Below are 62,562 nucleotides of genomic sequence, written 5' to 3'. Positions count from 1 at the left end.
TATGTGATCCGACACTTAAAGTGAACCTGACCTGGTCTAAAAATCTCTTGGGTGGTAATGGTACTAAAGGGTAGGAAACCTTAAGTGCCCACAAGTACCTGGGTTAGTCTTTAAATCAATCTCTGCAGCTCTTTGGAGCCCATCAGATCCTAGGCACAAGCTGTATACGATAGTTTAACTTTTGTTGAGCACATATTAAAGTGGGTCTAAAGTCATAAGGTTTTTTTTCTTTTACCCTAAAAAGGAGAAGCTCACTTTTCAAAAAAAAAAAAAAAAAAATACATAAATGCACATTTTTTTGCAGGTAAAGCATGCATTTTTACCCATCAGCAGAACGTGGGCATAATGCCATGGTCCTGCAGGCAGTTACACTCTGACAGGAAGCTCAATGAACTACCTAGAGCGATCAAAAAGCGCCCTGATAGTTCATTGAGAACTACAAGCCGACAGCTGCAAAGGCTGTCGGGACTTGTAGTTTTCCCATTGACAGAACACTGAAGAAATGACCATTGGCTCCTGCTGCTTTCAGTCAAATCCAGTGAGGAGGGAGTGGGGGGGCAGGGCTGAGCCATGCTGTGTTTTTAGTGGATGCACACAACCTGGTTTGGGAGCAAGCCTGCACATGTGCCACCATAGGAAGCGAAACACCCAGAAGAGGAGGTGCCTGGAGCACTGGTGGGAGACCCAGGAAAGGAGGTTCGGGACAGCTTTGTTCAATACCATTGTACAGAGCAGGTAAGTATAACATTTTTTTTTTTTTTTATAAAACAACACCTTAACTTTACAACCACTTTAAGCCTCTCCCCCTTGTGATGTATTTAACCCAAATTTCCCTACATTTTGACATTTGAATGATGGTGCCTAGAATTAAATCTCATCTTCAGGAGAAAAAGAATTGGGCCCACAGGAGCATAGTGAAAAAATAAAGATGAACACAGGTACCTGCAGACAAGAGTTTCCTTTGCAACGTTAGAAATGTTTTAAGCCTCAACATGTTCACTTTAAGTGAAGCTGTGAGGATATATATGTGGGAGCGGACATTGCTGACTTTGTTTTTAAAGTTTTTATGTTCTAGGTGCACCTGGCTACACTACCTAATGAGTCACTTGGTGATAAACATTAACACATTTGAGACTTCACAGGTTGCATGCATATTCTAGGTCAGTGGCTCACTAGGTAGCCTAGCTACAGAAATATGTAAACTATAGTAGATACTTCTACCATCTTAGTGGTTCCAAATGAAGACCATCCAGATGCAAAAAAAGTTTCCAGATGCATTAAAAACACCCTAAAAATGACTTCTCAAAACAAAAATGTCTAATAGACAACTCCCAAGGTTTTAGGGAGTGACAAGGAGAACAAGCAAAACACGGATTTCCTTCTTCAGCCAACCCCCCCCCCCCCTTAAAACATTTTAAAAACGAAATAATGACTAGACCTGTCTTGACTAACTATCCTCACCAAAAATGTTTGTTTGACCCTTTAATAAAGAAGGTGACACGAAAGATGTTTTACTATGGCTAAATGAGCAATCTGTTTGGGGCCATGCTCCAATGCTACTCAGAGAACAGCACCAAAATTCCATTACATAAGTAACAGTATATATACAACATATAAAATAACTAGCAACTTTTGGATATTTTAATAACACAGGGCACGTGATGCTTGCCAAATTCTATTTGCATGGCAATTTCCCGTATAAACTGAAATATATGGGCAACGCACCAATGAAAGCGTAGCAGTCTAGTTTGTCTACAGATACAAGCTAAATATATATTTTTATTCTGGTATGGAGCCTTTATTCTAAACCTTCTTTCCCTGCAATAAGTTAAATCTCTCTTTAAGGTACATTGCACTTACAAAACATGGAGAGGGAAATAATTTCTTCTCACTAACACAGAAACACACAGGTCACTTCATTGCACTCAGCAGCAGAATAGTTATTCTATTTTAGGGAGAGTAAGACACTTGGGAAGATATTCTATAGAAATAAAGAAAAGGGAAACATGAATGACCAATCAGCTTTCAGCTGCTATTTTCCTCCAGGCAGGTTTGCCGAGGTCAATGCCACATTGTAGTTTCCTTTTGCCAACTTTTACAGAATAACCGTGTTGGAATATTCCATAAAAGTAGAGAGAACAGAACGTAGGCTGGTATATTAGCCATGGTTTCTATATTACTCCTCCTTTTAAAGCACACTGAACATAGGAAAAAAGTATTACTACAAAGGGGAAATTAACTAGAACATGCCACTTTCAGTTCACTCTGTCTTTATAGATTACCTAAGTACAGTTGTGAAACTTAAAAATAAAGCAAGCATTCATTTTGTCTGTCGTATTGCCAGAATTCTCCACTTCCACACTACTCAGCTCCATACTAAGCGGCCACGGTATTTTAGCCTTTACTTCAGGGATTTAGGGCACAATCATGTCAAATTCCAGTTATGGTGCAGAGGAATGAGAGATCCTGTGGATCCACAGGGCTTGCTGGTGCAGAACTGTAATACAGGTCTCTTGACTGCTGATATTTGGATTCAGCTGGTAGCAGCACACATGCCTGATGCATGCTGGAAAACACCCGCAAGCTTACTGACATTTGAAAACTTTCAGTCCTCATTCTGAATATTTTGGTGTCCTTGAAAAGTAATTGGCTCAGCTTCTGGGAATGTATGTGGCCCATCTTTATTAACACTCGGCATTGCACTATACTGGTAAGGTTAGGGTGGAATTGTCATCTGTATCCCTGTTAGATTATGTGGACAAGAAAATAAGTAGTGAAAGCTTTAGAAGGACTAAGGTGAATGAGTGGAGGAATCTTCAGGACTGCAGGAAAAGTGTAGAAGTTCACAGGGGTATAATTCTGCCCCAGTTTCATTTCCACATTGGTGAGCTGAGGGTCTGGTTGGGTCCCTGGTTAGTTGTAGGCTGTCCGTATCCTGCCATGCCTCCTACACCAAAAAATGTCATTCCTGCCATCTGCTGAGACACCTTAAACATGAAGAACAGATTTACATTAGGCGCATACGCAAATACTTTCATTAAACATTTACATAAAAAGCAATCTACTTTTTCAGATGATTTACAAATACTACTAATTTAAAAAAAAAAAAAAAGAAAGCTTTTCATCTTGTATACAGTACAGTAAACCCCCCTCCATTGCGGGGGTTACGTTCCGGACCCAGCCGCAAAAAGTGAAAATCCGCGAAATAGAAAAACCCTATTAAAATGCATTGTAGGCAAGTTTTTTTTTTACTGTCACTGTACGTGTAAAAGCATTTTAAAGGTCTTTAAACACACTTTTATAACAATAGAAACTCATTTAAACACATACTGAGAGACATAGCAAGAGCTATGGAAAACACAAATATATTTCATTTTTAATGATTTATATAGTAAAATAACATTACAAAAAAAAAACGCAATATACCGGGACAGCAAAAACTGAACCGCGATGGAGCGGGGGTTTACTGTATTATGATGCAATGCTAATTTTGGAGCACCTATCACAAGATATTCCTAACAGTTTGCATAATTTTCAGTTTATTCATGTGTAATATAAATTATATATAAATATATATATAATATATATATATATATATATATATATATATATATATATATATATATATATATATATATATAGAGGGGGTTATTCACTAAAACTGGAGAGTGCAAGATCTGGTGCAGCTCTGCATAGAAGCCAAACCATTTCTAGGTTTTATGGTTAAAGCTTAATCGAACAAGCTGAATGGCTACCATGCACAGCTGCACCCCGATTCTGAGTGCACCAGCTTTATGTAGTAAATTAACCCCAGTGAGCCGTATAAAGGGCACCTGCAATACTACACAATTCAAATAGATATAATAGAATGCAGTTTTACCTACCAAAAAAGTATCCTCATTATAAATGCTCATAATTTTACAATACACAAAACTCTGCTTTACTATGTGTTACAAGAATCATGGTCAGTTGCCTTCAAAACTTTAAGGATACTAGCCAGCTAACTGGAAAATATACACATAAGAATTCGAGTTCCCTGGGACAGTGGTGTAGTGGTTAGCACTTTCACCTAGCAGCAAGAGGGTCGCTGGTTCGAATCCCAACCACGACACTACCTGCCTGGAGTTTGCATGTTCTCCCTGTGCCTGCGTGGGTTTCCTCCGGGTACTCCGGTTTCCTCCCACACTCCAAAGACATGCTGGTTGGTTAATTGGATCCTGTATAAAAAAATTGGCCCTACTTTGTATGCATGTGAGTTAGGGACCTTAGATTGTAAGCTCCTTGAGGGCAGGGACTGATGTGAATGTACAATGTATATGAAAAGCACTGCGTAAATTGACAGCGCTATATAAGTACCTGAAATAAATAAATAATCAATGACAATACATCTAAGCTGTATAGGAAGCGGCATTCAGACACTTTCCTGGATAGTTTAATGCCCTGGTTACTGAGCGATAGGGTTCTCCTGGAATTATAGTACAAATTCTAAGTAAATGCACTGGCTTACCAAAATACCATGTATACATGCATAGTTTGTTTTCTTATACAAGTTGAGAAAACGCCGCTGCACATATCTTTGTACATATTTAAATGCATTTATTTATTTTATTTTTTTATACATAGGGTACAACTATACCCTTTACTTGGTCCCACCGGAAAGATTTAACCTGACTCGGACCAACTCTAGGACACAGAAAGCAGCAAAAGTGTCCCGAGATATAATCCTTTCACATTTGTCCTCAACAAAATAAAAAGTTTTGGATTGTGTTCAACGCAATTTTATACCCAGTAAGACCAATCTCATTTCTCATTTGCCAAAGTTTACCTGAGCGACATTCCACTGGAGTTGCTGTCCTGGTTGCATACCATACATTGGCTGTGCCACAGCACTGATGCCAGTCACACAACCTGCATGCTGTGCCATCATTCCATTCGGAACCCCCATGACAGCTGCCTGCATTCCACCCACATATCCAGCTGGAACAGCCATGGGAGCAACCATGCCTGGGAGAGCCGGCTGAGTCATGATACCCAGTGGTGAGGCCATCATACCACCCATAACTCCTCCTGGAGAGGGAACAGCTGGAAATCCTGTGTAAGCACTTGGGTATGCCATTTGTGCTGGTGCCATGAAGAGGCCTCCTGATGAAACAATAGTAGAGAAGGTAAGTAAAACTCATGACCGTAAATTACTAGATAATGGGTCTGACAATTTGAAAATACAGATGTGTGTAGATAACATTAACAAGTCACTTTATACAATTAAAGGGTTATTTGTCATATATTCTTTTTATTGGTTCATACCTTGAGCTGGAATCTGAGAAGTTTGAGGGCCATACAAGGACAGGATAGAATCCTTGGAAAGCTGCTTCTTGGTACCTTCTGCTGGCTTTCCACTGGTCTCTGGGAAGAGGTTGAGATTCTCAGGAACAGACCCTGAACTTCCAGGTAAAGGCATGGAGCCGACAGCCTACATGGAGGAGACCAAGCCAAGGTCAGCACCTTAGTCAAAGCAATTCTATGCAAAACAATCATACCAAACACGTAGAACTATGGCTGCTGATCTAGATCATCTGCAGGTGGGTGAGGCTAATTTATAGAAGGGTCGTAAAAATGTATTCACAGGTATCCATCACATGTAAGTTCTTAAATGCCACTAGCTGGGAACTAAACCTACCTTGGTTCCAGTGATGAATTTTGGTTCACCTTTGGAAATATGTTAGATGTTCCACCTGATTTTAGGGTGGAACAGCTAACATGTTCCCAGTTCTGCAGCCACTAAAAGTGGAAAATTATACTTTAGTCAGGCGAGAGTGGGGGACATTCAATGGTATCAATACCATCATCCTCCAGGAACTGGCTTCATCCCCTCGCCACATGAGGCTGGGCATTGTCGTGCACCAGGAGGAACTCAGGACCCACTGTACCAGTGTAGGGTCTGACAATGGGTCCAAGGATTTCATCCCAATACCGAATAGCAGTCAGTGTACCATTGTTCAATGGCAAATGCCAATTGAGCTCCACGGTGCCGGGCAGTGGGCACAGGGCCCACTAGAGGACATCGGGCCCTGAGGCCACCCTTCTGAAGTCTGTTTCTGATTGTTTGGTCAGAGACCTTCAAACCAGTGGCCTGCTGCAGGTCATTTTGTAGGGCTCTAGCAGTGCTCATCCTGTTCCTCCTTGCACAAAGGAGCAGATACTTGTTCTCCTGATGGGTTAATGACCTTCTATGGCCCTGTCCAGTTCTCCTAGAGTTACTGTCTTTCTCCTGGAATCTCCTCCATGCTCTTGAGACTGTGCTGGGAGACGTGCTGTAAAGCACAATAGCAATATAACAGTTGGTATATGGCATAAATTGCTATTGTGCTTTACAGTATAGTGGGAGTTCTGATATCTGCATTGAAATGTCTATTCAAGGTGGATGTGTGTTTGAACTTCCATTTATTATACTCCTTGATTCGAATACCTGTCATCAGTGGAATATACTGTTTTTTCACTTACCTATAATTAGTCTTAGAATCTCCTTTTGGATGGACTTTGTATTTACACCAGCAAATGTTCTACCAGGTGTGTCCTCTTACTATGCTGATTAATTGGATCAGCTCATGCTGCCTTATCAGAAATATAGCACTCTGAAGAGCGATCCACACCTGCAACATTTAATCTGACTCTTTGAAATGTGATATACTTATTACTGTGGTTCTTAACTCACGTTTCAAGTTGACTTCAAGTCATGCAATTTATGCCAACTACTATATTGATATTGTGCTTTACAGCATAGTGGGAGCTTTGATATTTACTTAGTTCATAGCTGTGAGTGACATTTCCCTGGCATTTATTCACCTGCACTGTCATCGGGATGCTATTTTAATTGTTATGTGTTTATGTCATGTCTTGTGATTGTGTTTGCAGATATGTGTGACTATGTGTTATGAATCTTACATTTTTTAATAAAGTATCTTTTTTTACCTTCCACACCGCGTTGGTATCGCCTTATCTTATGAATGGTTACTCCCATTCCATTTGGTTTTTGATGGTTCTACCCCTATAGTTTCCCCACACCCCCTCTGGGGTGAGTCGGTGAAGGATTACCCCCAACAACCAGTCTTGTGACTGGGACCCTTTAACTTGCGTTGGCTGGGGAACTGGTGCCCTGTTCTGGTGGCCGGGGCTGCGACAAGCATGAACGACGCTGAGGACTTCCCCTGCCTGCCCACCTCCTAAGAGGGAAGAGGTTGAAGGTGTTTTGCGGACTTGATCTGGCGCTCTTTCCTAAACAGTGAGTGGACAGGGGAGTATGGGGCAGCTGGTTGCAACAGCCTCCGTTCCAGTTGCACCCCCACAAAAATTGTTTTCCTTAAAATTAATTTTTCTTGTCCATTCTCTTCAGTTTTACATTCTCTCCTTGTCATGACACTGCCATACAGCTACAAAGCCGAAGGCCCCTTTAACACGGGCTGTCCGATCAGGTCCGCCTTTCAGTTTTTAAGGCAGACCCGATTGGTCCTCCTCTATGGAGCGCCGAATATCAGCGGACACATGTCAACTGACACCCACCGCCATCAGATCCAAACCTGTCTGTCAAAAACAGACGAATAGTGATCCTATTTTCCATCCGTCCAGTGGATTGGATAGAAACAGACAGGAGGTCCGTTTCCACCCGACTGCCTTCCGCTGCATTGCCTTCAGCTGGCTTCTGACTGACAAGCATGCTAGAAAACCAGCAGCTGGCCGGCTTCTGATCAGCGTTCTCAGCCAATGGTTGTGAGCGCTGACCGGATTGAACCCTATCAGAACACAATAGCTCAGCACGGGAGATCGCTGTACTAACATCGGCTTGTTAGTACAGCAGCTCTGACCTGAGCTGTATTTTTTTTCAGGTTGAACTAGTGTGTACTAGGCTTTACATGCATATGGTAAATAGGTGACAGACCGGCTGTGATGCTGCCTTTCAACCTTGGACTACTAGAGATGGTCCACATGCCTTCTGCTGCTTTGCGTAAAATTGTACAAGAAATGTGTGTAATATATGGCCAGCCTAACAGAAGTGGCCATGCAGATAACAGATTCTAACAGAAGTGATTAAGTGACTGACGTAATGCATGCAAAAAGCTTTAGTGAATTGTGCCCAATGTTCTTTAACAAAAGAACCTACATTAATAATTATGTTACCAAAATTAGTGTGCTGTAAATTGCCCCCAGCATTGCTCCTCTTTCTTCTTGCTGGAGGCTGCCATTTTGTTAAAGCCCAGAGCAGTCACTTTCTTATAGGAAACTCTCCCCCTCCCCTTGATCTCAAAAACTGTGTCACTTTCTGTAATTGAATTAGGTGTTCATTTTCAGCCCTCATTGTATGTTTTGACTAAGCTTGAGAGGAAGACTAACTGAAGTTTTACAGTCTCCAAGTTTACAGGCTGCCCAAAGTAGAAAGGAGGGTATATCAGGGAGATAGACACAGGGAGAGAAGACACTTAATTCTTTTTTTTTTACACTATTTTGTGTTTTTCTTGGCAGCAGAGTTTCTCCTGTAACCTTTCCTAATTTTCTTTTCTTCCTCCTTATGCTGTGTTCCCTCAGCACAGTCTGTCATTCTCGTTTAGGACATGAAACATAAGGAAAGCATATTCTTCTATAGTGTGTACTTGTCTCAATCAAGAGCTCTGAGTGTCACTTTTGTCTGTTGCTGCGGCTTCTGTTGCTTCTGATGCTGCAAGCTGCATGAGCCACTTTTTACAAGTTTTCCTGACACCAAGAGAAAAAATGGCGACAGGGGAGGAACCTCCGGCTGACTGAAACTTATGTAGGATGTTTAATTTCTTTGTATCACCTGAAGCCTATCACTTCACTGGGTATATTTAAGGGTTTACAACCACTTTAAATGCATACTTAAATACATAAGCTAATGACTTGCCTTTACCCTAGTTCACCACTTTGAGAGAGGAAAAACAAATCTATCGAATGCTCTGGAATGTAACCTAAAGGTATAAGATGAAAAGCACAATGGGACAGTTTCAATTCTAACTGCTAACATATTGTACTTTTTTCAACCGCTTCAACTCCAAGTAGTGTCAGAATGCAATATTAAAGTGAGGCATTAGCTAGATGTTTGCATAAAAAGGCAAGAGCAAACTTGTAAGTTGCTTACCTGGCTGGATTTAGAGCCTGATGTAGGCCCAAAAAGATCCAATTCTTTCTCCAAAGTGGTGCTGGACTTCCCATTGGTAACAGTTGCAGCCACTGGAGCATCTACAAGCAAATGCATTAAAATGGCAACTCTGCAGATCAATTACCATTACATCCAGGAAAATTAGACAAAGGATTTTCAAGAGCCACACTTTTCAGAAATCACCTTTACCAAACAAAAGCGCATTAGCAAATATCGTAAGCTTAACAAAATTGTGCAAATTTTTTGCCCTCTCACAACTGCACTGTAACGCAACATTCACTGGGACAGGTGATGAGGAAATTGCATATTACATATCTCCCTATTTAAAGTTGTTTAATTATCTCCCAATATTTAAGAATGCCTCCAAGCCTTGCCTAAGGGGCTATGCAAGACAAAGTCTAGTTGCTTTAGCCAACTAAAGTGATAGGAATGGGATTGTAAACTAACTATATGGATAAGCCAGCCCACTAATCTCCTTTCAGGAATGTGTTATCTTTCTTAGAAGGTCATACTGTTGCTTGCAGAGGGGGATAGGTTGGCCATTTTCTCTATATAACACACAGCTTGTAATCTGCGTCTCAAATCAGAGCTTGCAATCATGCATGCCTCTGTGGTCACCTGTGCCACACCATCACTAGAGGGACCCATGGTGGAAACAGCATCTTTAGTGAAGTATTATGGTTAGATTTTTGAATACCTGAGTGTCATTACTTTTAATAAATGTTATACTTAAACTTATTTGTGCGATCTCTCTTTGCACATACTGAGTACAACCCAAAAAAAACATAAACAGACAGCAGGATGATCAGCTTTTAGGCAACTGGTGGAGGACTCCACTTGCCATCTCCTGCAAAACACCACATTACAGGAAATGCAGGTCAAAGGCCCAAAGACAGACCGCGATCCTGTGAAATTCAGGTGTGATTGGGCTCTTAAATGGAAATGTAATGGTTTGGGTTTATTTGGACTTTAATATTTACAAACTAACAAGTTATGATTGTATATTTCACAAACAAATAATCTATACAGGATGCTTTCATGATTTTTACAAAGTAATTACAGCAGTAGCAGCAATGCAGCACAGGCACTAGGTTAAGAAAGCAGTTGTAAACACTGACCGAAGCAGTGTTTGCAACTGCAGGTCTGGGTTGCATTTAAAATCTATGTTTGGGTATAAAAGGCAGGAGCGGGATGGGAGAACCCATACAAGGCATTTAATACAGAAGTACACAGGCAGTTTTTAAAGTGCACCTATGTCCAGACTACAGACAAACTTTTTACATATTCTTAAGAAGCAGTACCAGGAGCTTTAAATTTAAAAACAAGCTATTCCTGGCCTCTAGTTGCATGTACTATGAAGTATTTCATCCTCAAAGACCAAAACAGGACTTTACAGTCAGTTTGTTGCATGGTGCTTACATTAGAAGACTAGCAGACTGGCAAGATTTTGCTGAAATAAAAAGTATCAATAAAAGAACAGTGCCTCTGTTGTAAACTTTGAAGATTAATTTCTCCACAATGCCCAAAGCTACAGAGGTGAATTGCACAGCTTGTTCGGAATATATTTAAAGTATTTGCACAAAGGCGAAATAACTCCATATTTGTAATCATGTACTTTTTTTTATGGATCTGAACATTGTTCATAGTTGTTTATGAGACAATGCACATGGCTGCATAGAAATGTTTCCATTTGAGTGCAGCAATTTTACACAAACGCATACCAGCATATACATGTCATTGAAACACTGGCAGCTCTAACAGTATGAAAAATAATTTTCTGCATATTACGCATGTTTATGTGCCTGTACATGTGTATATGCGACATCTTCATAGGAACATAACTCACATTTTTTTTTTTACTTAGGAGCTTTCTGGCCGCATCATTACATCTGTGTGTAAGTGAGCTAGTACTTTAATGTGTATAATCTAGGTACACCGTCACCTTAAGAGCCAGGTCACATCTGTGCGGTAAGTTGCATTTTAAGCTCGGTTTCCACTGCTGCGGCTACAGAGTCGCGCTAGAAGTCTCAACACTCTGTAGTGTTCACGGCTTTCAGTGAGACTTGTCCCTCATTATAGACGGAAGTCGCACTGAAGTCGGCCCAAAAGTAGTGCACAAAAATGGATTTTTGTAAGATCTTACCGTAAAATCCTTTTCTCTTAAGCTCATTGACAGACGTAGTCTTCTTGATTCTCAAGAGCTGGGTTATGTTGTCTCCGCAGGAGTAGGACTAGGCAGAAAGACAAAACGTTCTGGCTCCACCTTAGGGGCAGTCCCTGAGGGTATATCCTCCCTCTCTCTGCTACAGGGAATCAGTTCTGTTCTAAAGCAGTAACAGAGAATTTAACCCAACCCAACTCAATGATAGAGGGGAGGGTACTACGTCTGTCAATGAGCTTAAGAGAAAAGGATTTTACGGTAAGATCTTACAAAAATCCATTTTTCTCTATCGCTCATTGACAGACGTAGTCTTCTTGATTCTCAAGAGCTGGGACATCCAGAAGCAGTGCCACAAATGAGGGGTGGGATTGACAAAATCAAATCCAAACTAGAAGGCCCAACCGGTGCCAAACTAGAAGTTTTAAAGGCTCATTATAAACAAAGAATGAGACTCAAATAAAAATTCCAACGGAAAAAACCCTCGAGGTAGACCACTGGTCTCCTCAAATGGCGGCCTGCAAAACCTTGCGGCCAAACGAGGCATCAGACGATGCCATTACATCAACTTTATAATGTTTTGTAAAGATATGCACCGACGACCAGGTAGCCGCCTTGCACACCTGGACCACTGACGCCTGATGGCGAAAGGCCCATGACGCACTAAGTGCCCGAGTGGAGTGCGCCTTAACAGGGAACGGGGGCTCCCGACCCTTAATAGAATAAGCCTGTACTACCGTCTGTCTGATCCATCTGGAAATGGTCGCGGCAGATGCAGGCAACCCCTTTTTGGGTCCATCTGAGATCACAAAAAGTGAATCCGTCTTGCGAAACGAGTCTGTTGTTTTCAAGTATACCCTGATCGCCCGGACCACATCCAAGGAGTGTAAAGCAAACTCCCGAGGATGACTGGGCTTAGGACACAGGGAAGGTAACACAATTTCTTCATTCAGATGAAATTCTGAAACCACTTTTGGTAGGAAGGATGGATTCGGACGAAGAACCACCTTATCTCTATGAACCACCAGATATGGTGAACGACAAGATAATGTGGCCAGTTCTGACACCCTGCGTGCAGAAGTAATAGCCACCAAGAAGGCCACCTTCTGGGACAACGTAGGTAGAGGAATCTCCCTAATATCTTCAAAGGGAGGTTTCTGAAGAACCGACAACACTAAATTAAGATCCCAGGGGGGTAACGGCGCGTGCACTGGCGGAGCCAGATGTCGCACCCCCTGGATGAAATTCCGCACCAAGGAATGAGTAGCCAAAGGCTTCTGAAAGAAGATAGCTAATGCTGAGACCTGACCCTTGATAGTACTCAAGGCCAGTTTCTGCTCAACCCCTTGTTGCAGAAAAGCTAATATTCGACTAATCGAATAAGACCGAGGACGGAACCCCAAAGGTTCACACCATGCAATGTAGGACTTCCATGTGCGATGATAAATCTTTCTGGAAGTCGCTTTCCTAGCTTCAACTAGAGTAGGAATAACTGAAGCTGACAATCCCTTGTCCTTCAGCACCTGGGTCTCAATAGCCAGGCCGTTAAAGCCAGCGATCGTAAAGCAGGATGGAAGATCGGTCCCTGAGACAGTAGGTCCTCCCTGAGAGGAAGTCTCCACGGGACGTCCGCCACCAGTCTGACCACGTCGGCGTACCAAGCTCGACGAGGCCAGTCCGGAGCTACCAGAATTACTGGAATTCCTTCCTCCTCTATCCTGCGAAGAAGTCTTGGCAGTAACGCGAGAGGAGGGAAGGCATACATTAGCTGGTATTGCCCCCACGGGGCGATCAGTGCGTCTGCGGTTTCTGCTAGAGGATCGCGGGAGCGAGCCACGAATCTCTGAACTTTCCTGTTGAATCGTGATGCCAACAGATCCACATCCGGGGTGCCCCACCGTAGGCACAACTGGTGGAAAACGTCTGGATGGAGGGACCATTCCCCCTGATCCAGAGTCTGACGGCTGAGATAATCTGCCTGCCAATTCTCCACCCCCGGAATGAACACCGCAGAGATTGCTGGAACAAATCGTTCCGCCCAGCGAAGAATGCAAGCCACTTCTTTGGCCGCTCGGACACTCTTGGTGCCCCCCTGGTGATTGACATAAGCCACGGCCGTGGCATTGTCCGACTGGATCCGAACCGGGCTGCCCTGGAGCTGCTCGGTCCAGTGAATCAGACAAAGTCTGATCGCTCTCAGTTCCAATACATTTATCGGTAACCTGGATTCTTCCGGGGACCAAAGTCCCTGGACAGATAACTGACCGAGAATTCCTCCCCATCCGGATAGACTGGCATCCGTGGTCACTGTCGTCCAATATATTGGCAGAAATGACTTTCCCTGGCTGAGCATCGAAGACCGAAGCCACCAGACCAGAGACTCTCTGGTCTGTTTGCTCAATCGGATCTGATTGTCCAGGGATTCCGGATTCCGATTCCATCTGAGAAGAATCTCTTGCTGAAGAATTCGGGTATGGGACTGGGCAAATGGGACTGCTTCGAACGAAGCCACCCTCAACCCCAGAACCCTCATGCAAGTCCGAAGGGAAGACCAGCTGTTGGACAGTAACAACTGGACTGCTGATTGAATCTTTCGGAGTTTCCCTATCGGAAGAAAAACTCTTGTCCTGACTGTGTCTAGAATTAGACCCAGATATTCGAGCCTCTGGGTGGGAACCAGAAATGACTTTTGCTGGTTCACCAGCCACCCGAATTCCTGTAAAGAAATCATAGTAATTTCTATGTTTTGTAGTAAGGTCTGAGGAGACTCTGCATGAAGCAGAAGATTGTCTAGGTAACCAAGGATCGATATGCCTCTTTGGCGCAAAAGTGCCAACATTGGGGCCAACACCTTCGTGAAGACCCGCGGAGCCGTGGCGAGACCGAAAGGTAACGCCACAAACTGATAGTGGTTCTCTTCTACGGAAAAGCGTAGAAACCGCTGATGTCCTGCGAAAATGGGAATGTGAAGATAGGCGTCCTTGATGTCTATGGACGCTAGGACATCCCCTGGATGCAGGAAGGCTGCTACTGTGCGAATGGACTCCATTCTGAATCTTCTTATGTTGACAAAAGAATTGAGTGCCCTTAAGTCCAGAATTGGACGCACTTTGCCCTCTTTCCTGGGTATTGTAAATAGGTTTGAATAAAACCCTTGAAACCGTTCTGTCCAAGGAACGTGGACTACCACTCCTTGTTGTAGTAAATCTGTGACTGCTCTTCGCAGATCTTCTAAACGATCCGGGGATAGTCGGATATTGGAAGGGAAGAATCGCGCCGGTGGGAGAGATCTAAACTCGATCTTGTACCCTGACCTTATGACTTCGCAAACCCATTTGTCCGAGATTCTGGAAAGCCATGGATCCGGGAACCGGCGAAGACGTCCCCCCACCCCAGTTATGGGTGGGGGCGCACCTTCAGGCTTTGGACGGTTTATCTTCAGGTATGGAGGGGGCGGGCTTTTGCTTGCCCGACCAACGACCCCTGACGCCTCCTGCAGGAGCTTTGGAGGACTTAATTTTTTCACCCGCGGGACGAAAAAACCTCTTGTGAGCAGAAAAAGAAGGCCCTCGTCTTTGACGAGTTCCTTTACCTTTAAAATTTTGCGGTAAAAAGGTGCTCTTTCCACCCGTGAGATCCTTAATGATCTCATCTAAGTTGGCTCCAAATAGACGCTCTCCTAAAAAGGGGATATTAGCCAATGCTTTTTTGGAACCTTGGTCCGCTAACCAACCTTTTAGCCACAGTGTACGCCTGAGAACCACTGCTGAGACTGATGCTCGCGCCAATAATGGAGTGGCGTCTAACGCCGCATCACACACAAACTGTAACCCCTGTATCATTTGTTCCAACAAATCTGATACCGCCTGAGGGACCTCTTCTAAGTCCCGGCGTAACCACTTGGTCCATTCAGTTACAGCCTGCGAAACCAGACCAATAGCTATTATAGGTCTGAAAGCTGATCCAATCAAGGAAAACATGGTGCGAGACATAGCTTCTATCTTGCGATCCACTGGATCTTTAAAAGACGGAGCGTCTTCTAGAGGAATAACCGTGGCTTTATTCAATCTAGCAATTGGTGAATCCACCACAGGTGGTTCTGTCCATTTCTTAATGAGGGTTTCCTCAAACGGATAACGCCTGTTAATGCGTTTAGAAATAGTAAAAGTGCGTTTTGGCAGACGCCATTCTTCTTCGATTGGATTGCCAAAACATTTGGGCAATGGAAAAACCTTCGCCACTTTGATGCGTTTTTTAGTCCCAAAAGGGATTTCAGTTTCAGCTATTTCCGATGGAATACCCTGTAACCTTAAGGTTTCTTGAACAGATACAATGAGTGCGTTTACCAACGCTTCCTCTCGGGCTATGGCTGATGCCGAAACATCCTCCTCGCTGTCTGAAGAGACAGGACCCGAGACACCAATCCCAGATGAAGTACCTGCAACTGCAGAAATAGGCTCAGAGTCTGAATCCGAGGTTTCAGATAATAAGGGGTTAGGCGGGGGTCGCTTTCTTGCGCCCTGTCCCTGACAAGCCACTTCCACCCGGGACACAAAAGTTTCCATAATAGCTGACAATGATTCAATTGTCAGTGGGGTGCTGGAGGATCCTGCAGACCCCTCGAGGGGATCCGGAGGAGATACATGAGTGGCAGGGTCCATGTTAATTCAGGACACCTTTGCCAGCAAAAACAAAAAAACTTTTTTTTTTTTTTTTGTGTGTCTCCCCCTAGCGCAATAGCGCCCCTCAGAGTACCTGCTTCTCGATCCCACAGAGAGAGAGAGGGACCCCCAAGGCTCACCAACCGATGCAGTGAAGTTTCCAACCAACTGCAGTCAGCGTCTGTCTTACACAGACTGGAAGGAGCTGTTGCTTATTCCCGGGTAGAAGGACGTGGCTCCGCCCCCTGTGTACGCCTTCCGGCGTTCCCAGCTCTCCACGAGGTAGCTGGGCTCACGAAACATGGCCGCCCCCATAGAAGAGACATAAGACTCCAAAAACATGGCGGCCGGCGTGACCTGAGGACATACATGCACTTGGTCTACGGCAAAATGGCGGCGGACCGCCGAAATCGTTTTCCCAGCACATCCACCTGCATCTCTGCTAAGAGGCGATATATGGATCTACAGGAGATACACTACAAATAAGGTAGGATTATACCTCCTATGTCTGCTGTAATGTTACAGTCTGCTGGGTAGAGTGTTAGCTCTCAAACCAAGTCCACTTCCCACAAACACATGCTGTATTACAAGGGGGACTTATAAGTATCAGATATATACTGACCATATATGGAGGGGCCCATAATTCATACTGCCTCATAACGAGGAAAGAAAAAAAAAGGGAACGTTTACTCACCATACCGAACCGACAGGCACCCTCTCTTCACAATACCCTCTCCACCGGGGTGGGGGTTTGTGGACCACTCCGGACGCCTCGACTCTCTGGTTCCTGGCGTCCAAGCGAGACTTTTAACTCGCAAGGTCAGTCCCTCCACTGGGACTCCGTCGCGGCCGACCCAGCGCGGAGCTCTGGTCTGCACACGCTCGTAGGCAGAAACCGGGGTGACCACTGGATCTCAACATCCAGCCCGTCGCCCGGCCCCGCATACTTACTTGAATGTGTCGCGGCCGACCAAGCGCAATGCCATGGTCTGCGCGCGCTCGTAGGCCGGCTGGGGTGACCACAAGTGTCGCCCAGTCCGGCATTTTTGCTTGAAGATCTCACAGGAAAAACACTGGAGAAAAACTACCTAAAAAATGTCTTTTTCTAAAGAAAAAAGTCTTGCCAGGACCAAAAGATCCCAGCAAGGAACTTAGGTCCTTACTCCTGACTAGACAGAAAAAAACTGATTCCCTGTAGCAGAGAGAGGGAGGATATACCCTCAGAGACTGCCCCTAAGGTGGAGCCAGAACGTTTTGTCTTTCTGCCTAGTCCTACTCCTGCGGAGACAACATAACCCAGCTCTTGAGAATCAAGAAGACTACGTCTGTCAATGAGCGATAGAGAAACTACTTTTCAAGTCGCCGCAACTCAAGTCGCGGCAGTGAAAAACGGGCCAAATAGAAATGAATGGCTTTTGACTTGCTGTGCGACTTGACATGTGTCAAGTCGCACAGCAAGTCGCAATAGTGGAAACCAAGCCTTAGACATACTACCACTGTAATGTGCAATTTCATGAAAGAGTATCAAAGATGGTGCAAGTAGGATTTTTTTCTGTAGCGCACTGCACCTAACACACATAGGCATCAATGGGCCCTATAGAAGGCTTGGTAAACATGTGGAAAGGAGACTAGCTCTTCCCTGGTTGGCTAGAAAGAGTAAATACTGGATGATCTTATAGAATATTATTTACATCTGACTAAAATAAATATATTTAGAATCATTTTTTAGCTTAAAAAAAAAAACTAGAGAATCAATTTGCTGGGCAGGGCTGGACACAGAGGAACTGAGTTTACATAAACACCTTAAAAAAAAAAAAATCTTACAACCCAAAACCATTATAGTTTCACTTTAAATTACAACTGATTGTTACTCCGAATGCTTGTTACACTAGCAGTTTGTAAAATGTTTTAAGATGTCTAATGCTTCCTGTATTAAACCTATTATTTCAGGCTCTACAATATCAAATAAATATAAAAAAAAAAAAAACTGCAAAATATATGTTGTTAATTCCGATTTATTTTCCTTATAGAGTATTATAATTACACAGTCTCTTTAGGCTTATGTCGAAACACAACAGACATTATCTAATAGTTTCTCACCAAGGCCTAACAGATCTACGACAGGTTCCGCTGCCTTCTGGGGAGACACCTTTGGAGCCTGAGCTTCATCCTTTCTCTGTGGCTGAGACAAGGCAATAGTCAAGTTTACACAGTGAACCATTTTACCCTAGTGTACTAAACAGCAGTAATGAATACTACACAGATTAAACAGTAACATTGGCTGCAGTGGTGATCTGTAGTACTGACTGATTCAAAGTGCAAAATGATTGCCTTTGCTTTACCACATCAAAATGCATCTTTTACAATTCTACATCAAATGACTAAATCAAGACCTTTACAAAATTAAAAGCACTACAAATTGGTGTCTATAGAAGTAGGATAGCGGACTTTTGACCCATCTGGTTTCAGTCCCGTTTCACACTATAGCGATGACAGACATCACATTCGAAGCGCACTGCTCTGAAAATCACATGCGATGTCTGTGCGATGCGAATTCAGCCATACAGATTGTATGGCTGAATTTGCATTGGATTAGGACAGAACACGAACAGGACCCTTTTTTGGGTCTGCAGCAGAATCGGATTGCATGGGGGTTCACGCCATGGCGATCCGATTCATGTCCGAACTGACAGTTTGCACTGTGATATGTGAACTGATCTGGGGGTGTCGTTGACTTAGTATTGACACCCCCAGCGTTTCGCATATGGCAGTGTGAACTGCCTGCGATTTGAATGCGATGCAGGAACCGGCAGTGGATTTGCAGGGTTCCTGCATCGCATATATGTGAACCGACACTAAATCACATCTTATCTGTTTATCCCTACTCTTCCTATTCTGTCAGTCAGGTTGGCTTTTCTGTATCAATCAAATAAGACTATACAAACATCCATGCTCAGTTAACTGGAGTTTGTATGCCCACTATAAGATTTTTCTTTTGGACTTCCCATCATGTCTGCACACCCTAATGCCAAAAATAGCTTTATAATTAAACTGACACTAAACGCCGATGCAAAAAAAAATAAATAAATAAACATTCCATTCTATGTACATATTCTTATCTCAAAAAAAATACCTTCTATTGTGCTCAGCCTCCTCCAAATTCTATTTTTTTTTTTTTTTGCTGCTGTGATCCGACTTCCTGTTAAAAGGTGGTTATGTTCTTTCTCCATGGGCGCACTGTATGTAGAAACATAGCTGCCACATTCTTGCTCGCTTCCGATATGGACTACGGACTATGGAGTTTTAAGTGTGCATAGAGCAGTGAACATGACCACAGCTAATGTGCACTGCTCATTCAAAACAAATTAATATGAGAGAGAGAAGGAGAGGCTTGGGTGCCTACAGAGAACATTTCTAGGAGGCAGAGAAACACAGTAAAGCTGGAAACACACTAGTGGCTGCTCTTTAAAGTAATGTATTTTTAATCATAATAAATAAATAAAAAACAAAAAAAGAGAGAAGAAGAAAGCAACGATGGAGAGATAAAAGGCAAACTGAGAATTGTATTTCCTTACATTTACGGCCAGTGAAGTAGTGTCCCATTACACTGATGGTCAGTGAAAATGTTCCCCCTTACATTAGTGGCCATTGTAAGAAAGAAGGCTTATTATGCTGGGGGTGAGTGAGAACATTGCCTCTCTTACAGATACCTAAGAAATACTGGTGTCAGTGGATGAGTACAGTTTTTGAGGGTCAAAAATTGCTCATTGCTAAAGGGAACCCCTAGCAACCTCTGGAGGAACTCTGGTGGAAGAGACAGTCCTAAACCATTACCACAAACTATTTTTGACCAAACAAGAAACTGTAATTGCACAATACATGTCAACACAGCCACCTGTAGGATCCACCAGGATAAACTGTGGCATTGACAATCCAGGAGTACACAGTTGAAGCAGCGTTGTCATCCCAAAGTTTAAAGTGCCTGAAGAAGGACCTTCATGACAGTATCACCAAGTATTATTTTAAGGAAAGTTGCAACAAACAACTTTTGAAATTATACAGACACATGCAAGCTTATTTCAAGTTATTGTAAAGTCTTTAAAAAAACAAAAAAACAAAAAACAAATATGTTATACTTACCTTCTCTATGCAGTTGGTTTTGCACAGAGCAGCCTGGATCCTCCTTTTCTTGGGTCCCTCGTTTCTGCTCCTGGCCCCTCCCTTCTATCAAGTGCCCCCACAGCAAGCAGCTTGCTATGGGGGCAGCCGAGCTGCAGCTCCATGTGTCCATTCAGACACGGAGCTGCCGTTTGGCCCCGCCCCCCCTCTCTCCTGATCTGCTCAGTGACTTTGATTGATAGCCACGTGAGCCAATGGCGCCACAGCTGTATCTCAGCCAATCAGAAGGGAGAGTCCCAGGGCGGCCGAGGGACTCCTGGACATTGCTGGACAGAAAGGGGGCACATGTAAGTATTAAAGCGGTTGTAAAAAAAAAAAAAACCTGCAAGACAAAGGCATAATGAGCTAGTATGCATCGCATACTAGCCCATTATGTGTAACTTACCTTAGAACGAAGCCCCGACACGGACCCCCGGACATCGCTGCGGGCGCTGCCATGATCCCTCGCTGCCTCTTCCGGGTTCGGCGGCTCCGGCGCGGTGATTGGCCGGAGCCTCGATTACGTCACTCCCGCGCGCAAGCTCCCGGCAAACATAATTGAAGGTCCCCCCGAACCTTCAGAGCGCATGCGCCGCTTGCGCGAGCGGCTGCATGCACTGCAAATATCTCCTAAACCGTGCCGGTTTAGGAGATATTATTTGTACCTACAGGTAAGCCTTATTATAGGCTTACCTGTAGGTAAAAGTGTCAAAAAGCGGGATACTACCGCTTTAAGGGGTGCTGGGACAGCTGCTACACACAGGTGGGTTTTTTTCTCAACGCATAGATTGAATTCAGAGAAAAAAGACCTTCCTGACTTTACAACTCCTATAATATTTTAGTGATCGGGTTAGATCTACTTTAAAGCAAAGCTTATTCATGAGACAAAGTATTTTTAATTCTTATGCTGTCAGCATTAGTAAAAAGATAGGTATACTTTTTCTTGTTTTTACAATTCAGGAATTCAGTGACGTTGGGAGGGGGGAACTTACCTGGACTATAGCCCCAAGTGGGCCCCCAAAAAGCACCAGGTCTCCTATTGCTCGTTTTACTTTCTTAGCCCCAAGTCCAGGCCAATACTCTGCTGGCCTCTACTGCGGCCGCCGCACTGGTTGCTAGGATTGCCTGCCCCCTAGCAACCAGTGATGTCACAATGTCGGAAGGAGAGAATGAGGCGAGGCCCCAGCATTCAGAGTGGAGGAGGATTTAAATTCCTGCTCCGTGCCTAGTGACTCAGTTTTGGCTCCAGCTCCCCCCACCTCCCTCCATCTTTTCCAGTGCTGCGCAGCTCAGAGCCTGAGGAAAGGGAGCACAAGCACCGCATGTCAGAGAGGAGCCAGTCCAGTGTCCACCCGCACCTGCCTGAGGTGAGGCGGCCTGTGTGGAGTGCTGCTGGGGAGGGAGGAGTTAACAAAGCGTGTCCCAACTCTGCCATATGCTGCCCATTACTATAGGGGGGGGGGCTTCATGTCCAGGCTTGAATAGGCAGTACAATCTAAAGATGTGTGAGATAAGATTTCAAAAAAGGCTGATGAGGATGGAATGAAATATTTTTAGGATATGACTTACTTATCCAAGTGTATGGAGAGGGGGAGGGGCCCTCAGTACACATGGATGCCAAGGTGTGAGCATACCCCATTAGTACACATAATTAAAAATAAATAAGTTCTTCGCAAAAAAAAAAAAAAAAAAAAAGTTAAATCTTTTCAGGTGTGCCACGAAAATTTTTAGATATTTTTGGTGTGCCGAAAGACAAAAAAGTGTGAGAAACACTGTGCTAGGGGGTGTTTTTCAAAGTGATTTTTCAACAAAATAAAGCATGATTATTAAAGTAGCGCTATAGAAAAACTTTTTTTTTTTCATTTTGGATAGAGTAAGGGAGGGTTATAACCCCGGTCAGAATTTTTTCGCCATCTTTGTCCCATTGCGGAGATTTCCCTACACTTCCTGTCCCATAGCCAAAGAGGAAGTGAGAGGAAATCCTTGCAAATTAGGGGAATTCCTTGGGCACCCCTAGGTCACCAGAATTACTGTCCCCCATTGGAAGATTTCCACGCTATTCCTTTTTTGAGGACAACCAAAATTTCGGGTTTGCTTTCACTTTCAAGGATAATAGTAAATATGACCAATAGAGAGGCTGATTACATCACTCCAGCCCAGACCACCATTTTATCATAAATACAGCTGATTTCATCTTTCAATTTTTAATACAGGGTATAGAAGACATAATACTTACCAGTTTAACCTTCTCAAATATGATGGGCTCTGACTTTATTTCAGGAGCAGACTCAGATTTCTTCCACTTGCTTTCTCTCTCTTTCTGTTTTAAAATACAAGTATTTTTGCTATACCAAATTCTTGACCAAGTGTTTGTCTCTCCATAAGTACACTGGCTTTCAAAGGTTTTCAATCATGTGATTGATAGCAATTGATCATTTTAGTCAATAAGATACAATTGAAGAGACCCTGTCACCAAACTGACATGGTTCACTAATTGCATTTGTGTCATCTGTAATGTATCAACGTATCTATTAATCTCATAAGATCAGAAGCGATAGCAACTAGTAAGGCTGCTGTCCTATTGTCGGATATTGTGCACTCATAGTTGCATTCACTTCCCATGTTTTGAGATTTTTCTGACAGCAGGAGTAAAAACGGGAGAACTCATTCTCTAAAAACTCACCTAAACTCCTTTTTTTCAAAACAGTTTGGGTGAGTTTAGCCCAATTTGGTTTTTGGGAGTTTATTTCACAAATGAAAATTCTGGCCAATGAAATTAAAAAAGTTAAAGTGATAAATGCGCTTAGAGTTTAGGCGCATTTAGCGTTTTAAATGCTGGTAAACTCTTGTCCTGAATGAAGTTTTTGTGCTTTCAGAGAAATGCCATTAAAACCAGCTGCCTGTGAACTCCTCTAAACATCTATGTGTACATAGACACATAGGTTAACAGAGGAGAGTTTAGGGGCTTCAGAAAATAAAACACCTAACTGCTCCTAAACATCAGTTTAGCAGCTCCAGTGTACGGTGAAGGACTAGGAGGGGGGGGGGTGACTGATTGGTCTGGAAGTCATTGGTTTTGACACTCCAGAAGTGTTAATTTTCAGAGATGAGCAGCACAACTAAATCTGCTTAGCAGTAATTGGTTAACTGTGCCTAATCTAGTGACAGGGTCTCTTTAAATTATCAGAAATTACAGTCAATACATTGACAACCTCATAACGTTTTATTTCCTAAAACTGTTCATCGTTTTATATTTATCAAAGAATCTTCAATCTGCATTCTTCTGAATGGGGGAGGTGCTGAGCAAGTAACCTGTGATATCTGTACTGCAGCCAGAACAATAAAGCCCCGTACACACGTACTGATCGTCGGCCGAACGATCGGCCGTCTTTTGTCCAGGGCTGTCGTGTCTGTTGAAAACTGCAAAAGACTGCACACGAATTTTGTCGGCCAACAACAGCCGACTGCAGAAGTGATGTCATGTGATGGTTAACTTTCCTTGTCTTTTTTCTTTTCTGAGCATGCCCAGTCTTGCTAATCTGCTGTCTGTCGGCCGAAATCTGTACTGACTGGCGAACAATCGGCCGTTCTGGTGTTGGCCAACAAAAATTTTAATGCCTGCACGACAGATTCTGTTCGGCCGAAAATGCGTTATCGGCTGTCGGAAGCATCATACTAACAAGCCTACAATCGGCCGATCGGTCGTCGGCCGAATATTTATGGCCGACAATCGCTACGTGTGTACGGGGCTTAAGTCTCCCATTCAGAGCAGGCAGGACACTGCAAGCTGAATACAAGTAAAAGCATTGCGGCAGTCAACGATGGGGCATACATCATTAGACGTAACCTATTAGAGTTCATGCACACTAGGCCTAAAAAATGCTGCTTTCACAGGAATTTTGTGTTTTGCCTGCAGAAGCAGTTCAATGTTACTCTATGTATCCAAGCGCATTAGGACGATTAGAGGCATATATTGAGCTCAGCATTTAGATGCAGAAAAAAATAAATATATTTATTTAAATGGGAAAATAAATGGGAAAAAAAAAAACAAGTTTTTGGAGTTGTCATTTTTGCTGCCTGGGAACTCTCCTCCATGTTAGCCAATGTATCCATGCACACTATGGCTTTTTCAGAAGTTTAGAGGCATATGCTCTAACAAGCAGAAAAAAAAAAAACACACCAAACTTGCACTTTTTAAAGGAGCTTTCGAGGAGAAAAGACACCTAAGTGCCCAAAAACGCACAAAAAAAGCACAAACACAAAAAAAAAAAAAAAAAAAAAAAAAAAAAGGAAAAATGAACTGAGGGCACGGTTTGTTAAAAAAACTTTTATGCTCAAAAAAGCTCAAATAAGCTAAATAACGTGCAAAAGAGCACAAGCTTCTTAAAGCTTTTAGGCAGAGAAATAAAAGCTCAGATGCCTGTAAAAGCCACTTTTTTTTTTTTGAGCTGCAGTGTGCATGAGCCCTAAAACTCCTTTCACATATTGGTGTCCCAGATAGCGGACAGAATCACAGCAAATCACGGGACGCCCAGGCGCCCTGCGATTCTTTTTGTGCGTTTGTATCGCAATTCATCTGGCGACAATCATGGCAAAATCTCGCCGCGTTTGGGGTGCCATTGGAAGTGACGGGAATCGCATGGGTGTACCGCGATTTGCTGTGATTCAGCCCAGATCCAGGATGACAATATGTGAACGGAGCCTAAGCATTTTTTTTCTGCCAAAAGAACTGCGCATGCAGGAGTGGTGCTGTGCTCTGTGACTGGACCTGCAATCTTCTGGGACCTGTCGTGTCCCAAAAGACTTTGGGGGGGGGGGGGGGGGGTCAGATCAACTAGGCGATCAGAGCAGAAGTGGGAAGGGGTACCTGTCAAAATCGTGTACCTGCTCCCCCCCTCCCCAAAAGCTCCATTTTACAAACAGAAGCGGGGGAGAAGGCCTTAAAGAGGAACTGCTCCTTTTGGGTGGAGCTCTGCTGTAAAGCCAAACTCCAGTATAAGCAAAGATTGTCTAAATACAAGAGACATAAGTATTCTTACTTGAATCTGGGTGTGCTTTGAGTATTTTTTCCAGATCAGTGCAATAATCCAGTGTAAAACTTTTACATCTGTGCAGGAGCTACCTGTAGATCGGTCACTGCTGCTCTGTCCTTGTGCATGGTGACTTGTATTGTCTCCACCCCTCCTGTACTTGCAGGACCCTACCCACTTCCATAGCTCTGCTCTCTGCACAGGCTATGTACAACACAGTGATGATATCACTGCTTTTACAAGGTAGTATGTGGGTTTGTAAAGGCATTTAGTGAATTTATATCCTTGGTGGTTGAGAAATATGGCATACAAATTAAAAATTTGTATCCGGAGTTCAGCTTTAACATAGACTATAGCGTGGCATTGGTGGATTCTACTGTGGTGTATTTGTTACCCTCAAGTATAAGAATGTGAACAGACTTCATCAACATACAGTGTATGTTCTGAAAAAGGCAAACATAACATTTACAACTAAATTTAAGTATATCAATTCAACTGGTTTGTTAAAGCTTCCTGGCGCTCTATTTGAAAGCAGTCAACAGCACACAGATTTTCAGCTACTCAGCAGCCTCAGTAATGGCACTTTTCCACTGCAAGTACCGGCTCAGCTCTACTCGGCCCTGCTTGCCCCGGTTTGCTGGTACCGCATGGTACGGTGTTGGAACGGTTCGGTACGGTACGGTTTGCTTTTCCACTAAAGTAGTACTAAAGTTAAGTGGGTGGGATAACAATGGGGTGGGTGGGATTCTCTGACCAATCAGTGGCTAGTAGTGACTGCATGCAAAGGATTGTGGGATATGGTACAGGGTATGGTACCTGTTGGAACCACAATCGAGTAGGTACTGTTTTTGAGAGCCGTACCGTTCTGTTCCATGCAGTGGAAAAGCGCAGCCGTACCGTACCTACACTATACCATGCGGTACCAGCAGTGGAAAAGCACAAAAGCGTGCCGAACCGTTCGGTTCCATGCAGTGGAAAAGCACCATAACACTAGGTACATCTATTATGTTTACTAACACCACAGAGTTAAATAACTACCAGGCTTCAGACTAAACTGTCCATGTTTACATCAATACTCACTCTAAATGCATTGATGTCTATACTACGATCCATGTATTTCTTCTTTTCATACTTCTCTCTAATAAAGGTCTCTACTGCTCTGTAGATTGCATGTTAAGGGTAGAAACAAAGGCGCAGAGCCCACAGCAATAACTAATAAAAAAAAATATATACCTATTCAGAAATAAAATGATTTAGGTGTACTACAAGATCCATGCAATGCATGTATACATAGAAAACACAGAAAAGCCTGCAGCAAAAGAAACTTGCTAATGAAATTAGATTATAGGCCATTCTCCGATAAGGCATGCTGGAGACCTACACGTTCTTAGAACTTTCCAAATCAAGGAGCCATGTGGAGAGGATGCTTTACTACCCATTTATTGTTATAAGAATGTGCAGATAAAGTGCTCAAGGTATGCTTTGGAGAAATGGTTTAATCTTGTTGGTTTATACACTGGGGTTTTGTTCACCATGGTCTTCAGGCTCCATTCACACTTGTAAGACTTGTCATGCGACTTTGGATGTCAAAATCGCATGACATGTCTCAACCCATGTTTTTCAAAGACAACCACTCAAATAGGTGCGACTTAAAGTTACAGCGACTTTAAAAAGGTTCCTGCACTACTTTGGTCTACTTTCATGCAACTTGTGTGCCATAGACTGCAATGTAAAACCTCAAAAGGCGCACCTCAATGTTGTATATGCAACAGTTGTCCATTATGAGTGGTCAAAGTCACATCCATCCAAAGTTGCATCAAAGCAGCGTCAATGTTGCACTCCAAAGTCTCAGAATCGTGCAAGTGTGAACGGAGCCTTATTATTATCCATGTTATAAATGCTGTATTTTGTTAGCCCTTTCTTCCTGGGCACATTTTTGCTAGTTTTTGATACACACCAATGCAAACAGTGAAGACAAAAAGCATTAGGGTCTTGCACCCAGGCCAGCTGAGCCTATTTAGCTTAACTGCCAGCGGATCGTCTCCATCCAGGCGGACCAGGTACAACACACAGCCTTCCATTCACATGAATGACTATGTGTTGTTGTACTCATGTATACAGTGATGCTATCATAAACACTTGTACAGCATACAGAAATATGCAAAATATAGAACATTTTCTATTGTCACTAAGACTAAAAGGAGAAGCCAACATTTTGGAATGGTCACCAGAGTGACACATAAAGGTATACCCATTGGGGGAAGAAGGGAAAAAAAAAAAAAAAAAAAAAAACTTTCAATGACAATTGTCCAAGTTGAGAATCCCACTCACTTTTGGAAGATTTGCTTGTATTTACTGATGCTTTTTCCAAAAGTGAAGGGCAATCTTACCAGTGGGACTGAAAAGCAAAAAACATATAGGGGTTTTCTAATCTATCCAAAACTAAAGCAAGTTTAGCTAAAAAAATACCCTTAAAATACAGAAAACCTTTTTTTTACATTGAGCTTTCTCAATATTTTAGCACTGCCTGCAAAGTGCAATAGTGGCTGCAGAACATGAAAAAAACAGCCATCCCTACTATGTACTGGGTGGCCAGTCACCTTAACAACTTCTTGCAATTCGAATCAGACATCACTAAGGTCATCACTGACTCAAGTGGTGGGAGTTCTGTATGTAAAGAAGCAAGGTTACGAGCTGACAGCCATAAAGATTTATCCAGTCACTTTTCTACACACCAGATTATCAATTCTCACCCACTGAGTATTAAGAGTGCTAAGACTTCCTGTCACAATTGGCCTAATTGGTATATATTTTTGGTTGTAAGCGGATGAATCTTAGTAATGATGTCACAGATGTAAGCAAGTCAGCAGGACCCATCACCTCATTTAATCAAGTTCTGTTTCTAAAGAAAAGGATACTGGTCTGTTTGCGGCCGGATAAAGTTTTCAGGTAAAAATGCTTCATACAGTCTTTTTGCTTTCCCGTTTCCCATCTCTTCCATACACTGGAAAAAAAAAAAAAGGGAGGAGAAATTAATAAGTTATCATATGCACTCCAATTTTTCCCAATAACCACTTAATGACCGCCCTGTAGCAGTTTTACTGGTATGGGGTGGCTGCTATGCACTGGATCACATAATACTGTTTATAACCATACATATATACATACATACATAAATAAATATATTGTGACGGTACTCACCGTCACTGGGAGTGAAAGACAGATACTTAATGGACACTGAGAATATGGTTTGGATAACTTTAAATGGGGGAGTAATATTTATCAACAATATCTCTCAAGAAATATGAAGATTTGATCCCACTTTACACTGTTAAGTCTGAGACTCCTAAATACTCAAAGCAATGCTTTAGATGTGTATTACATGTAATTCAATGTAGGAGACGGACAGTCTGTCACTGACAGACTCCCTCTACTGTCTATCTATTGAGGTGTGATGTGGATTGTGTTAAGTCTGTCTGTTCCATTGTTAAATGTTAATGACCTCACATCTGTCCAAATGGCTAGATAATTAGTTCAGGTTAATTCAATTTCTGTATACAATGTTATCTGCATATGATAATGTAATCAGGCACCCCCTGACCTGTGTGTGGTAATCTGATCAGGAGGGGGGAGGTCCATGCTGTACATAAATTCTGTGTGACTGTTCAATAAACAGAGATTCCAGCACAAGCTAAGTTGTCAGCTAGCTTTGTATGTAGGGCAGCTGGAAAATCTGGTATACATGTTCAAGACTGTAGGGAGCCATATACTGACGCAAGTCCACAAGCACAGTGTGGGTCGGAGTTCCATTGATCTTGTGTTCCAGCAAAGCAGGGACATGGATCCATATCTTCCTCTAGTGAAAGCACCTCCCACACAGTACACAAACACTGGCTAGGAACACAGTTAAACCTTTTGATCGCCGCTAATGGTTACCTCTCCCTAGCCAGTGTCATTTGTACAGTGACGGTGCATATTTTTTAGCACTGATCACTGCATTAGTGTCACTGGTCCCTAAAAAGCGTTAAAAGTGTCAGAGTACGATTTGTTTGCCGCAATATTACAGTCCCGTTAGAAGTCACTATTACTAGAAAAAAATAAATAAAAAGTTCCATAAATATATCCCATGGTTTGTAGAGGCTTTAACTTTTGCGCAAACCAATCAATATACGCTTACTGGGATTTTTTTTTTTTTTTTACAAAAATATGTAGCAGAAAACATACTGGCCTAAACTGATTAAAAAAATTATTTATTTTTACTTTTTTTTTTTTATTGGATTTGTTTTATAGCAAAAAATTGTCAGTCTTTGTTTACAGTGCAAAAAAAAACCCAGCAGAGATCAAATACTACCAAAAGAAAGCTCTATTTATGGGAACAAAAAGGACATAAATTTTATTTTGGTACAGTGTCGCACAACTGCCCAATGGTCAGTTAAAGTAGCACAGTGCCCCATCGCGATTAAAACTAAGTTGGGAGTGGTGATGCAGGGGGGGTATTGACCAGATGGGACAGCCCCCATGGGTGTGTATATGCTAATGTCTTTTGTCTTTGGACTAAGTCTATATGCCTAGCTACTCCTGCGGATGGGAAGTCAATACCCAACAGTGATGACTTAGAGGAGGCGGCGACTGTCGGAGGACGTAAGAGAAATAGCCTGGTCATGAAGGGGGGTAAATCTGAAGTGGTTAAGCAAAACATTTAACTGTAGCATATTCTCTTACCTGTATTTGTTCCTGTGTCCACTGATCCAAGTTCACAGACTTCACCCGGGATATGTGGACACCCAGGTTCCTGTGGACACCAGCACAGCGAATACACACAAATACCCCAATATTCCAAGAAGCCCATCTTGGTCCTAAAATGAAACAAAAAGGACAAATTACAGAAGCACAGAATGGGCAATGCAAGTTGTACATAGCTTAGCAGCAGCAACTCATACTTTTTTTTTTTTTTTTTTTATTCTGTGACTTCGCTTTTGCTGACCTATCCTGCATTTGGAACATTGCTTCACATGGAGGAAGTGAGGCATCTTGTGACCACACTACTGACAGATGCAAACAAACGGAAACCAGAGGGCGGAAGAGTGCACCAAGATGATCATGCTGCTTCAGTAAAAGTAATGTTTTTTTTTTATCACATCCCAAAGTAATCCGGGTATTGCTTGAACAACAGGAAAGGGTCTATATTCCAAAAGGATGTGCAGGATGTCCTCTATTTTTACTGTTATCCTATTTGTGAGATTACAGTGAAGATGTCAGTTATCAAAAGCATGAAGGGCACTACAGAGGAAAAGTATGATATAGCTTCTTGCTACAGCCCCGAATAAGAGCTCAGCACTAACTTGCCTATTTGGATATTTACATTGGGGAGTTGGCTCGTGCAGAAGCGAAGTGAAGAAGTTAAAAAAAATGAAACATTTTGCAAATATTGGCTATGCTGGCACGTTCATTTTTACATCAAATTTTGATTTTGCTTTAGTCTACTAAAATCAAATGGGTTTAGTTAAAATGAATTGCATTTTTAAGCATTTCTCTAGATTTTTCAAACTCATACTCCTGGAGTAAAAAATCTATTAACATGTTATTTATTGTTATTAGGCCCCTTTCACACGATTAGACCAATCAGGTCCGTCTGTCCATTTTTCAGGTGGACCTGATCGGGACACCCATTCTCCTCTATGGAGAGGCAGATGTCAGCAGGGATTTGTCCACTGACACCCATCTGTCATCCAATTCGACAAGATCCACTGAAAACAGACGAATGGCGATACATTCGCCATCCGTCCAGCGGGTCGGATGGGATGAAAACAGACAGACATTCTGTTTGTTTTCATTCGATCTCCCATAGAGGAGAGCTGGACTCTGACAGGTCCATCTCTGCACAATGAGCAGAGACGAACCTGTCATCTGCCTACACAGCAGGGGGGTCAACGTAGTGATCCCCACTGAGCGGATCCGTCCCATGAGGGGCCTTTATGTTTAAACATGCACTACACACACAGATTTAGCCATTGTGATTTAAAATGCCTTTATAAAATAAAAACATTGCTTTTTGGCAAGCAGCAGTGCAACTTTAAAATAGAAGCAAACCTCAAAAACCGTAAACTTTATTGACTAACGCCATAGCACATATTACCTGAATATATTACCAACATTAAATACTAGGAGAAAAAAAAAAAAAGTCTCTTATTTATTTTTTTTCCTTTCAGCAGCTTAACAGATGCCGCCTACTAATTATTTTGTGGTAGCACAATACAATACAGGTTTAAATTTCATTGTGCTATAAGCTGGGAACGACTAAAAGGACTGAATTTATTCTCGCTGGAGAAGAGACACTTGAGAGGAGATATGACAGCGATTTACAAATACCCCAATGGTGATCCCAGCACAAGAAAAAAACGATTCAATCTCAGGCAGTGTAAGAGGACACGGGGCCACACAATGAGATTGGAGAAGCAGTTTAACCTTAAGCTGCGGAGGGTATTTTTCACTGTCAGGGCGATAAGGATGTGAAACTCTCTTCCACAATTGGTGGTGTCAAGGGGGAGTATTGATATTTTTAAAAGACTCTTGGACATGCATCTTAAAGAACACAACATACAGGGATATGGGAAATAACTATCGACATTGACACACGTACACCTACACAGGTTGAACTGGATGGACCATTGTCTTTATTCAACCTTGCCAAGTATAACTATGAATTGTGCTGCAGATTTTGCAGATTTAGAAAAGGCCAGCAGAGGGCGCCAAAGAGATAGTGCAAATGAGTGGAATTGCAAAGGAAAGGGAAAGTATTGATGGCAGCCAGCGTCTCTCAGCCAATACAGCTTGCAGATAGTCAGGGGGCTGTGGCTTTAACATACTGGTGGAGCTCAGAGGAAAGTGGAAGTTCAGGTGGGTAAATGTCCCTCCCTCACATTTTCATTTAGTTGACGAAAATTGTAGTTGATTTTCGCCATAGTTTTTATCAATTTACTTAATTCCCTTTTACAGTCATACAGAGACTTTGTATCTGCAGATGCTACTTTATTATTATTATTAAATAAAAGTGTGTGGGTAAAGTGTAACTGAACTCACAAAGTGAAGATCTGCTTTTTTTTTTTTTCATAGGGAACATCCAAGTGTTTATTTACAATTTAATTTTTTTTTTAAATAACAGATTTTTTTCTTACCTGACTGTGCAATGAATGAAATTGCACAAAGTGGCCCTGAACCTCCTTTTCTCAAGCCTCGCTGTCAGCGTTTATAGACACAGGCAGCAGGACTTGGCACTGCCCCACACTCCCTCATCACTGGCTTGGATTGATAGCCTCAGTAATGTCTGTGAGACATGGATGAAGTGGGGAGAAAAGAGCTGCAAACGTCACAGTGCTGGATCAAACGAGGCCTCAGGTAAGTAAAAGGGTGAGTTGTAAAGAAATCATTAACGTAAAAAAGGTTTAGGCTTTAGAACCACTTTTTTAAAATTTGTACTTTTTATCTGGAATGTCTTCTGAAAAAAAAAAAAAAATATGGAGCCCTTATTGGTATGTGAGAGTACCTAGACACTCCAGTGATTACAGCCTCATAACTGCACATATTAAGTGTCAATCCAAAGCAATTCTGTCTCGGACTGTTTTGTCAGCCATACATGGATCAAAGTTTGTCCGATTCAGCAGGATCTGCCTGAATTTTGATCATGTATGAACACCCTGGCTGAATACTGTAGAGAAGTTACAGAAGTTGATCAGTAGATCGACTTCTGTAAAACCACCCTGTTGGGTTTTCCCTGAATGGTCAGTGTCCCTGGCTATAGCCATGATTGAGATAGCCAGGAAGGCTCCCCACTGTGAGAACACAACAGAACAGGAGTGTCTCCCCTATCCACACATTCATTGGAATATGGAAATTGGCAATTTTTTTTTTCCATTTAACCCGTTGGTTCAACGAAAACAAAATGTATATGGAATGGCCTGTTTTAGTTTTAGATCTAGAGTAAGATCTGGTAATATCACTACTGTGCTGCTCACTGTTCTGTCTGCTAGAGACTGACCTGAAGAAGAATAACTCTGCCTCTATGATAGGCATGGTAAGTCAATAATGGGAAAGATCAGCTGCAGCGAGACCACAGACAATACTGGTGACTAGACGTTTGCTACCTTCCTGCTTTCTTTTGGGCATAGTTTCCCGAATTTAGTTCCTCTTTACATAATGACTATAGCATAAATGAACACTAAGACCCCGTACAGACAGGGGCAACACGACTTGGTGGGGCGACCTGTGAAGTCGCGGTGCACACCTCGGCGCGACTTGCACGGACTTCATATCATTGAAGTCAATGCAAGTCGCCTCCAGGTCGCCCCAAAGTAGTACAGGACTTGTGTCGCTCCTATTAGAACGGGTCCTGTGCTAATCAATGGCGAGCGACCCACCGCCTGACAAGTCGCGCTAGTGTGAATGGGGTCTAAGAGTCATGCTTTTAACTACCTGTAAGGCATTAAAACCATTTAAAAAAAATCAAAAGCAGTGGGAACTCTTTCTAAAAAGGTCTTCCAGGGCAGCATCTGAGAAATAGGCTCCTCCCACCTGAAACAGGAAACACAATAGTCCACCATTAGAAAAACGTCAGTCAAACATTTTGCCTCAGTAATATTAAAGCACCGAAGGAACCCTCAGTAAGCTCATGAATCCGCAAACCCTCTTTTGTCTTGTTCTTTAGGGTGGGAACGAGTGCTGCCCTGGAAAACTTCTTAGAAATAGGAGTTACCAGGTGCCTGTTTTCTCCAATCGTCTTCCAGGGCAGCATTTGAGAGGATGTGCCAAGCAATACCTACTAGGGAGGGGAAAAAGTCTAGAGCACCTTGCAGCCAAATGTCTGGTCCAGACTGGGCGGCTGATCGATGCGGTAATGTCTTGTGAGGGTACTGAAGCACGACCATGTCACTGCCCTGCACATCTGCTTTGGTGTTTCACTGTCTGTTTCTGCGCTTGATGATGCCCAAGCTCTGGTCGAGTGGGCTATGCCTCCGCTTGGCGGGCAAGGTTTAGTGCTTGGTAGTCTGTATGAATAGCAAGCTTTATCCATCTGGCTATCCTACTTTTTTAGGCCAGCTTTCCCTTGTTGACACTTGCATGGAGGAGAATGAATAGTGTGGTAATTTTTCGCCAATCTTTAGTTCTCTCGAGGTAAGCTATCAGGATCTTTCTTACATCTAGCTTGTTGTAGGTGTCTTTTCTTGCTATCCATTGAACTTGGAAGGCAGGGGACAACCACATCAATTTTCTGTGGAAAGTTGAAGAGACTTTTGGTAGGAAGACTGGGTCTGGTGTGAGGAGAATTGTCTCCATCAGAATTAGACAATAAGGTTCAATTATGGATAGAGCCTGTATTTCGCCGACTCTCCTTGCTGACACAAACGCCACCAAGAGTACTGTTTATAGTGGAAGGTACTAATCTGAAGGGTGCAGAGAGGAATCCTTTGAAGCGGTGTTCCAGCCTCCCCCTCCAACAAGGAAAAGTCAGCAGCTACACATAATATTAGGACACTTATCTGTCCTGGAGTCCAGCGATGTCGGCACCGCAGCCGATGTTTCTATCGGCTGTCGGTTGCTGCCCCTGCCATTGTCGGTGAGGGAACCCGGCAGTAAAGACTTGCGGCTTCATGGGCAGGTCCCTAATGCGCAAAAACAGGTACCCCTTCCCCCTCCCACTTGAAAGGTGCCAAATATGGCACCCGAGGGGGGGAGAAAGCAAATGAAAAAAATCTAAGATTGCTGGAATAGTCCCCTTGTCAGGGTCTCCTTTGTTCTCTTACCATAAGACAAACTTTTTTGTAGATGGCTCTAGTCACAGGTTTTCTGCTGCCTAAGATAGTGTCAATTGCCCTGTTTAACAGACCCTTGTTCTGTAGCCTCACAGTTTCAGGAACCAGGCCAAGAGCTTTATGACCTTGTGGTTCGGGTGGTTGACTGGCCCTTGCGATAGGAGGTTCGACACATCTGAAAGTGTTAGATGTGGTTGAGTACTGAGGTTTTTTAAGTGACTGAACCATGGTCTCTGAGGCCAATGGGGGTGCAATAAGTATCACCGTTGTCCTTTCTACCTTGATCTTTTGTACTAGCTTTGGTATTAGGGCAGTTGGGGGAAATGCATAACACAGTTGGGGAGCCCAACGTTGGTTGAATGCATCTGCTTCGATGTTCTCATCTGTGGGGTTTAGGGAGTAAAATTTTGGGGGTATCGTATTTATTTTTGACGCAAACAGATCCACTTCAGGCACCTCCAGACTCAGGTGACCCACAAGGAGATTTCTTGATTTAAAAAGGACCATTCTTTTCGTTTTATGATTTTTCAGCTTAAGAAGTCTGCTAGCGTGTTGTCGGTTCTCTTTAGAGATGGCGGAGATGGATCTGATGTTTCTATCGCCCCATGACAGTGTTGTGTTCTGTCAGATCCATTAGATGAGTCGATTTTGTTCCCCCTTGTCTGTTCAGGTATGCCACAGTTGTGGCGTTGTCTGATTGAATCCGGACATCTTTGCCCTTAATGGCTGGTTGGAAAGCTTTTAGCGCCTACTCTGCGGCTTTTAATTTCCTCATGTTTGAGGATACTTGAGACCAGTGGGGGTTCCATTTTCCTTGTACGCAGCGATCCACCATATGCGCTCCCAAACCCAGAGTGCTGGCGTCCGCTGGAGGTATGGCCCCTGGACAGCCGGTACTGGTGCTCGGAGGATGAAGTGTCCGGATAGCTAACTCAATCCTGGTGCACACTTTTGGGGGAGATGCCATTGACATCCTTACCAGCTGGGGGGGGGGGGGGGTTGCATACCCCTCAGTAGGGATGAAATCTCAGGCAGGGGCCAGCTTGCCCCAATATGCTGCCCCTGACCTGCACTACCCAAAGCCCGCTAATCTGGATGGGAGGCTGGCCAGGGAGTCCCCTACACTTAGCACAGAGACTGGGAAAATAATTAGACACTTGTGGATACGGAGGAAACACAATCAAACTGAGGCAGAAGGTATGACTGACAATTTTATAATGGTGGACTTTTGTGTTTCAAGTCGGAGGAGTCTCTCTCTCAGATGCTACCCTGGAAGACGATTAGAGAAAAATTTGTACCAATACAGCATAATGATGTAAAGATAATTAGCAAAACTTGCAAATGAACACTGTTAATCAGTAGCTCTAAATAACCCACAGTACTGCTAAGAAATAACATCACAAATTGCTTTCAAGAGACTTTGTGAGAGTCAGCTAATGAGACGGGTTTCAGTCATTTACACCTACTGTGCTAATCCGATAGTCAATAGTGAAATATAACAACTCTACAAGCAAATAGATCATCCCGGTCAGGATTAGGCCGATATACCAACACAGACTTAGTTTGTTCCTCAAGTAGCTTCAAGACTGCATAATGATTCTGCTGCTAATATCCAAGGGCAGACAGTACAGTTACAATACAATTCAATACAGGAGGAATCAGAGGGCCCCGCTCTTTAGAGCTTACAATTTAAGAGGGAATGCCAAGTAATACAAAAAGGTAATAACTGTGGGGGATGGGCTGATAGAAAGAAAAAGAAAATACAGTAGTTGTTAGGTGAGGGCAGAATAGGCTTCTCTGAAAAGAAAAAAGTTTTCAGGGATAACCTAAAAGTTGGAGATAGTCGGGCAGATTGGGGTAGCGAATTCCAAAGGATGGGAGAGGCTTGGGAGAAGTCCTAAGGTGCGCATGGAGAAGGGGATGAGGGAGCTAGAGAGAAGGAGGTCTTGAAATTAAAGCGGTAAAGCGGACGATTTGGTTGGTGTTTTCAGACTAGGTTAGTGAAGTAGCTGGGGGTAGAGTTGTGGGTGGCTTTGTAAGCGATTGTTTGTATTTTGACCTAAGTTCCTTGGGTGAGTGGAAGCCAATGGAGGGATTGGCAGAGAGGTGTAGCAGACGCTGAGCGGTTTGTAAGGTGGCAAAGCAGCATTCATGATGGACTAAAGGAGGGATAGCCTATTTAAAAGGTAAGCCAATGAGGAGGGAGTTGCAGTAGTCAAGGCATGGAGTGAATCAGGAGCTCTGCGGTTTCATTGGTTAGGAAGAGACGTATTGTTGTGAAGGTTGAAGCAGCAAGCCAAGAAAAGTGATTGGATATGGGGCTGAAAGAGTTCAGGATAAAACCTAGCACCCTGGTACTGGTTTGGACCCCGTTTTGCCTTTAGAACTGCCTTAATTCTTAATGGCATAGATTCAACAAGGTATGGGAAACATTCTTTAGAGATTTTGGTCCATATTGACATGATAGCATCACGCAGTTGTTGCAGATTTGTCAGCTGCACATCCATGATGTCAATCTCCCCTTCCACCACATTCCAAAGGCGCTCTATTGGACTGAGATCTGGTGACTGTGGAGGCCACTGGAGTACAGTAAACTCAATGTCCTGTTCAATAAACCAGTTTGAGATTATCTGAGCATTGTGACATGGTGCATTATCTTGCTGGAAGCAGCCATAAAGGGACGGATATGGTCAGGAACAATATCGCAGTAGGCCGCAGCATTTAAACAAACAATGCTTAATTTGTACTAAAAGGCCCAAAGTGTGCCAAGAAAATATCCCCAACACCATTACACCAGCACCACCCTGAACTGTTGATACAAGGCAGGATGGATCCATGCTTTCATGTTGTTTTCTGCAAATTCTGACCCTACCATCTGAATGTCACAGCTGAAATTGGCTCATCAGACCAGGCAATGTTTTTCCAATCTTCTAGTGTCTAATTTTGGTAAGCCTGTGGTAAATGTAGCCTCAGCTTCCTGTTCTTAGCAGACAGGAGTGGCACCCGGTGTGGTCTTCTGCTGTTGTAGCCCATCTGCTTCAAGGTTCGATGTGTTGTGCGGTTAGAGATGGCATTCTCAGTGATCATTGACTTGTGATCTACCCGACTTTTTCTGCTCAGTAGCTCTCCCTATTGATTGTGAATTTTGTGTGTGGCCCAAGACAATTCTTCTTCTTCCAAAGTGGCCCAGGAAGGTGAAAAGATTGGACACCCCTGTTATAGAACATACATTAAAAGCAGCCATGATTGAAGTACTGTCTACTAGTTCCACCAGGTTTAGCTTCACTCATTGAATGAATACTGTTTTGCAGTGTACAATTTAAGGAACGACTGCCTAAGTCTGAGTCGAAAAATAGTTTTGTAATTAAACTGGTTACCTTTTACATAAACTGTAAAAAAAAAAAAAAAAACCGTGGAAATCTTAGATCCCGAACCAGTGGAACACGTGGCTTTTCTGATGCTGCTTTAGGCTTAATTGCAACAGATGCTCACAACCGTCCTAACATCTGCTATGTGATGTTGTCCTCATAAGGTTTTTTGGCACACAGTTTGCATAATTCACATGCCCTGGCTGAAATTGTTATTTGAGAAGTCTATTTCCTATACTTAACCACTTTGCCACTGCTCACTAGAGCTCTACTGCGGCAAAGTGGTTCGTTATCGTCTGTCGACGTAGACCTACGTCGCCAGACACTCCCCTTTCTCGGCGGCGCGTGTGCGCCACCGGAGGCTCGCTCCCGCTGTATTCAGTCACAGCAGGAGTCGGGCCAGGGTAAACAGAGTGGGCGGATCTCCTAAGTGACAGGCAGGGACAGATTGCAGGGTTCAGCATAGCTGAACATGCGATCTGTCCCTGTGTCACTCAGTCAACTCCCCCCACACATGTCAGTAAGCACCAGGCATACATTAACCCCTCCATCTCCAATAAAATTAACCCCTTCCCTGCCAGTGTCATTTTTACAGTAACAGTGCATATGTATAGCACTGATTACTGTAGTAATGTCACTGGTACCCCCAAAAGTGTCAGTCAAGGGTCCGATCTGTCCGCCGCAATGTCGCAGTCCCGCAAAAAAAAAAAAAAAAAAAAAAAAAAAAAAAAAAATCGCAGATCGCCGCCATTACTCGTTAAAAAAAAAAAACCCACCAAAAATGACTTTTGCGCAAACCAATCAAAATACGCTTATTGTGATTTTTTTTTACCAAACATTTGTAGCAGAAAACAAATTGGCCAAAAATGTAAAAAAAATTTGTTTTTTTTGGGGGGGGGGGAATTTCATATAAAAAAATTTCGAAAAATATTGTTATTTTTTCAAAATGTACGCTCTTTTTTTGTTTATAGAGCAAAAAGTAAAAAAAATCGCACAGGTGATCAAATACCACCAAAAGAAAGCTCTGTTTGTGGACGTAAATTTTGTTTGGGTACGGCGTTGCATGACCGCGCAATTGTCAGTTAAAGTCGCACAGTGCCGAATCGCAAAAAGTGGCCCAGACGTAAGACAGCAAAATCCTCCGGTGGTAAAGTGGTTAAAGTAACCCTCATTACCGGACACAGATTCATATCTTCTTTGACCGATGGATTATGCTGCTCTCCTTAGGATTAGGACACTAGGCGGAATAGAGTTAAAAAAAAGCTTGACTACGCCTATGGGGCAGTCCAAGGGGGTATACTCCCACTCCCTGCCATAGGATGTCAGTTTTGTAACAAGCAGTTTCAGAATATATAACCCAAATCCACAGAGGGGTGGCAGCTGTGTCCGTCAATGAACATCAGAGAAAAGGATTTTACGGTAAGACAAAAATCCTCTCGTTCATTGATGGACACAGCTTCATACCTTCTTTGACCGATGGGACGTCCCAAAGCAGGGTCAGCATGTGGGGTGGGAAAAAACAAAAACAAATAAAAAAAACACAGCAATAAACATATTTCCCAAAAGGGCTAAACTTAGCCAACCAGGTTAACCAGGAGCTCAAATCAGGAACAACTGGAGCTCACCTACCAAAAAAAATGACACCCTCAAGAGGCAGAAGCCTCTGCAACAGTGGCCTGCAAAACTCTGTGATCAAACATCTGCAGATGTGAAAACATCCACCTTGTAAACCTTGGTGAATGTGTGTACAGACGTTTGCAAACATGGACCACTGATGCCCGATGACAGAAGGCTCAGGAGGCACTAACCGCCCTTGTAGAATGCACGTTAACAGGAAAAGGAGGAACCTGACCCTTGATGGAATAAGCCTGCTCCACCGTCTGCCTGATCCATCTGGAAATGGTCGCAGCGGATGTGGCCTGTCCTTTACCATAACCTCCTGTAAGGACAAATAAGGAATCCGATTTTCAAATCGACTCAGTCGCCGCCAGGTACACCCTAAGGGCCCGAACAACATCCAGGGAATGCAAGGCAATTTATTTTGGATGTTTTGGCATAGGACATAACAAAGGCAACACAATGTCTTCATTCAAGTGGAACCCTGAAACGACTATAGGAAGGAACGATTGACATGGACGTAGCACCACTTTGCCCCTGAGAACCACCAGGTAAGGTGACTAACAGGACAACAGAGCCAGCTCAGAGACCCTGTGTGCAGAAGTGATCGCTACCACGAAAGCCACTTTCTGTGACAAGGGAGGCAGAGGAATTTCACAAATATTTTCAAAAGGCGGTTTTTGAAAAACAGACAGTACCAGATTAAGGCTAAATTCACATGTAGGGGTTTTGGGGAGTTTTTCTGCTCTAGGATCAGCTCAAAAAACGCCCAACAAGACAAATCCTATTTATTTCAATGGCCCCTGTTCACATCTGAGCGTTTTGATGTTTTAAGCAAAACACCCAAAAAAGTACATGAGCTTCTTTTTGGGCAGATTACAGGCATTTTTATTTTTTTCCATTGGTTACTAGTCAACCTAAAAATGCCTGCACAAAAACGCCTGTAAAACACCTGAAAAAACGCCCATAAAAACGCCTGAAAAAACGACTGTAAAACACCTGTAAATAGCAACGTCAAGATGTGAACGTAGCCTTCGATCCTACGGGAGCCAGGTGGCGAACCCCTGGCACGAAGGTGTGAACCAAGGAATTTGTGGCCAACGGCCTTTGGAAGAAAATTGCCAAGGCTGCAATCTGGCCCTTGATGGTGCCCAGGGCCAAACATTGATCTACACCTCTTTGCAGAAACTCCAGGAGACGCGATACCGAAAAGGAACTGTCGCAAGAAAAAGAAACTCTAGCAATACACACCAAACTGAGCATGAGTGACTCTAAAGGCTCTGTCTTTTTAGGAGATAGATTGGGGACAGTGGAAGAAAGGGAGGATCAGAGAAGACAGGATCAAACAGTCTTTTTACACAACGCAAAGGAATAGCCCCTTAGGTCCCCCAGTGAGTATAACAAGCATGTTTTAGTGCATATACAGACTGAATTTACTGTTGTGGGTTTAGTAACATTTTAAAGCCAAAACCAAAAATGTATTATATTGCAGATTACCAATGATTAGATGAGGTGGATCCATCAGTTTTCTTTTTTGTAGGCTTTTTCCCACCTCTGTTATCAGCTGGTGATCTGGCCAGTAAAACAACTCCTCTATTAGTGAAACACAACTATGGATGGATGAAGGAGAACAGGGGCACCTTTGGTTGTAGTTTTTTTCTTTTGGGATAAAGGTTTTCAAATATATAAAAGCCGATCATTGTAAGCACCTGTCAGTGGTAAATGGTTTGTCTCATCCCTCTAAATACTACATTTGAGGGAGAGCTTGTTCTTTTGGAAAAAAAAAAAAAAACAGACTTGCTTGCTGGATCGCCAGGTGAAAACAGAGGAAAGAAAGCCAAAAAAAGGAAATAAATACAGCCATCACATCTAGGAACTGATAAGGTGTAAATAAATGTTTGCTTTTGGGTTCAATACAGCTTTAATAAGTGCCAGTTCACATTGAAGTGGCACGACTTCGGGGGGCGACCTGTGAAGTCGCTGCACTGCGACTTCTGGGCGACTTGCACGGACTTCATATAATGAATGTCTATGCAAGTCGCTCTAGGTCGCCCCGAAGTAGTACAGGACCCTTTTTCTAAGTCGGAGCGACTTGTGTCGCTCCTATTAGAACGGGTCCTGTACTACACCATGGACCGCGACTTGTCAGGCTGACAAGTCGCGGTAGTGTGAATGGACACTAAATATGTTCTAAAAATAATAAATACAATGTTGCAAATTCCACAATCTGCAAAACGGTATAATTCACCACAGAAAAAAAATGTCCTAGCAAGGGGATCCACCACCTCTAACTACTTAAATTATTCACAGGATTCTATGGGTTCTGAACTACACATCAAATGAGCTCCAACTGTGTTATTCATCACCGCCTTCAGAAAAGCTTACTCACCAGATGGGAAAGACATCAAATTATAAAAAAGGTCTAATGGCATTTTTACCAATATTTCCAGATGGGAATACTCTGATATCTTTTATAAAAGATCTAGTTCCCATTATTCCAATGCCACTTCCATAGTCGTGTACATTACATACAGTGGGTACGGAAAGTATTCAGACCCCCTTAAATTTTTCACTCTTTGTTATATTGCAGCCATTTGCTAAAATCATTTAAGTTCATTCTTCTTCCTCATGAATGTACACATAGCACCCCATACTGACAGAAAAACACAGAATTGTTGACATTGTTGCAGATTTATTAAAAAAGAAAAACTGAAATATCACATGGTCCTAAGTATTCAGACCCTTTGCTCAGTATTTAGTAGAAGCCCCCTTTTGATCTAATACAGCCAGGAGTCTTTTTGGGAAAGATGCAACAAGTCTTTCACACCTGTATTTGGGGATCCTCTGCCATTCCTCCTTGCAGATCCTCTCCAGTTCTGTCAGCTTGGATGGTAAACGTTGGTGGACAGCCATTTTTAGGTCTCTCCAGAGATGCTCAATTGGGTTTAAGTCAGGGCTCTGGCTGGGCCATTCAAGAACAGTCACGCAGTTGTTGTGAAGCCACTCCTTCGTTATTTTAGCTGTGTGCTTAGGGTCATTGTCTTGTTGGAAGGTAAACCTTCGGCCCAGTCTGAGGTCCAGAGCACTCTGGAGAAGGTTTTTGTCCAGGATATCCCTGTACTTGGCCGCATTCATCTTTCCCTCAATTGCAACCAGTCGTCCTGTCCCTGCAGCTGAAAAACACCCCCACAGCATGATGCTGCCACCACCATGCTTCACTGTTGGGACTGTATTGGACAGGTGATGAGCAGTGCCTGGTTTTCTCCACACATACCGCTTAGAATGAAGGCCAAAAAGTTCTATTTTGGTCTCATCAGACCAGAGAATCTTATTTCTCACCATCTTGGAGTCCTTCAGGTGTTTTTTAGCAAACTCCATGCGGGCTTTCATGTGTCTTACACTGAGGAGAGACTTCCGTCGGGCCACTCTGCCATAAAGCCCCGACTGGGGGAGGGTTGCAGTGATGGTTGACTTTCTACAACTTTCTCCCATCTCCTGACTGCATCTCTGGAGCTCAGCCACAGTGATCTTTGGGTTCTTCTTTACCTCTCTCACCAAGGCTCTTCTCCCCCGATAGCTCAGTTTGGCCGGACGGCCAGCTCTAGGAAGGGTTCTGGTCGTCCCAAACGTCTTCCATTTGAGGATTATGGAGGCCACTGTGCTCTTAGGAACCTTAAGTGCAGCAGAAATCTTTTTGTAACCTTGGCCAGATCTGTGCCTTGCCACAATTCTGTCTCTGAGCTCTTCAGGCAGTTCCTTTGACCTCATGATTCTCATTTGCTCTGACATGCATTGTGATCTGGAAGGTCTTATATAGACAGGTGTGTGGCTTTCCTAATCAAGTCCAATCAGTATAATCAAACACAGCTGGACTCAAATGAAGGTGTAGAACCATCTCAAGGATGATCAGAAGAAATGGAAAGCACCTGAGTTAAATATATGAGTGTCACAGCAAAGGGTCTGAATACTTCGGACCATGTGATATTTCAGTTTTTCATTTTTAATAAATCTGAAACAATGTCAACAATTCTGTGTTTTTCTGTCAGTATGGGGTGCTATGTGTACATTCATGAGGAAGAAGAATGAACTTAAATGATTTTAGCAAACGGCTGCAATATAACAAAGAGTGAAAAATTTAAGGGGGTCTGAATACTTTCCGTACCCACTGTAAGTGCAACAAGCACTATGATAAACAGCATGCAGTGCTGTGGAGAATTTACCTAGTTATGGCCTTGTTTGAACTTATGGTTGGGGGGCTGTAAAGGCACTTAGTTGAGCTGTGTTTTTACTGCCCGCCAAACAAAGGCAGCAGACAGACATAGATATGTTGCAAGTAAATTGTGCAATAAAAATGTGCATAAACTGCACGTGAAATTTCAGTTTCTGTTGTGAATGGGCCTTAAAGAGGAAGTAAACCCTCCTCAGGAAGTTGTACCTATAGGTAAGCCTATATTAAGGCTTACCTATAGGTACTGTAAATATCTCCTAAACATGCACCGTTTAGGAGATATTTACCTTTAATGCAGCCAGTGACGTCACTGGCGCATGCGCTCTGAAGGAACGGCAGATCGTGCCGTTCCTTCAGAGCCCCGTGCCGTGACCGTCGGCTCCCGCGCGCGTGCGCGGGAGTGACGTCACCGCGGCTCCGGCCAATCAGATGGCCGGATGCCGCGATCCCGGAAGACGGGCGACTATACATGTCGCCCGTCATACAGGTAAGCGGACGGCACGGCGGGGGCTCGTTCTAAGGTAAGTATTTCATAATGAGCTAGTATGCGATGCATACTAGCTCATTATGTGTTTCTCTTTCAGGATGTAAAGAAGAGAAAAATTTTTTTTCTCGGTTTACAACCTCTTTAAAGTTGGCAGATCCATTTCTGAGGACATTTTTTGTGTGGTGCTTGAAACCCAGTTACACAGAAAGATTACAGATTTTGCAACATTGTATTTATTGTTTGTATGAAATATTTGAACTTGAGACTCTGTTCACACTGCCACAACTTGGGATCCGACTTGTGAGACCTCAAGTCGCATGACGTGGGAAATCCCATGTTAGCCAATGAGAAATGTCTTAAAGCAGTGTCTCCCCCTCCAAAAATTAAATGTCAGCAGCTACACATACTGTAGTTACTGACTTTTAATATTAGGACACTAATGGCTCGTTTCCACTGAGTGGTACGGTACGGTAAGGAACGGTACACCTTGCGTTTCCACTGCCAATAGTACCCTTTCATGATAGGCGTGGTGTAGCAGGAAAGCTGTGATAGACGATTCTCTGTCAACCAATCAAGTTCGGCAGAGTGTAGCTCCACCCTGTTGGTATGGTACTAATGTGCTTGGTACCCCAACGAAAGGGTCCCAAAAAAGTGGTACGGTACGGTTCGGAATTAGGGTACCATTCACAATGGAAACGGCATAAATAGCGTACCGAACCGAACCGTACCAGAAAGCTCAGTGGAAACGGGTCATTAGGGTCCTTTCAACGGGGCAGACCGTTTTTTGATCCGCTCCGGCACTTCTGTTCCATTCCAAAAAACTGCCATAGTTATGTACTACCCTGGGGGTACTGGTAGACAACAGGCTTGGCAGTGGCATTCAATGCCAAGCTGCTGCAAGTAAAGCCAACAGAATACTGGGATGTATAAAAAAGGGGATTCACTCCAGAAATAAAGAGATTATTCTCCCTCTCTACAAGACTCTGGTCCGGCCACATCTGGAGTATGCTGTCCAGTTCTGGGCACCGGTCCTCAGGAAGGATGTGCTGGAACTGGAGAAAGTCCAGAGAAGGGCAACAAAAATAATTAGGGGAATGGAGGACATCAGCTATGAGGAGAGGCTACAGGCACTGAACTTATTCTCTCTGGAGAAGAGAAGACTGAGGGGGGATATGATATCAATGTACAAATACTGTACTGGCGACCCTAGCATAAGGAACAAACTATTCAGAGTAAGGGAATACAATAAGACACGTGGCCACTCACTAAAACTAGAGGAAAGGCGGTTTAACCTTAAAATACATAAGGGGTTCTTTACTGTCAGAGCAGTGGGGATATGGAATTCTCTTCCACAAGCAGTCGTATCAGCAGGGAGCATCGATAGTTTCAAAAAACTATTAGATGGGCACCTTAAGGACCACAACATAGAGGGGTATACAATGTACGGTTAACAGCAAACACACACACACACACATCATAGGTTGAACTGGATGGACTGGTGTCTTTTTTCAACCTCACTAACTATGTAACTAAAAAAAAAAAAATGAACTGATCGGAAAGGACGCAAATCGGATGTCAGCGGATAGTCATCCGCTGACATCTGCAATCCCATTGACATGCATTATGTCAGTTTTTCATCCACAAAAAAATGGGATTAAATACAGACAGACCTGTGTGTAAGGACCCTTACCTGTCCTGGAGTCCAGCGATGTCGGCACTGCAGCCGATTTTTCCATCGGGTGTCGTGTGCTGCCGCCGCCATTGCCGATAAGGGAACCAGGCAGTGCAGGTCCCTACTGCGCATGCGCGAAGCGCGCTGCACATTTGGATTGTCCAGGCGGTGGGGAGAGGAGGAGGGGGCCAAATTTCTGAGGGACAATGCAGTGGCTGGGACAGTCCAAGGGACAGTCCCTGCTGCTGTGGCACCAGAGGGGGGGGGGGGGGTATTTAGCAAATCAGCGGAAGTTCCACTTTTGGGTGGAACTCCGCTTTAATTATCACTACTGAAGTCGCTCCAACTTTAGAAAAAGTTCCTGTACTACTTCAAGGCAACTTCTCTCCAACTTGTGCCCATAGGCTTTAATTGAAGTCCCTTCCAAGTCAGATCCTCATCTATATTGATGTGATTTGGATCCAACATTACAGGAAGATTACCCAGGCATTCCCTAACGTTGCATCAAAATAGCACTCAGGTCACAACAAGTTGCCTGGCAAAGTCTCACCGTAAGTCGCCTGGCAAAATTGCTCCGTAAGTCATGTGACTTTCAGGTCACAGTAGTGTGAACTGAGCCTAAGGCTCGGTTCACACATAGGCATTTCAAATTGTGGGCAGAAATGCTGTGATTCCGAACCACTGCAAGCTGCGGGACGCCCAGGAGATTCCCGTGACTTGCAATGGTACCCCAAACGCAGCGCGATTTGGCCGCAATTTTCGCCCAACGAATTGCGGTAAAATCGTGCAAACAGAATCGCGGGATGCCTGACGCCCAAAAGAAGTTCTTGTACTTCTTTTGGGCATCAGGCGTCCTGCGACACTGCAACTTTACTGCGATTCGTCGGGCTACAAATCGTGGCAAAACCACACCGCATTTGGGGTTCCATTGCAGGTCACAGGAATCGCTCGGGCGTCCCGTGACTTGCAATGGTGCAGAATCTAACCAATTTTGCCTGCGATCCAAAATGCCTATGTGAACTGAGCCTTAGCGCTGGCTGTGTATGTGGATACATTTGAAACTGGAACATAGATATGCCCATACTGGTAAAGACTGCAATGGCCCTTTCCTTGGTAAACAGATCAAGCATTTACCTACAGATCTATAAGTGACTAATGTGGTAGAGTTCTTTTACACACTATAGGTTTACTGCCTATGCCAATACACACACTGACACGTAAACACTTGACATTGCTAGAAATTAATAGGTGTTGTTATATGGCTCTTTATCCTTCATAGCCCAATACAATGTGGGACAAGAGTTGACAAAGCAATTGTGTAGAAGTTTCTACATAGGTTCAACAATATTAAAAGAAATCTACTTCCTCCTCACTAGGCTTGTTATCTGTGTAAAGGTTAACCCATTTTAGATGCAACCAAAGAATGCAAGTTTCCTGCTGCAACAACACAACAGTTGTGTACACTGTCAACACAGTGCAATCAATACATCTACACCCCTGGCCTAACAGAGTAGAAAGATTTTTCTCACTGTAAAATGATTGGAGGCATCACAGCCCAACATTTTTTTCACCTACACACCAATGTAGACAAACCCTCTTCTCCTATTTTCGGCAGCTCGCAAAATAGCGCACACAGGCTCATCCTATTTACCAACATTAAGTTGCTCAGTGAATAAAATCCTTTAGTAAACAATCACAAAGTTTGAGCAATATCAGTCCTCACTCATGAAGTAACTTATATTGCACAGGCCTGAATTTAAATTCCAGGTCCTCAAAGGGTTCCTTTATAAAAACTTTAGTTATGGATAAATTGGGAGAGGGTTAAAACCCCTGCTAGTTTTTTAGGTCTATGTACTGGTGGGGAATTTCCCTTCACTCCCTGTCCCAGAAGGATGCAAAGTGAGAATTCCCCTCCTACAGTTGTACCTGGAACATTTGCCCGCACTGAAAGTTTCCCCCTAAAATTTGGGATTTTTACTAGCAAACTTTCCTATTGAAAAATCTCTTCAGTATAATGCGAGTGCTGAATCTACCCAACGGGGAAACAGTCTTCTCTACACTTTAAACCGCTAAAAAACATTACAAATTGTACAATCTCCATTATATTTCCCAACAAATAGGACCAAACTAATTAGATAACAATTATAGGGATTTATAAGGCAGATCCTCACACTATAACAGAATGTAAAATACAATCTGACTGTACAACCGCCTTCATCTTCATCAACCATTAGGCAGGGCAAACCTATAGATGATTTTCTTTCCTTTGGAGTTCTGCCGGTGGGAAGCCGTCCCAGCCTGCAGAACTTAAAGCGGAAATCCACCCAAAAGGGGAAGTTCCAATTTAAGAACTCATCCCCCGCTCCTCTTGCACAATTGGCACTTTTGAGGAGCGGGGTGGAGCAGGTACCCGATTTTGACACTCCTACTTCCATTCCGAGTGCCGAACGAAAGTTCTCCCTCCCCCTTGCAGTCTTCTGGGACACAGACATCTCTCAGAAGACTGCATCCACCAATCCAGGATGTGCCGCGTGACTTGTGCATGTGCTGTGGGCACCCGGCTATGAAGCCACAAGCTGTCACAGCTGGGTGCCCATAGCAAAGATGCTGGCGCCACGGAGGGAGGATGAAGACAGCTGCGGTGAGCTCACCGCAGGACAGGTTAGTGGCTGTTTTTTTTTTTTTAATAGGTGGCTGGAGCTCCTCTTTAAAATATTAAAAGCTTTTTTTTTCTTTTGAAATAACAAACATGTAATACTTACCTGCTCTGTGCAATAGTTTTGCACAGAGCAGCTCTGATCCTCCTATTTTTGGGTCCCTCACCAGCGTTCTTGCCCCTCCTTCCTGTCAAGTGCCCCCAAAGCAAGTAGCTTGCAATGGGGGCACCTTACCAGGCACGTTCACGAGCCATGGCAGATCCCCGGCTTTGGTCCACCCCCTCTCTCTACTCATTTGCTCACTGTCTGATTGACAGCAGTGGGAGCTGTTTCAGCCAATGAGGAGGGAGAGTCAAAGTTCTACTGCACATCGCTGGAGGAAGATTAGGGAGGCCGATGCACAAAGAAGGTTTTTTTAACTTTAAACCTTGAGCCTTTACAACCACTTTAAATATTACTGCTAGCGCCTAAAGCCGCCAGCAGTAATCACATGTAAAAAAAATCCAACATGCTATTTGTACCCAACCAGCCTACCCATAAATGGATCAAATCTCAGCCGGTCCCTGCTGGACCAGCCGAGATTTGATCCATCTATTGCAAGCGTCTACCTTATAGGATTGTTTAGTGAAAGCGCACCTTTGCCCAGACCTCTAGCTTCCTGTATTTAGAAGTATTTTATTATATAAAACCTTAGAAACACCTGCTGTGTGTTTACATTAGAGCTCTAGCAGTCTGTCACGTTTCTGCTCTCATAAAACATCAGCTCCTAACTAAATACTTTAGTGTGAATGTAAGCTATGTGGTTAGCTATAGTACCTACCTAAACAATCTAATCAATTTACAGCCAATCAGGCTGACCTTCAAACAAGTGTAAGGAGATGTAAAGTAGGATACACAGAGATTTCACAATCAAACTGTAATGTGAGTAACCAGCTTCATGATCTCATCTGGGAATACTAGTTTCCGGCTTGCTCTGGCTTCAATACTTTCTAAACCACGAACCTGAGACAAGCATGTAGATAAGGAAAATCAGAAATCCTGATCTATATGCTCTGTTCTGGTCTGTGCAGAAGAAACTATTTCCATCACAGTGCCAGCATATCAGTAGACAACTATCAAGTGAAAACATCAGAACTGGCAGCCTCTGTGTTAAAATAAGTACACTCTCCTTGCCCTCAAGTGCTGTGTTCAAGGGACGGCTATATTGCTGGCACTTAGGATCTTGCTGTCCTCTCAGGACGATGGGTATCCATATGGACTGAAAACATAGAAAACAAGAGAAGGGCGCACCGACCTAGTGCAATATCACAAGATATTTATTGGAAAATGAAAAACACACCATACATTATACTCACAAGCATATGCTGAAAGTAAGCATAAAAGAAAAAAGTTCCTTTTGCAATCAGGAGACCTCCAAGACAAAGATGCTTTTTGGTAAAGCAGGAGGACTGGAAAGCATCCGTGGTGATGGGGTTGACGCGTTTCAAGGGAGAACCCTCTTCATCAGAGCCACGATCACAAGTGACTTGTTAGAAATATATATATAGCACAGCAGGATAGACAGGACCTCCCCTGCCCCTCTCACATTCTGATAATGTATGGCATCATCTTTGGATAGAGTAAAAGGGAAGATTATATCCCCTGGAAGATGTTTTAGAAGAGGTGGATGTAAACAGTTGTGTGTGGAGGCTCGCCTAAAGCACCCACATGCGTACTGACATATGCTCCTTCAGTGCCTAACTGCATACAGTTGCTTCTTTTAAAGTGATATTAAAACGCAATAAAAAAAAAAAATGAAATGTCATACTTACCTGCTTTGTGCAATAGTTTTGCACAGAGCAGCCCAATCATCCTCTACTTGGGTCCCCCTCCTGCACTTCAAGCCCCTCCCTCCTGTCCCCCACAGCAAGCAGCTTGCTATGGGAGCACCCAAACAGGCTTGTTGCCGGACCACTGCTCTGGGTGTCTATTTACACACAAAGCGGCGGCTCGGCCTGTCTCTTCTTTCTCCTCATTGGTTCACTGGCTGTGATTGACAGTAGTGGGAGGTGATGGCTCCCGCCTTAGCCAATGAGGAATGAGAGTCCCCAGAGAGCCGTGGCTCCCGCCTTAGCCAATAAGGAATGAGAGTCCCGGAGAGCCGAGGCTCTTCTGCACAGCACTGGATCGCAATAGAGCTCAGGTAAGTATTGGGGGGGCTGCTACACATAGAAGGGTTTTTTAACGTTCATACATAGAATACATAAAGGTAAAAAACCTTAAACCTTTAGAACCACTTTAATGCATCTCAATGAGCAGCCAGCTATACATAGCAGCAGTGGGTCCTGGGAATGGGATTACATGGGCTCTGTACAGTCATATACATGAAGCCTTAAGACTCACTCACACCTGTTGTCAGGAGGCTGAAAAAATAAGTGGCTGAGCTGTAGGCTGTAGTTTTACCACCTCCCTTCAAGAAGTTCACCTTTAGTAACATGTTACTAATGCAGCAGCAGGTCTGCACAACCCCCCCAAACTGATACCCCACTGGGTGATCCCCTCCCTGCACCCAGTGCCTTAATTTAAAAAAGTTAACGATGAAAAAGGGCCCTGAGCATTTTTAAGGATTCAGTGCAATTTGAGCCATACAGAATAATGGTTTAAAGAGGAAGTAAACCCTCCACTGTAACTTGTACCTATAGGTACTGTAAATATCTCCTAAACATGTACCGTTTAGGAGATATTTACCTTACATGCAGCTCGTAAAACGCTCATCCCTGAAGTCTCAAAACGACCAACAAGCAAAATCCTACTCATTTCAATGGCCCCTGTTCACATATGAGCGTTTTGTCATCTGAAGCAAAACGCCTGAAGCTCAAAAAAGCTCAAGCTTTTTTGGCAGAGCGTCTGAAAATGATACGCTCAGGTGTGAATGGAGCCTTAGTGGGTAAATTAGGCAGCCTATCAGCTCCCAGCCATTCAATGAAAAAGCAACCCACTGCAGATCATTTTTCAGAGGGGCAGAAAAGTTCTGGATAAAACAATGCTAAACTGGATGTTACTACTTTCCTCACTTTATACATGAGCCCAACTAACATTTAGGAAGACAAGCAGAGGAGATAAAAATGTGTCACCTCAGGAGATCTCTCCCAGGTTCTAGGGACAGAGAACAATGTGTACTACAATAGGAGGAAAGGGGTCAGAGGTGTGTGAATGGAGGGATGACAGAGTGAGGAGCAGATGACAGCAGTTGTGACGAGGCTGTAAGTTCAGGTGTGTGAATGGAGGGATGACAGCAGTGAGGTGACGAGGCTGTCAGTTCAGGTGTGTGATTGGAGGGATAAAAGCAGTCATGTGATGAGGCTGTCAGTTAGAGCTGCACGATTAATCGTATGAAAATCGCGATCTCGATTCACCCCTCCTGACGATCTAACCCTGAGATATGGTCGATTCTTTGCATAGCTGCATAGCAGAGAGAACAGCTGTGGAAAAAAAAAAAAAAAGCCTCCCGGCAAAAGCTATCAGCAAAGTCTCCCAGTAACTATAAACAAAAACGATTACATTGTATCTTTTTCTTCCCTCTGCCAGGCAGAAAGGAAGGTTAACCTTTTAAAGACTGGATCTTTTTCTGACATTAGTTGCTTGCAAGTTAAAATCAGTTTTTTTTGCTAGAAAAGTACTTAGAACCCCCAAACATTTTATATATTTTTTTAGCAGAGACCCTACAGAATAAAATGGCGATTGTTGTAATATTTTATGTCACACTGTATTTGCGCAGCAGTCTTTCAAACGCAATTAATGGACTTTAATGAATAAAAAAAAAAAACGTAACAGTAAAGTTATCCCAATTTTTTTTTTGTTACACAGAGAATCGTGAGAGAATCGTGATCTTTATTCCAAGCTAAAAAATCGTGATTCTCATTTTGGCCAGAATCGTGCAGCTCTACTGTCAGTTCAGGTGTGTGAATGGAGGGATGACAGCAGTGATGGGATGATGCTGTCAGCTCAGGTGTGTGAATGGAGGGATGACAGCAGTGATGTGACGATGCTGTCAGCTCAGGTGTGTGAATGGAGGGATGACAGCAGTGATGTGATGAGACTGTCAGTTCAGGTGAGTGAATGGAAGGATGACAGCAGTGATGGGATGATGCTGTCAGCTCAGGTGTGTGAATGGAGGGATGACAGCAGTGATGTGACGATGCTGTCAGCTCAGGTGTGTGAATGGAGGGATGACAGCAGTGATGTGATGAGACTGTCAGTTCAGGTGAGTGATTGGAGGGAGGATAGCAGTGATGTGATGAGACTGTCAGTTCAGGTGTGTATAGGGAGAGATGACAGCAGTCATGTGATGAGGCTGTCAGTTCAGGTGTGTATAGGGAGAGATGACAGCAGTCATGTGATGAGGCTGTCAGTTCATGTGTGTATAGGGAGAAATGACAGCAGTCATGTGATGAGGCTGTCAGTTCAGGTGTATATAGGGAGAGATGACAGCAGTCATGTGATGAGGCTGTCAGTTCAGGTGTGTGAATGGAGAGATGATAGCAGTCATGTGATGAGGCTGTCAGTTCAGGTGTGTGAATGGAGAGATGATAGCAGTCATGTGATGAGGCTGTCAGTTCAGGTGTGTATAGGGAGAAATGACAGCAGTCATGTGATGAGGCTGTCAGTTCAGGTGTGTGTGTAGGGAGAGATGACAGCAGTCATGTGATGAGGCTGTCAGTTCAGGTGTGTATAGGGAGAAATGACAGCAGTCATGTGATGAGGCTGTCAGTTCAGGTGTGTGTGTAGGGAGAGATGACAGCAGTCATGTGATGAGGCTGTCAGTTCAGGTGTGTGAATGGAGAGATGACAGCAGTCATGTGATGAGGCTGTCAGTTCAGGTGTGTGTGTGTAGGGAGAGATGACAGCAGTCATGTGATGAGGCTGTCAGTTCAGGTGTGTGAATGGAGAGATGACAGCAGTCATGTGATGAGGCTGTCAGTTCAGGTGTGTGTGTGTGTAGGGAGAGATGACAGCAGTCATGTGATGAGGCTGTCAGTTCAGGTGTGTATAGGGAGAGATGACAGCAGTGATGTGATGAGGCTGTCAGTTCAGGTGTGTATAGGGAGAGATGACAGCAGTCATGTGATGAGGCTGTCAGTTCAGGTGTGTATAGGGAGCCCAGGCACAGGATGTGTGCACATAGGACACAGGAAGGTCCCTGCTCTACACTCCATCCCTGCCCCCTGAACACAGTCTGGAGCTATGGGAACACACAGTGAGAACTTGTGAGGTGAAGGCAGAGAAGCTCAGGGAAGGGAAGTAAAGAGCACCCTGTCTGCCGAGGCCGGACAAACAGCTGCCTTCTACTCCACCATTACCTTTCGCTTGGCAGTCCGCACAAAACTTGTTCTCCTCCCGCAGCAGCAGCTCAGAAAGCACGGCTTGGTATCGCTCCACGTCTCGAACCGACTTCCCGGTCATCTTCCCGGGAGACAGTAAGATGGCTTCCCCGTGCTACGGCTCAGTTCCTGTTTCCGGTGTTACGAAAGTCTCCTCCTACTGTTTCCCCTGCTGCGCCCACGTCACGTAGCCCCGCCTCTTGCCATACCCAGCACGATCACTGGAGAGGAGAGGGGGAAAAAATTATGAATGGACATTGACGTCATATGGCAACCTTGGACGTCCGGTGTGACGGCTGCGAGGCTGGCGTTGTGTTCATTGGTAGTCAGCTGGCATCTGTCTTCAGCTGAGAGTAGGGGTCATTTACATTAGATGTCATGTTAGTGTACTTCAGTACAGATCAGTGTCTCATGTCACCCAGCCTAATAGAGCTGTATATTGTATATGTCCTTGTCAAAAGTGCACCAAATCCAAGTGAAATTCATAAGCCCCCGTTCACATCAGGGCGATTTGACATGTCAAATCGCACGCCAAATCGCAGCCTATTTCCTGCCCATGGCACCTCTTGAATTGGTGCGATGCTGACTTTGCGGTGCTGTACCACGCCTGCAATAATTGTGCGTTACCGACGAACAGACGCCTTTGATGTCTATTGATAATTTCTGTTCATCTTTAGCCCCCACTTACATCAGGGTGATTTGACAAAATTGCAGTCTATTACCAGCAATGGCACTGTTCGAATCGGAGCAAAGTCAACTTTCCGGGGCTGATTTCCAAAAGTAGTTCCTGCACTACTTTTGGCGACTTCGAAGGCAATTTTAATCAAAATCTGTGCGTGAACCTGCAAACATGTCTTTCAAATCGCCCCGTGCTCACAATGAAATGCAGGTTTTAAATTGTGCGAGTTCTGCGGCGATTTGAAAGACATCTTCTGAACTCGCACAATTTCAATACTGCACTTTATTGCAAGTACGGGGGCAATTTGAAAGACATCTGTGCGGGTTCATGCACAGATGTGCATTGAAATCCCCTCTGAAGTCGCCAAAAGTAGTGCATGAACTACGTTTGAAAATCGGTGCGGCGCTGCAAACGTGGCTTTGCACCAATTCGGAAAGTACCATTGCTGCCAATAGGCTGCAATTTTGTCAAATCGCCCTGATGTGAGTGGGGGCTAAAGATGAACAGGAATTATCAATTATCAAGGCGTCTGTTCGTGGGTAATGTACAACTATTGCACTTGCATTTTAGGTGGTTACAGTTGCAGTAACAAGACAGAAGGGTAACTGTCACTTTTTAACTTTGTAAAGGATTAAATGTAAAATATACTTGTAGCAGGTTTTCCAGCCATTGACCCTGATGTGGGTCTGCCATGGTTACCGGTTACCTCTCCAGCCCATGTGAGCTGCAGCCCTGGGTGTGAAAACTGACACATGGAAAACTCCGGCAACTTTGTTTGGTTGTTTTATTGTAGTTTTAGACTTAGAAGATGGGAGAAGTGAATGAGTGGGATACTCCTTTGGCTCAACTATGTACAATTCCTGGACTTTTGTAACAAAAATGCCGAAGCTAGCCGACACTTACTGATGTTCCAAAAAAGATAAGTGCTATACAGCACCCCCCTCCTGCGCTCAGAACCTGGTCCTCAGGCTGCCTCAATCCCGGAACTCGTGCTAGTACTTGGCATCCATTATGGCTAGGCTTTGCTGCCCCTTACGACCAGGGCAGTCGACCAAACACTGAAAATACAAAGCAAAGAAAAGGGCGCACCAGCCTAGCGCATTATCCTCAGCGAGTTTATTAGATAAAAATTAAAATCAGCTACTCACAAACAATCGTGAAATTCAGGCACATCAATTCCATAAATCTGCCTCATACCAGAGGACCAACGTCTTTACTGGAAGCAGAGGGCTGACGCGTTTCAAGGCCGTGCCTCTTCCTCAGAGCCTGGAGGCCATGGTCAAGTCCGTAGTTTAAATATGGTATGGAAGACCAGGCCTCCACATGGCCCTTGGGGATGTGGGAGGAGATAACGCCCACTTGGGCGATATCTCCTCCCACATCCCCAAGGGCCATGTGGAGGCCTGGTCTTCCATACCATATTTAAACTACGGACTTGACCATGGCCTCCAGGCTCTGAGGAAGAGGCACGGCCTCGAAACGCGTCAGCCCTCTGCTTCCAGTAAAGACGTTGGTCCTCTGGTATGAGGCAGATTTATGGAATTGATGTGCCTGAATTTCACGATTGTTTGTGAGTAGCTGATTTTAATTTTTATCTAATAAACTCGCTGAGGATAATGCGCTAGGCTGGTGCGCCCTTTTCTTTGCTTTGTATTTTCAGTGACACTTACTGATGCTTTGAACATACTGTATCTCTGAAAGCTGTGCTGAAACTCTGACTTAAAGCCCCGTACACACGTACTGATCGTCGGCCGAACGATCGGCCGTCTTTTGTCCAGGGCTGTCGTGTCTGTTGAAAACTGCAAAAGACTGCACACGAATTTAGTCGGCCAACAACAGCCGACTGCAGAAGTGATGTCATGTGATGGTTAACTTTCCGTGTGTTTTTTCTTTTCTGAGCATGCCCAGTCTTGCAAATCTGCTGTCTGTCGGCCAAAATCTGTACTGACTGGCGAACAATCGGCCGTTCTGGTGACGGCCAACAAATATTTTAATGCCTGCACGGCAGATTCTGTTCAGCCGAAAATGCGCTGTCGGCTGTCGGAAGCATCATACTAACAAGCCTACAATCGGCCGATCGGTTGTCGGCCGAATATTTACGGCCGACAATCAGTATGTGTGTACGGGGCTTTAGTCCAGAAGATCCAAGACTGTAGAATATTGAACATCTGACAATACTTGCACTCAAAAGTCACTGACTACTCCCTCCGGCCTTGCACTGGCTTGAGGTAGCTTGTTGTAAATTCCTGTATGGCTGCAACTCTTAACCACTTGCTGACCGCCCACAGTATATGTACTGCGGCAGTCAGCCCCTCCTGGGCAAAGTGACGTAGTACTACGTCGCTCGCCCAGGAGCCTGCAGGGGGCGAGCGCGAACCGCCGGAGGCGCGCTCCCGCCCCCGCTCGTTCATGGCCATCCCCGCGCGTGTGACCTGTGGCTCCGATGTCCGCCGGTCACTCGCAATCTCCCGCTGGAGAGGGAGAAAGGCAGACGGCTAATGTAAACAAAGCCGCCTGTTATTCTCCCTGGTGTAATTGCAGAGATCATACGATCCTGCTATGTAGGATCATATGTCTGTGTGGTTACATCACAAGCCACGCCCCTTAACAGTTACAATCACGCCCCTAGGGACACACTTAACCCCTTGATCACTTATAAAGTTAACCCCTTCCCTGCCAGTGTAATTTTTACAGTAACAGTGCATATGTATAGCACTGATTACTGTAGTAATGTCACTGGTACCCCCAAAAGTGTAAAAAATGTTATTCAGGGGTCCTAACTGTCTGCCGCAATGTCGCAGTCCCGCAAAAAAAAAAAAATCGCAGATCGCCGCCATTACTAGTTAAAAAAAAAACAATAAATATGACATAAATCTTTCCCTTAGTTTGTAATTGAAATAACTTTTGCGCAAACCAATCAAAATACGCTTATTGCAATTTTTTTTACCAAAAATATGTAGCAGAAAACAAATTGGCCTAAAATGTTAAAAAAGTTTGATTTTTACATTTCTTTGGGGGATTTTCATATAAAAAAATGTGAAAAATATTGTTATTTTTTCAAAATTGACGCTCTTGTTTTGTTTATAGCGCAAAAAATAAAAATCGCACAGGTGATCAAATACCACCAAAAGAAAGCTCTGTTTGTGGGAAAAAAAGGATCTCAATTTCATTTGGGTACAGCGTCGTACGACCGCGCAATTGTCCGTTAAAGTCACACAGTGCCGAATCGCAAAATAGGCACTGGTCTTTGAGCAGGAAAATCCTCCGGGGCTTAAGTGGTTAACTGATGCACTACACACTGTGCACTGACTCTTCAGGGCCCAAACTGCAGGCGCCCTCTTTAACTCTTCAGGGTCCCCTGACTAGGTACCCCCTCTGTCACTTCAGGGTCCTCTGACTAGGCACCCCCTTTACAGCTAGCCAGGGGCAGACTGAGAACCCTCAGGGCCCCCGGGCAAAATAAATCAAGGGCCCCTTCCAGGCCCCACCCATGTTCCGCCTCCAGCCACACCCTTGCCATGGCTCCCTCCACACCCACACCCCGCCTCCAGCCACACCCCACCTACAGCCACACCCACAATTAAACAACACAACATAGCTCTCTGATATCTAGGCCAAGTTGGCTCCTCTTACCTTAATTACAGTTGCTGGCTGGCAGGCTGTGGTCTTGCTGGCAGGCTGTGGTCTTGCTGGCTACCGCTGGCAGGCTGTTGTCTTGCTGGATACCGCTGGCAGGTTGTGGGCCTGTGGCTGGCACTGGCAGGCTTGCTGGTAGGATGTGGCTTGCTGGCTGTGGCTAGCTCTGGCAGGCTTGCTGTCTGGCTGGCAGGCTGTGGCTTGCTGGCTGGGCGCTGGCAGGCTGTGGCTTGCTGGCTGGGTGGCTGGCAGGCTGTGGGCCTGTGGCTTGCTGGCTGTGGGTCTGTAGCTGGCACTGGCAGGCTTGCTGGCTGGCAGGCTTTGGCTTGCTGGCTGTGGGCCTGTAGCTGGCACTGACATGCTGACTGGCTATGGCTTGCTGGCTGGCAGGCTGTGGCTTGCTGGCTGTGGGCCTGTGCCTGGCACTGGCAGGCTTGCTGGCTGGCTAGCAGGCTGTGGCTTGCTGGCTGGGTGGCTGTGGCTTGCTGGCTGTCTGGCAGGCTGTGGCTTGCTGGCTGTGGGCCTGTGGCTGGCACTGGCAGGCTTTCTGGCTGGCTGTGGGCCTATGGCTTTCTGGCTGTGGGCCTGTGGCTGGCACTGGCAGGTTGACTGGCTGGCAGGCTGTGGCTTGCTGGCTGGGCGCTGGCAGGCTGTGGTTTGCTGGCTGGCAGGCTTTGGGCCTGTGGCTTGCTGGCTGTGGGCCTGTAGCTGGCACTGGCAGGCTTGCTGGCTGGCAGCCTTTGGCTTGCTGGCTGTGGGCCTGTGGCTGGCACTGGCAGGCTGACTGGCTGTGGCTTGCTGGCTGGCTATGGCTTGCTGGCTGTGGGCCTGTGGCTGTCACTGGCAGGATTGCTGGCTGGCTAGCAGGCTGTGGCTTGCTGGCTGGCAGGCAGGCAGGCTGTGGCTTGCTGGCTGTGGGCCTGTGGCTGGCACTGGCAGGCTTTCTGGCTGTCTGTGGGCCTATGGCTTGCTGGCTGTGGGCCTGTGGCTGACACTGGCAGGCTTGCTGGCTGGCTAGCAGGCTATGGCTTGCTGGCTGGCTGGCAGGCTGTGGCTTGCTGGCTGTGGGCCTATGGCTGGCACTGGCAGGCTTTCTGGTTGGCAGTGGGCCTATGGCTTGCTGGCTGTGGGCCTGTGGCTGGCACTGCCAGGCTTGCTGGCTGGCTAGCAGGCTGTGGCTTGCTGGGAGGCTGTGGCTTGCTGGCTGTGGGCCTGTGGCTGGCACTGGCAGGCTTTCTGGCTGGCTGTGGGCCTATGGCTTGCTGGCTGTGGGCCTGTGGCTGGCACTGGCAGGCTTACTGGCTGGCAGGCTGTGGGCCTGTGGCCAGGGGTGGACTGAGTGGTCGGGCACTTTGGACGTGGCCTGAGGGCCTGGCCAGAAAGGGGGGGCCCGGCCGACAAAGGGGCCCGTCGCCCAGTACAAAATTAACTCACCTGGCGATACATAGTGGGAGGAGGGGAGGGGCCCGGCGGCCGGCGCTGCTTCAGTGTGAGGAGGGGAGCTTGGGAGGGGCCCGGCGGCCATCGCTGCTTCAGTGAGAGGAGGGACCCTGTGTGCAGGGGCGTGTCAGCGTCGCATACTGACGATCCCTGGTGGTTTCTGTTTGATTGTGAGTAGTTCTTGTAACATATGGCCTCTATGTGAAATTCAGCTCAACTCAATGGTCTCTCATGTGAGGAATAATGTTTACATACATTTGCATTATCCAACACAATTTTAATAAAAATATATGAAAAATATATGATTCATATATCTTTATTAAAATTGTGTGGGATAATGCAAATGCACACATTATTCCTCAGAGAAGAGACTGTCATGCCTCCAGCATAAGGAAATAATTAATGCTATTGGAACTTGCAATGCCAATATTGTCCACAAGATGCCACTGTGACATAGACTGTTATACAGCACTTTATGGTACTTCCTGTACTCTATTGCTGGATATTAGTTCCACCCCTCTCTGAGAGAATCTCCATTTTAAGATTTACCTCAGGAAGGAGCAGACAGCATCTGAGGTTGCTGTGGGAAGATTCCTGAACCCCCCTTTGAAGCATCGCTGGTATGCTCAGAACTGTCAGTTATATACTCAATGCATATATTGTTTGTGTTTGTATACTGATTGTATGTTTATCTGTTTAGTTACAGTTTCACCATATTCACAATCCTATCCGCATATCCATTCTGACTTGTAACCTGTTCATGTGACCACTATTCTATCTCTGGAATAAAGCCTTAAGTTACAAAAGGACTGGTTATTGCAGGATTAAAGGTTTAGTTGTATGTTGAGCTGCACACGCCTGGGGCATACGTGTAGTGAGAACAGAACAGTGAAACAGCGGCTATCCAGCAAGTAGGATTTAGGACAGAGACTATACAGAGGCCTGCTACCCTGCCAGCGCAGTCATCTGCATATGCAATACAGCAGTCTCTACACAGTCAAGCATTCCTGCAAGCAATATGTCACATAGCCAGACATCCTCACTCAAGACAAGGTCCCGAGTTTCCGGCTCCTCTAGATCTTCCTCCTCAAGCAGTGCACTCGCCATAGCACGTGCGAAAGCTGAAGCCGCCAAGGCGCGAGCAGCCTTTGCTGAGCAAGAAATGCAGATTAAACAGGAGAAAGTAAGGATAAAAAAAGAGACACAGGAAGCTCTCCTAAAAGCAAAGACAGAGGAAGCCCTCCTAAAAGCAAAGGCAGAGGAAGCCCTCCTAAAAACGCAGAAAGAGGCAGAGGAGGCCCTCCTAGAAGTAGCCCTAGAGAAACTCGTCGTAGAGAAGGAAGTAGCAGCAGCCATAGCTGAAGCAGACGCCTTAGAATTAGCTGTATACCCGAGAAGTGAACGCAGCAGACGCAGCAATATTCTCGATCCAGCAGCTGAAACTTCAAATTCTCTACAACAAACTTCAGATTACATCAATCAACACTTTAAAACAAGCAGTGTAAAAGATGACGTCAAAGAGACAAGCCAAATACACTCCACGGTACCGCCGCAAGTCAGTGACAAGCCTCAAGCCTGCAAACGGGAGAAATCCGTGCAAAGTGACATCTCCTACGACAGACTCCCCATAAGTTAGATAATAGAATCACCTTCTAATCACCCTCCAGAACCAACGCCCAAGCCAGAACGGTACATCAGAGGACAGCTCGGTGCCAGCAAAAGGTATGACTACACACAGCCATCTTACCATGACAACACACAACAGGCTAACCAAGCCACCATAGACTTTGCAAGGTTCTTTGCACAACGCGAGTTAGTCACCAAAGGACTTGAAAAGTTTAATGACCGCCCTGAAAACTACAGAGCCTGGCGGTCATCCTTTCAAAACACTATCAGCGACTTAGGGCTATCTTGCAGCGAAGAGATAGATCTCCTGATCAAATGGCTTGGAAATGAGTCTGCCGAACATGCCAGGCGAATCAGGACAATAAATATAAACTACCCAGACACTGGTCTTAGAACAATCTGGGATAGACTTGATGAGTGTTATGGTTCAGCAGAAGCAGTAGAAAATGCATTATTCAAAAGACTTGATAACTTTCCCAGAATACCTAGCAAAGCCTACCATTAACTTAGAGAGTTAAGTGATTGCTAATGGAACTTCAAGTAGCTAAATCTGAGGGAGACTTACAAGGACTTGCATTCCTTGACACAGCCAGAAGTGTCAACCCCATTGTGCAAAAGTTACCCTATAACTTGCAAGAGCAGTGGATTACATACGGATCCCGATATAAAAGACAGCATGATGTTCCATTCCCTCCTTTTTCTGTTTTTGTGGACTTTGTGTGCCAGCAAGCTAAAACAAGAAATGATCCAAGCTTTGATTTTACGCTGTTGTGTGCTGCTCCTGTGGGACTTAACCCTCGCAAACCTCCAGTA

General features: G+C 44.3%; 1 protein-coding gene across 1 annotated transcript; it reads right to left on the bottom strand.

Annotated features, from left to right (window-relative positions):
• Positions 1-2,645: 2,645 nt before the first annotated feature.
• On the bottom strand, positions 2,646-54,517 carry SMAP2 (small ArfGAP2). Its single transcript, XM_082247593.1, has 10 exons — positions 54,348-54,517; positions 29,896-30,029; positions 28,092-28,177; positions 26,254-26,332; positions 22,380-22,463; positions 18,086-18,167; positions 9,146-9,246; positions 5,305-5,470; positions 4,826-5,142; positions 2,646-2,987 (listed from the first exon to the last, which is right to left on the bottom strand). Exons 1-10 carry the CDS (start codon positions 54,448-54,450, stop codon positions 2,871-2,873), a joined length of 1,269 nt encoding a protein of 422 aa, XP_082103719.1. The 5' UTR covers positions 54,451-54,517; the 3' UTR covers positions 2,646-2,870.
• Between the last annotated feature and the right edge of the window lie 8,045 nt (positions 54,518-62,562).

The sequence above is a fragment of the Pelophylax lessonae genome, assembly GCF_965119305.1.
Source record: "Pelophylax lessonae genome assembly, chromosome: 2".
Lineage (NCBI taxonomy): Eukaryota > Metazoa > Chordata > Amphibia > Anura > Ranidae > Pelophylax > Pelophylax lessonae.
The sequence above is the reverse complement of the archived record's forward strand: the minus strand, read 5'-3'. Positions and strand labels throughout refer to the sequence as shown.

Coding starts and splice junctions, on each gene's coding strand:
- SMAP2 (XM_082247593.1), bottom strand. CDS start 54,450: ATGACCGGGAAGTCGGTTCGAGACGTGGAGCGATACCAAGCCGTGCTT. Junction 9,247..18,085: donor CGTAGATCTGTTAGGCCTTG/GTGAGAAACTAT, acceptor ATTTGCTTGTAG/ATGCTCCAGTGGCTGCAACT. Junction 5,143..5,304: donor TTCTCAGATTCCAGCTCAAG/GTATGAACCAAT, acceptor TTGTTTCATCAG/GAGGCCTCTTCATGGCACCA.